Source organism: Bubalus bubalis, chromosome 6 (genome assembly GCF_019923935.1).
Source record: "Bubalus bubalis isolate 160015118507 breed Murrah chromosome 6, NDDB_SH_1, whole genome shotgun sequence".
In the NCBI taxonomy this organism is placed as follows: domain Eukaryota; kingdom Metazoa; phylum Chordata; class Mammalia; order Artiodactyla; family Bovidae; genus Bubalus; species Bubalus bubalis.
In genome coordinates this window covers 57,013,626-57,085,714 of record NC_059162.1, presented here as the reverse complement: position 1 = coordinate 57,085,714, position 72,089 = coordinate 57,013,626, and the positions used below count along the sequence as shown (strand labels likewise).

The following is a 72,089-nucleotide window of genomic DNA, read 5'->3' as shown; positions in this document are numbered from 1 at the left end:
GGATTATAGCCTACCAGGCTCCTCTGTTCACGTAATTCTCCAGGCAAGAATACTGGAGTGGGTGGCCATTTCCTTCTCCAGGGATATTCCTGACAATGTAAATGTTTAAAATGAAAAAGTAAAATCAACTTAAGTACTGTCTGTCAGGAACTGATCTAAATGCTTCCCCAAACATCTCACTCATTCATTTGTTCAAAATGAGTGTTTATTATCTGCAATTAATATGTGCTAGTCCATTGGAGAAGGAAATGGCAGCCCACTCCAGTGATCTTGCCTGGAGAATCCCAGGGACAGGGGAGCCTGGTGGGCTGTTGTCTATGGGGTCACACACAGTCGGACACGACTGAAGCGACTTAGCAGCAGAAGCAGCAGACACTTATTAATAAAGAATTTTTTACACCAATAGCTTATTTTATTTTACTTTTTAAAAACTTTTTATTTTGTATTGATGGATAGCCAAGTAACAATGTTGTGACAACAGTACCACATGAGATTAGAGAGGTATGTGTGGGAGCCAGATAAAGCAGGGCCTTGTGAAACAATAGGACATGTTAAGAATTTAGGATTTATCATTTTATCATAGGTATAATATAACCCATCTGAAGTACTTTAACAGGGAAAGATATGTGATAAGATACATGGTTTTAAAAGCACATTCTGACTCCCTGGAGAAATGAAATGGAAGGAGATAAATGTAGGGAAAGCAAATAGGACCGACTAGGAGAATATTTCAAAAGCCCAAACAATATGTGGTTTGGGCTCAGACTATAGTGGTTGCTATCAAGATGTATTGTGCAAGCAGATTCAAATCTTGGTGAAGAACTGGATATTGGAAGGAGCCAGGCATAAGGGACAAGAAAGCACTGAAAATATCCCCAGATATCCATCTTGAATAACTGAGCTGGTGGAAGTATTAACGTGAGAAAGAGTGGAGGAAGAATAGATTTGAGAGCATGACTAAGCTTTTATTATCAAAGAACTCAGAGACACTTAGTTATTTACCTACAAACAAAATTTTTCATGTATAGGGAGATAGTCATTAGACTGCTATCAAGGAACAAAGGCAAAAACTGCACTTATGAGAAAAAAACTGTAGACAGCCTCAGAAGACTAAGTCATGTTTGCACATCTTTAGAGGTAAACTAATTAGCTGATAGTAAAGAGGTCTGTCTAGGCAGTCTGTCCTTGTGAAGGTTGTCCAGGGATAACAAAACAATTTAAATTATATTAGATTTTCTCCAAACCCTGAGAGTTTGCTGTGTAGTGTACATGGCAGACTTGCCCAGGATATTTATTGAGGTCTTTCCATTAGAGTCTTTACCTTAGCTGAGCAGGTCTGCATCATTTCCCTCATCATTATTTCTGAACTTTCATATTTTGGTCAAAACAAGCTTCAAAAAACTAAAATTTCACCATGAATGTCCAATTTCTTTTTTCTTTTTGACTTATTAACATCAGTTAGATGTCAACTCAAGATAATAGATGTGAAACAACATTTTAGGTTTCTAGCTTCAATTCTCAGAGAAGACAATGGCACCCCACTCCAGTACTCTTGCCCGGAAAATCCCACAGACAGAGGAGCCTGGTAGGCTGCAGTCCCTGGGGTCGCGAAGACTCGGACACGACTGAGTGACTTCACTTTCACTTTTCACTTTCATGCATTGGAGAAGGAAATGGCAACCCACTCCAGTGTTCTTGCCTGGAGAATCCCAGGGACGGGGGAGCCTGGTGGGCTGCCATCTATGGGGTCGCATAGAGTCAGACACGACTGAAGTGACTTAGCAGCAGCTTCAATTCTATGGTTTTTCCAGTAGTCATGTATGGATGTGAGTTGGACTATAAAGAAAAGCTGTGCGCCATAGAATCGATGCTTTTGAACTGTGGTGTTGGAGAAGACTTTTGAGAGTCCCTTGGACTGCAAGGAGATCAAACCAGTCAATCCTAAAGGAAATCAGTCCTGAACATTCACTGGAAGGACTGAAGATGAAGCTGAAGCTCCAATACTTTGGCCACCTGATGCAAAGAACTGACTCATTAGAAAAGACCCTGATGCTGGAAAGATTGAAGGCAGGAGGGGAAGGGGACAACAGAGGATGAGATAGTTGGATGGCATCACCGTCTGAATTTGAGCATGCTCCGGGAGCTGGTGATGGACAGGGAAGCCTGGCGTGCTGCAGTCCATGGGGTCCCAAAGAGTTGGACAGAACTGAGTGACTGAACTGAACTGAGCTTCAATTCTATTGATCTGACTGACTAGATAAACCAGGAAAAATCATGCAGTATCTGCAGGACGGGTTATGTATTTTGTTCTTTATTCTAAGAATACGGAGAAACCACTAAAGGCTTGCAATCAAGTGAGTAAATTTAAAAAAAAATTTTTTTTTTTTTTTTAATTTTTGGTTGTCCTGGGTCTTTGCTGCTGCACATTGGTTTTCTCCAGTCTCAGCAAGTGGGGGCCTACTCTTTGTGGTGCACAGGCTTCTCACTGCAGTGGCTTCTCTTGTTGCACAGTGCAGACTCTAGGCACATGGGCTTCAGCAGCTGCAGCACGCAGGCTCAGTAGTTGCAGAATGTGGGCTCTGTAGGGCACGCAGTCTTCAATAGCTGTGGCACATGGACACAGTTGCTCTGCGACATGTGGAATCTTCCCAAACAAGGGGTTGAACCTGTGTCCCCTGCACTGGCAGGTGAATTCTTAATCACTGTACCACCGAGGAGGTCCAAGTGAGTAACATGATTAGAACCTGAATTTTATGATATTTATGAGACAACTGGGAAGTTGCCAACTGAGCAGGCATTTGCCAATATTCAGGAATTATTATTATTTTTGTTTTAGATATGATAATGGTATTGTGGTTACATTTAACAAAAAAAAAGGAGTTCTTATCTTTTTGAAGAACTACATGCTTAAATACTACTGGAAGAAATGAAAATTGAAAGTCATCTGTGTATATATAGATGTATATCAGTGGAAGCAATCACTATAGCATAAAATGAGAATAGAAGAATAAAGATGATGTCTTGAGGAACTTCATCTCTATTAAAGATAAAGAGATGAGGATGAGTAAGGAAACCAAAGAGTATCTTCTTGAGAAGGAAAATCAGAGGAGTGTTATATCATGGAAACCACAGGAAGAGAAGTTTCAAGAAGGCAACAATGCACATAAAGTACTTTGTGTCCAACTCTTCCCATGACCCTATGCACCATTGCCTACCAGGCTCCTCTGTTCATAGGATTCTCAAGGCAAGAATACTGGAGTGGGTTGCCATTTCTTTCTCCAGGGGATCAAATCCACATCTTTTAAGTCTCCTACATTGGCAGGCGGCTTCTTTACCACTAGCGCCACCTGGGGAGCCCTAAAACAATGCCTGGCATATGGTAAATGTTCAAGAAACACTACATTTATTATAATGATGAATAAGAAGGAAGTCAGAGAAGGTGATGACACCCCACTCCAGTACTCTTGCCTGGAAAACCCCATGGAAGGAGGAGCCTGGTGGGCTGCAGTCCATGGGGTCGCTAAGAGTCGGACACGACTGAGTGACTTCACTTTCACTTTTCACTTTCATGCATTGGAGAAGGAAATGGCAACCCACTCCAGTGATCTTGCCTAGAGAATCCCAGGGACGGCAGAGCCTGGTGGGCTGCCATCTATGGGGTCGCACAGAGTTGGACACGACTTAAGTGACTTAGCAGAATGTGCATAAATCAAGAAATGAATTTTAAAAACTGAGTTAGATTTGTGCAGCATTTCCATGATTTCAGTAAGAATGAAATAGAAATGGCCACACTTAGAATTACAAATTGTGTAATTTCAATGATTATATGCATGATAAATGTTCTTATATTTGCATTTTAAAACTGCCATTGTACAATACGAAGATACAAGGTAAAATTCATGCTAACAATCTAAAATTTTATTTATTCTTTGCTTAGAATGACATTAAGTAGCACATTAAAAACACTATGAAAGTTGAGAAATCACAGAAAGAAAACTTAATTTTACTTTAGTACCTTGGGCACTTTTCTCCTATTTCTTGAACAAGGGTTATGTTGCTGGCCCTGTTTAATAGTCTAAAAACAGAGAAAGTTGCAGTGTAGCAGAAAGAAAACGGGAGACTTTAGTTCTTGCCCCACAGAAGCATGGCAGATATTAACAGTTGCTTGTCCTATAAATATTCTCCTCTTTTTCCTTGGTAACAGTACCCCCACCTTGTTCAGCATGACAATGTGCCTTGTATTTTTAAAAATGGGTATTTTTCAACAGCGCACTCTGCATTTACCAAATTCTATTGCTTTTACAAGGAATCAAATGATCCATGTCTAGTCAAAGAGATATAAATAAAGTTTACTAGATGGGGCTTAAGAAAAAGAAATTTTCTTGATTTAAAAAGAGAGAGAGAGAAAGTAGACTCCATTGGCAAGTACCTTTTGACTTCGCCTTTCTTCTTTCTTCAGCCATTAGTATGATGCCTAGATATACAGGAACCATCCTGAGACATGGGGCTGAAAGCTACATGCTAAGAATAGCAAAATAGAAACATATAAAGCTGCCAATCTGTGTTCTGAATTTCTTATTAGGTGAAAAAATAAATCCCTATTTTTTGTATCCAGGTTTCTGTAACTTGAGCTGAACAGTCAACCCTTAACTAATACAGGCAGACTAGATAACACGAAAGTTCTTCCGTTACAAACAGCTAGCAATGCTAAGTAAAGTGGAAAAAATATTTTAATACATATTTGAGTTTACAAAAATATACAGAAATACTTAAGTGTCAGAAATAAAGAAAGAACTGAGCACTGTAGCTGTGAGCACACAATATGATCCTGTCTTGAGTGGGAAGGGGGTTGAGAAAGGTCCTTGAATCTTTAATTTCATATGGTATCTGGAGAAAAGAATTTGGGCCCTTGGTACAAGCAGAAACTAGAAACTATGAGCCCCTCCTCATGCTCTCTCCCCATAAAAAGATCTAGGAAGTTCTGTACCCTCAGTGAAAAAGTCAATCCTCAGCACAGCAAGATGACAAGGAAGATTTTCTATCATACCATGAGCTCTGAAAAGGGAGTTGGGGGAAGGTTTCCCAAGAGAATTTATAATCATGATTTGTGTTCCCACTGATAGGATTTCAAACTTGGGATATCTGAATGATCTTGAAACTTCTAAGTCCAGAAAGAAATTCATATAAAAATGGTCACTGCAACATTTTTTGTAAGTTCAAAATTGTTTCAATTTTTTTTTAATGTTTTCAAAAAGAGGATGGGTTCAAGATGGCAATATAAGAAGATCCTGAACTCACTTCCTCCCAAGGACACATGGAGACTACAGCTGCATACAGAATAATTCCCTCTTGAAGGAAAAAAAAAAAAAGGAGGCTAGCTGAACGATGACTACATATCAGGCAAATAAGGAAAAAAAACACACCGAAATGGATAGGAGAGGCTGGTACACAATCTCACCATAAACCCCACCCCAAGCACACAACCCAGAATCAGGAGGGAATTCAAACCCAGAGCTTCTCACTGAGGAGCAAAGGATTTAAACCCCACATCCAGCACCCCAGTTTTTAAGACCTGTACCTGACAGATGAGCTCCCCAACATCTAGCTTTGAAAACAAACTGGGCTTGCATCCACTGAAACCAAAAGACTCAGAAATGGCTTTTATTTTTATTTTATTTTATTTTTAACTTTACAATATTGCATTGGTTTTGCCATATATCAACATGAATCCACCACAGGTATACACGTGTATCCCATCCTGAACCCTCCTCCCTCCTCCCTCCTCCCTCTGGGTCGTCCCAGTGCACCATCCCCAAGCATCCAGTATCATGAGGGTCGAGTGCTAGGACTCATCTGCCCAGGGCCCAGATCAGAGATAGTTGACAACAAAGTGAAAGAGCCTCACTCTACTTATGTTAAAACAATAGTCTGATGGATAGGCATCTAATTGAACTCTCACATACAGGAGACTGCTGAAATGTTCCCTGGGGACACAGACTGGTGGGCATGATCTTTGTACTCTCCCTCTGCCTTGCTCCAGCCAATGGACACAATCTCTCTTTTTCTTTTTCCAGTGGGTACCATATTTATACTCCCCAACTCTGCCTCACTACAATCGGTGGGCACCACATTCATGTTTCTATAAAGAAAGCTGAGCGCCAAAGAATTGATGCTTTTGAACTGTGGTGTTGAAGAAGATTCTTCAGAGTCCCTTGGACTGCAAGGAGATCAAACCAGTCAATCCTAAAGGAAATCAGTCCTGAATATTATTGGAAGGGCTGATGCTTAAGCTGAAACTCTAATATTCTGGCCACCTGATGCAAAGAACTGACTCATTAGAAAAGACCCTGATGCTGGAAAAATTGAAGGCAGGAGGAGAAGGGGACGAGGATGAGCTGGTTGGATGGCATCACCGACTTGACAGACATGAAACAAGCAAGATCCGAGAACTGGTGATGAACAGGGAAGCCTGGTATGCTGCAGTCCATGGGGTTGCAAAGAGTCAGACATAACTGAGTGACTGAACTGAACTGACATTCAAGTTGTCCCTCTAGAGTGCTCCAGAGTATCAGTATCTCCAGTGAAAGTGAAAGAAAGTGAAGTCGCTTAGTTGTGTCCAGCTCTTTGGGACCCCATGGACTATAGTCTACCAGGCTTCTCTGTCCATGGGATTTTCCAGGCAAGAGTACCGGAGCGGGTTGCCATTTCCTTCTCCAGAGGATCTTCCTGACCCAGGGATCGAACCCAGGTCTCCCACATTGCAGGCAGATGCTTTACCCTCTGAGTCACCAGGGAACCCCAGAGGGAAGTGTTTATACAGTCTGTGACCCTAATACTGCCCAGGAGATGCCCCTTGATTGCTGGCTCTGGAGGACAGGGGAGTCTGTGTTCCTGGGCCTGATGGGATTATAACAATTAGAGAGACAGTTGTAGGAAGGCTACCACCCCAGTGCACTGTTCAGACAGCAGACCGACAGATATTTCCAGTCTCTGAAAGGAGACTATCTGCTAGTCCAGAATCTTTATCCTGAGGGGCAGGCTTCTGGCTTGACACGTATCTAGTGACCTAAGAAAGTGCTCTCAGGGATTACAAACTGCTGGATAGAATCTTTGCATAATCCCTCTTGCCTTACTCCAAATAACCACTATCTCCCAGAATGGAATGTCTACCTTTGTCAGGCACCCCAATTTTTGCAGCTTCTACACAGGACACCTCTATGTAGCCTGGCTCTGGTGGCCAGTGAGGCATATGCTTGCAAGTCCCATAAGTACTGTAATCAAAAAAAAAAAGAGTTCTGAAAAAGAGTTCTGAAACAGATACCACCGCCCAGAGCACAGGAAGAGACAACAGACACAGAAGCTTAATCTCTCTGTGAAAGAGGCCTACTAGTGAATCATCACAATGAAGCCTTAGAAGCAGGCTTCCTCTAGTTAAACACACATGACTGCAATCCCTTCCACAGACCTCAGAGGGCAAGTGCTATCTTTGCACTCTGCTGTATGCCAGACTGCTAGTATCTCCTGAAGGGGAACTCTCACACATATCTGCTCCCTGGTTTCTATGTCTAGTATCCTAGTTTTTAAGGTTGCTGTCCAGGTGACATCCCTTGCCTGCTTGCCTCTTGCGGTCAGCAGGCTTGTATTCCTAGGTCCCATAGGACTGTGACAATCAGAGACACAGTTCCTGATAGGCTACCACCCTCAAGGCACTACACAGACAACAGGCTGAAAGATATCCCCAGTCTTTGTGAAAGAGTTCTATCTTCTTATCATGGTGCTTTGGCCAGATGGGCAAGCTTCAGGTCTGGCACACACCTCAGGGGCTATGGAGCTGCTCTCAGAGAACACAGGCAGAGGATGCCATCTTTATGTTCTGCCTCTGACTCACTGTGTCTCACCAGTATCTCTTTAAAAAGAGCTTATACACTTGTATAGAGCCCTGATTTTTATGACTGCCATCCAGGGGAAACCTCCAGATTGCCTAGTTCTAGTGACCAGTGGGGCTTATGCTTGTGGTCCCACAGGACTGGATATATTTGCATACTTCAAAAGCTGCTGTCTATGAGAGTCTGCCTTCCAATCAGCCTGAATCTACATGCTGACCACAATCCGCCCCTTTGGGACACTGATAAGTGTTGGCATACCCTCTTCTACTAAGAACTATTAAAAATAGGGTCCTTGGATAATCACAAAGGTTTGAGAGAAAATCAAGACCTACAGCAGAGTTGAATGACCAAGTTCATCTCCTACACAAAGCCACTATTTCTAGAAAGGGCGAGGTGGTTGTTTCAGCTAATGCATAGAAGTCAATAAAGAGATTTAATAAAGAAACAGAGGAATGAGTTCCACACCACACAACAAAATAAAACCTCAGAAGAAAATTTTAATGAAACAGAGATAAGTAACTTACCTGATAAAGCATTCAAATAATGGTCATAAACATGCTTACCAAATTTTAGAGAAGAATGGATGAACACAGTGAGAACTTCAAAAAATATTAGAAAATTGACAGCAGAACTGACAGCATTGAAGAATACAATAACTGACCTGAAAAATAAACTAGAATGGTTAAGCAGCAGACTAGATGAAGCAGAAGGAAAGATAAACTTGTGTCAACGTGAATACAAGTCACTCAATCAGAAGAATTCACCCCCATCAGAGCATGAAAAAGAAAAAAGAATGAACAAAAAAGGTGAAGAAAACTTAAAGAGACTTATGGGATAACATCAAGCAGATTAACACTCACACTATATGGGTCCCAAAGGAAGGAGAGAGAGAAAAGGGCAGAAAAATTATTTGAAGAAATAATGACTAAAAACTTTCCTAACCTGGAGAAGGAACCAGATATCCAGACCTAGGAAACTCAGAGAGTTCCAAATATGATGAACCCAAAGAGACCCACACCAAGGCACATTATTATTGAAATGTCAAAAGTTAAAGACAATGAGAGAATCTTAAAAGCAGAAAGAAAAAACTAAGTTGTTATATACAAGGTAACCCCCATAAGACTTTGAGCCGATTTCAGTACTAAATTTGCAGGCCAAAGGAAGTGGCACAGTATATTCAAAGCATGGAAAGAAAAAACTAACAACCAAGAATACTCTATTCAGAAAATGTATTATTCAAAATTAAAAAAGAGATAAAGAATTTTTCAGACAAGTAAAAGCTAAAGAATTTCTTCATCAATAAATCAAATTCACATGAAATGTTAAAGGGACATTTTTAAGCTGGGGAAAAAAGGGTACTAACTAGTAACATGAAAACGTGAAAGAATAAATCTCAGTAGAAGAGTAAATACATAGTAAAGGTACTGTATTAACAACGTATAAAGCCATTAAAAAGGTTTAAAGACAGAAGTAGTAAAAATAACTATAACTAAAATAATTAGTTATGAGAGGCACAAGATAAAAAGATGGCAATTTCACATTAAAAACATAAAATGGGGAGAGAGAAGGGTAAAAATGCAGAACATTAGAATGCAATCAAGTTTAAATTACTTAAGAAAAATGGCTATAAGGTGTTATATGTAAGCCTCCTGATAACTACAAAACAAAATCATATAATAGATACACAAAAGAGATAGAGAAATAAATATCACTAAAGAAACTCATCACACCACAAAAGAAGAGAGCAAGAGAATAATAAAGGCACAGAGAAGAACTACAAAATAGCTAGAAAACAATTAACTAAATGCAATAAGGACATACCTATTAATAATTTTTTTAAATGTAAATTACTTAATTCTCCAATCAAAAGACATAGAGTGGATAAATGGGTTAAAAAAAATAAAGACCCATGTTATGCTGCTTGCAAGAGACTCACTTCAGATGTTAGGACACACAGACTGAAAGTGAAAACGTGAAAAAAGATATGCCATGAAAATGAAAACCAATGAAACCTTCGGTAGTATACTCATAACAAACAAAACAGACTTTAAAACAAAGACTATAATAAGAGGCAAGGTAGGGCATTACATAATGATAAACAAGTCAATCCAAAAATAAGATATAATATTTGTAAATATTTATGTATCCAACATAGGAGCACCTAAATGTAAATTAATAGCCCTAAAGGGCTTCCCTGATAGCTCAGTTGGTAAAGAATCTGCCTGCAATGCAGGAGACCTGGTTCAATTCCTGGGTCGGGAAGATCCACTAGAGAAGGGATAGGGTACCCACCCCAGTATTCTTAGGCTTCCCTTTTGGCTCAGCTGGTAAAGAATCTGCCCACAATGCAAGAGACCTGGGTTGGATCCCTGGGTTGGGAAGATCCTCTGGAGAAGGGAAAGGCTACCCACTCCAGTATTCTGGCCTGGAGAATTCCATGGACTATATAGTCCATGGGGTCACAAAGAGCTGGACACAACTGAGTGACTTTCACTTGAAAGGGAGAAATAGTCAGCAATACAATGGTGAAAGTGAAAGTGAAGTCGCTCAGTTGTGTCCGACTCTTTGTGACCCATGGACTGTAGCCCACCAAGCTCCTCCGTCCAATGGGATTCTCCAGGCAAGAATACTGGAGTGGGTTGCCATTTCCTTTTCCAGGGGATCTTCCCGACCCAGGGATCAAACCCAGGTCTCCAACATTGCAGGCAGACACTTTAACCTCTGCGCCACCAGGGAAGCCCTTAAATACAAGAATACAGTCTCTCAGAAACGTCCTATAGAGACACAGAACTTCAGATCCAAGTACTAACATCAAATACAATGGTAGAGAACTTTAATATAATATTCCATTTACATCATTGGACAGATCATCCAGACAGAAAAAAATAAAAAATCAGCCCTTCAGTTCAGTTCAGTTGCTCAGTCGTGTCTGACTCTGCGACCCCATGAATTGCAGCACGCCAGGCCTCCCTGTCTATCACCAACTACCAGAGTTCACTCAAACTCGTGTCCATCGAGTCAGTGATGCCATCCAGCCATCTCATCCTCTGTTGTCCCCTTCTCCTCCTGCCCCCAATCCCTCCCAGCATCAGAGTCTTTTCCGATGAGTCAACTCTTCACATGAGGTGGCCAAAGTATTGGAGTTTCAGCTTTAGCATGAGTCTTTCCAAAGAACACCCAGGACTGATCTCCTTTAGAATGGACTAGTTGGATCTCCTTGCAGTCCAAAGGACTCTCAAGAGTCTTCTCAAACACCACAGTTCAAAAGCATCAATTCTTCGGCACTCAGCTTTCTTCACAGTCCAACTCTCACATCCATACATGACCACAGGAAAAACCATAGCCTTGACTAGACGGACCTTTGTTGGCACAGTAATGTCTCTGCTTGTGACTATGCTGTCTAGGTTGGTCATAACTTTCCTTTCAAGGAGTTAAGAGTCTTTTAATTTCATGGCTGCAATCACCATCTGCAGTTATTTTGGAGCCCCCCAAAATAAAGTCTGACACTGTTTCCACTGTTTCCCCATCTATTTCCCATGAAGTGATGGGACCAGATGCCATGATCTTCGTTTTCTGAATGTTGAGCTTTAAGCCAACTTTTTCACTCTCCTCTTTTACTTTCATCAAGAGGCTTTTGAGTTCCTCCTCACTTTCTGCCATAAGGGTGCTGTCATTTGAATATCTGAGGTTATTGATATTTCTCCCGGCAATCTTGATTCCAGCTTGTGCTTCTTCCAGCCCAGAGTTTCTCATGATGTACTCTGCATAGAAGTTAAATAAGCAGGGTGACAATATACAGCCTTGATGTACTACTTTTCCTATTGGAACCAGTCTGTTGTTCCAGGTCCAGTTCTAACTGTTGCTTCCTGACCTGCATATAGATTTCTCAAGAGCCAGGTCTGGTGGTCTGGTATTCCCATCTCTTTCAGAATTTTCCACAGTTTATCGTGATCCACACAGTCAAAGGCTTTGGCATAGTCAAGAAAGCAGAAATGAATGTTTTTCTTGAACTCTCTTGCTTTTTCCATGATCCAGCGGATGTTGGCAATTTGATCTCTGGTTCCTCTGCCTTTTCTAAAACCAGCTTGAACATCTGGAAGTTCACAGTTCATGTACTGCTGAAGCCTGGCTTGGAGAATTTTGAGCATTACTTTACTAGCGTGTGAGATGAGTACAATTGTGCAGTAGTTTGAGCATTCTTTGGCATTGCCTTTCTTTGGGATTGGAATGAAAACTGACCTTTTCCAGTCCTGTGGCCACTGCTGAGTTTTCCCAATTTGCTGGCATATTGAGTGCAGCACTTTCACAGCATCATCTTTCAGGATTTGAAAGAGCTCAACTGGAATTCCATCACCTCCACTAGCTTTGTTCGTAGTAATGCTTTCTAAGGCCCACTTGACTTCACATTCCAGGATGTCTGGCTCTAGTTGAGTGATCACACCATTGTGATTATGTGGATCGTGAAGATCTTTTTTGTACAGTTCTTCTGTATATTCTTGCCACCTCTTCTTAATATCTTCTGCTTCTGTTAGGTCCACACCATTTCTGTCCTTTATTGAGCCCATCTTTGCATGAAATGTTCCCTTGGTATCTCTAATTTTCTTGAAGAGATCTCTAGTCTTTCACATTCTGTTGTTTTCCTCTATTTCTTTGCATTGATCGCTGAGGAAGGCTTTCTTATCTCTTCTGGCTATTCTTTGGAACTCTGCATTCAGATGCTTATATCTTTCCTTTTCTTCTTTGCTTTTCGCCTCTCTTCTTTTAACAGGTATTTATAAGGCCTCCTCAGACAGCCATTTTGCTTTTTTGCATTTCTTTTCCATGGGAATGGTTTTGATCCCTGTCTCCTGTACAATGTCACGAACCTCAGTCCATAGTTCATCAGGCACTCTCTCTATCAGATGTAGTCCCTTAAATCTATTTCTCACTTCCACTGTATAATCATAAGGGATTTGATTTAGGTCATACCTGAATGGTCTAGTGATGAAGGACACTACCTAATGCAATTTATCCAAGGATGCAAGTATAGTTCAACATCCACAAATCAATCAATGTGATATACCACATTAACAAAATAAAAAATAAAATATGATCATCTCATTAGATGCACAGAAAGCATTTGACAATATCCAATACCCATTTATGATTTAGAAAACAAAGTGGGTTAAAGAGAATATAACGTAACACAAACAAAAGTCATATATAAGAAGCCCATAGCTAACTTCATACTCAATAATGAACAGCTGGAAGCATTTCCTCTAAGATCAGGAAAAAAATAAGAATGCCCACTCTTTCCAGTTTATTCAACATAATATTAGAAGTCCTGGCCAGAGAAATTTGGCAACAAATAGAAATAAAAGGTATCCAAGTTAGAAAGGAGGAAGGAAATTATCACTATTTGCACATCACATGATATAATATGATGTGATATGATACATAAAAAAGCCTAAAGACTCCACCAAAAAAACTGTTAGAACTAAAAAAAAAGTAAAATCAGAAAAGTTGCAGAGTACAAAATCACTATACAATAATCTGTTTTTATGCAGTAATAACAAACTAGCAGAAAGAGAAATGAAGAAAGCATTGAAAATAATAAAATTCCTAGGAACAAATTTAACCAAGGAGGTGGAAGACATGTATATTTAAAACTACAAGACATTAGTGAAAAAAATTGAAGGTACAAATAAATAAAAAGATATGTCATGCTCAAGAATTGGATGAATCAATATTATTAAAACGTCCATACTACCCAAAACAAGATTTAACATAAAACAGATTTAACATAATCCCTATCAAAATTCCAATCACTAGAGAAGTTCCTTCAGCACTTGTTAAATAGCTGCTTTGGTGGTGCTAAATTCTCTTAATTTTTGCATATCTGTAAAACTTTTGATCTCCTGGACAAATCTGAATGAGATCCTTGCTAGGTTGAGTAATCTTGGTTTTTTGTTTTTCACTTTCTTCACTTTAAGTCTATCCTGCCATTCCCTTCCAGCCTGCAGAGTTTCTGCTGAAAGATCAGCTGTTAACCTTATGGGGGTTCCCTTGTACGTTATTTATTGTTTTCCCCTTGTTGCTTTTAGTAATTTTTCTTTGTGTTTAATTTTTGTTAGTTTGATTACTATGTCTCTTGGTGTATTTTTTAATGTATGGTATTGGTAGACACTTAAATCAGTAAAACAGAACACAGCACCCAGAAATAAATATAGATATATATGGTCAAATAATTCATGACAAAGGAAGCAAAAATATACAATGAAGAAAAGACAGTCTCTTTTAATAAATGGTGTTTTGAAAACTGGACAGTAACATGCAAAAGAATGAAACTGGACCATTATCTTAAACTACATACAAACTTTACTCAAATGGATTAAAGACTTGAACCTAAGACCTGAAATCATAAAACTCCTGCAAGAAAACATTCATGGTAAGTTCCTTGACATAGGTCATAGAGATTTTTTTGAATCTGTCACCAAAAGCAAAAGCAACTAAAGCAAAAATAAACAAATGGGACTACACAAAATAATCTTTTGCACAGCAAAGGAAATCACCAAAGAAATGCAAATCAACCTACTGGACAGGAGGAAATATTTGCAAGTGATATATCTGATAAGTAGTTAATATCTAAAATATATAAAAGAATTCAAACTATGAATAGCAAAAAAAAAAATCCAATTTTTTAAATAAGCTGAAGATATGAATAGACATTTTTTCCCTGAAAAGATGCTCAACATCACTAATCATCAAGGAAATTCAAATCAAAATCACAGTGAAATATTACCTCATACCTTCAAAATGGCTATTATTTAAAAAGACAACAAATAGCAGGTATTGGTGAGAATGTGGAGAAAAGGAAACCCTCATGTACTGTTTATGGGAATGTAAATGATGCAGCATTATGGAAAACAGTAAGGAGATTCTTCAAAACAAATTAAAAATAGAATTGCCATATGATCTAACAATTTCACCTCTAAGTATTTATCCAAAGACAACAAAAACTCTAATTCAAAAAGATATCTGCACCCCATGTTCATTAGAGCACTATTTACCATACCCAAGATACAGAAACAACCTAAGTGTCCATCAATCTTACCATTTGTGACAACGTGGATAGAACTGAGGATATTATGCAAAGTGAAGTGAGACAGAGAAAGACAAAGGTTAGTATATGATCTCACTTATATGTGGAATCTAAACAGAAACAAACAAACAAACCACCTCACAGATACTGAGAACTTATTGGTGGTTATCAGAGAGGGAAGGGAGCAAGAAGAAATAGGTGATAGGAGTCAGAATATATAAGCTTTCTGTTGTAAAATAAACACAACCTGGGAATGTAATATACAGCCTGCTGACTATAGTTACTTAATAATACTGTATTCAATATTTGAAAGCTGCTAAGACAGTAAATCTTTAAAGCTCTCATCCCAAGAAAAAAAAAAGTTTTTAACTATGTAAAGTGACGATATTAAGTTGAATAATTATGGTGACCATTTCACAATGTACACAAATAGTAACTCTTTACATTGTACACTTGAAATTAATATTTGCTGTTGTTGTTTAGTGTGTTTGTATTTGTGCTCAGGCACGTCCAACTCTTTGCGGCCCCATGGACTATAGCCCTCTAGGCTCCTCTGCCCATGGAATTTTCCAGTCAAGAATACTAGAGTGGGGTGCATTTCCTACTCCAGAGGATCTCCCCGACCCAGAGATCTAACATTAGTCCCGTGAGTCTCCTATATTGGCAGGTGGATTCTTTACCACTAGCACCACCTGGGAAGTCCAAAATAATGTTAAATGTCAATTATACCTCAATTTTAAAAGAGAGGATAAAGACAAGAAATAGTTCAGAGGGAAAATACTGCCAGCACTCAATCAATCAGATGTGGGAAATAAGAGGAAATAAAAGGGATCAGATTTCTAGCTTAGGTGACTCGATGTGTATAATTCAACTAAAGTTAAAGGAAACTCAAGAAGAAAAGTAATTTTAAAAAAAAGTAAACTGCAACAGGCTCAGTACTGGAAATACTGAATCTGTAGTTGGAAATTTAGATTGGGGAGAGGAGTCACAAAAGAACTGTATACATCTTGATTTGATTACTTTATTCATTTCAGGAAGTATTTGAGAATCCACTATGCTTCCAGGAATGGAGACCATAAAAATATAAAACTGATCAAAAAATGGTTGCTGCTCAGAAGAAGAGAAATGAAATCTATCTGTAGGCAGAAGGTACAAACTGCTGGACCAAGTTCTCAAAGGATGATATGTACATTCTCAACTTTGGCCACACATTTAGAATCACCTGGGAAACTTCCGATCATCCCAATGCCCAGTCCACACTCTGGGGTTGTGATCTGGGAATCAGTGGCCGCTTAAAACTCTCCAGGTGACATCAATATGTAGTCAAGAGAAAGAGAGGATATCCACTCAGAAGAGGACACCTAGGATACTTCCTTTGAAATATTTGGCAGTATTTGCGGGAGGAGTGTGAAGAAGGATAAGAGGTAGAAATAAGAGAATTTTGTTGAAGGAGCTCCCTCCATATAGCTTCATGATATACAGTTTCTTTGTCAAAGAGAAAAAGTATCAAAGGCCAAAAATAAGAGTATATGAGAATAAGGCAGGCATTTTAGGAGACTGGCAAAGTTTTGCAGTAGGCTCTGCAGAGTATGTGAAAAAGTTACTTAGAAAGAAGTAGAAGCTTTAGAAAGTTATAAAAGTTCAATGGAAGTAAGAAGTCATGCATTGATATTAGCATCCATCTACAAGGTAAATGGCAACCCACTCCAGTATTCTTGCCTGGAGAATCCCATGGACGGAGGAGCCTGGTGGGCTACAGTTCATGAGGTCGCAAAGAGTCAGACACGACTGAGCGACTTCGCTTTCACTTTCACTTTCACAAGGTTGTATAATTCTCCCTAATGATGCTTGGCATTCTGTGAGCATGTACAGAGAAAACATTCATCCAGGACTGTTGATTGATAGGTTAGAAAGATAAAGGGAACTGAGAAGGCTGGTGAAAGTTAAAAATAGGACAATTAAGAATTAAGCATGTGATTGTAGGACTTGATGATGACGATTACATCCTTAAATGAGTAAAGTCAGAGATCAAAGGAGGAAAGGAGGGGGAGTTTTGGTCAAAACAAGATTTCCAAATGCAGGACTTCAAAATAATAGAGTACAGGGCATATGGCAATAGATACCTAATCAGTCTTGCTACTTGTCTTAGCCTCCTCTCCAACCCACTATCTACACCGCCTAAAACCTGGTATTTCTAAGTTGAAAGTCTGATCATCTCTCCGCACCCACATGCCTCAATCCACCAGATGAACTCAATCAAAAGCCAGTTCAAGAAGTCTTATCACCTCTCCTATCCTGATAAGTTAATACCCACTTCCTCTACACTTTCTCCCTTTGCTCAATCTTAAACAATCTTTTTATAGTTTTCCTTCACACACTGTTTTACAAGTCTGGTTCCCCCACTAGATTCTGAGTTCCATGAAAGCTCCAATCAAGTATTATCATCTTTTAAGCCATATTTCAACAATCTTGCTGATAAATTCAACAAGTAGAGGTATAGATTCTGGCATTTCTTGTTTGCTTATGCTTGTATCAACACTTTTAATGATGATGTATTTGAGGAAACTCTTCAGGCTACTTGTCCACTACTGTGAAGTTTTATTTAAATAGATAACCTGCAAAGACATGGAACCAGTCACATGTATTATGTGACCATATTAGTAAACAAAGTACTAATTACAACTCCTTCAAGTTGTGGAATTCCCACTCTTCCCATAAGATATTTCATTTACAGTTTGTGACTTGTGTCTATCTGATAAATGCAAGGTGGGAACACCAGTGTCAACCATATTTTTTAAAAAGTAATGAAACAAAATTTTCTGTTTATTAGATAAAAATATATGCAAACCAAACTTCTAATGTATATTTTTGCATACCAGTGGATCATCTTGCATTCCCCATGAAGTTTGGATATCATTGGTCTAAATATAAGGTAATGAACAATCTGCCAGCCACTACAAAAAAAAAATTAAAATATGTATCATACTACCTAAAATGTCATTTTTATAAACATTTTTTTCATTTTTAAGCTGAAAATTTTGAGGAGAATTTCAGATATTCAGCACTTTGTATTAACTTTAAAACATTACTTTCCTAATACCTTGAACTATTGGAGTAAGAAGTTACTATGGGGGACAGAAAAAGAAAGCGTTAAAAAGTGATCTAAAACCCTTACAGAAAAACCAAGCCTCCAAATTAAAATTCAAGTTACTAGGTGCAGCTGGAAGTGAACATTTAAAAGCACTCGGACTCCACTTGGCATTTCAACATACTTCTAACTACTTATTCAATTTCTGTCTCATGGGATTAGTTATGAGCTCCCACGAGAGCAAGGGCTATATGCCTTGTTGTCTGCTATATTCCCAGTCATACGAACAATGCCATGTGTACACAGTAGACGTTCAAAAAATATTTACTAAATGAATGAATGAAATGGTACAACTGAAGTTTCAATTAAGAAACTAATCCACAAAAACAATAACAAAAAATAAGTGCTAAACCTTGAGCGTTCAGGTATTCTTACAGCAAATCCTTCAGAAGTGTCAGCAAAACCGAATGAGAAAGTCCAGGAGATAGCAGAGAAACCATGAAACAATAAGGTCTTGGAAAGGGGTGTGTTTGTTATCGGGAAGGGGCTGAGCACAGTCACTGCAGAAGTTTGAGAAAAAGCTGTTTGATTTATCCGGAAGATAATGGGCAACTTCAGGAATTCTGTTAAGGAATAGTTACAGAGTGGAAACCAACTACATGGAATCAGGTAGGAAATTCTAAGATGGTAAGGAAATAGAAACAACACACTAGTCTTATGAATTCACCAGTGAAACTAGAGAAACAGTATTATAGAGGGCTCAACAGGAACAAATGAAGGTTTTTTTTTTTCAAGTCAGCATATTTACAAGTTTGAGGAAGAGGATTCAGAGTTTTTTTCTCTCATGGTGAAGGCGGGCAGTGTTGAGATCACTTTGTAGAAATAGAGAATATGACAAAACATACTTACTGGGAAGACAGACATTCTGCAAAGAGATACAGTGTTTTCCATGTAAAAGTCTAAATTGGACAATAAATAACAAAATTCCTGATTATATACTTCCTTTCCCATATTTCTGGCAAGGTAAGTTGAGAAGAAAGAGAGATGGAGTAGATTCATTCTTTTGTAGTTACCTTAGAAAGAAGTGTCTGTTTCTGTTATCACCACAAAGAATACAACTATTTGTATGCTATCTACTCTTCCTTGTAATACTTCGGAACGAATCTGTGTGCCTTTAACATAGCCACTACTGCTGTGACTGCTGTTTCAGTAAAACATGAATGTGAACTCATTTCATTGCCTACTGGGCCTGCATTTTTCCAGCTCTAATGTAACACAAGGACACTGCGACACACACAAAAAAATAGCCTTTTCTTCGAAATACTAACGTCTCTGCCTCCGTTCTTGCATCTGTTTCAATCAGTTCAAGCATAGGCTGTATCCTTAAAGCTGCTTTAGAAGATACTTGGAATTGGAGGGTTTTGAACAGATTTCACATCATATTCCCATTAGTTATTAAAATTCACATCATATTCTCATTAGTTATTAACATTCTCCTCGCTAAATCGTTAAGCAGTATTCTATCTCACTCACCATCTTTATACTTCTCTGCGTCCTCCATCCTGCACTTGGTGTCATGGGCGCCGTATTCTGCACCAAGTAGGCACCTAGTGATTTTGTAGTCCAGCGTGTCCACGGTCATTCAGTCACAAAGCCCTTGTGGAAGCACATAGTAACAGAACTGGCCCCGGGGATGGGAGTTGTCCCTGAAAGTTGTCGAGTAACCGAACTGAGAGCTTCCTGAGGGCAGGGACAATCTTGTTTAGCACGGTGTGTGCAGCACAGGATTCAGTTCTGGTACAAGATGGATAGTCGATAATGCTGAATAAATGAAAAATAGGTTCGGTGGGAACATTTAACTTCAACTCTATTCTGCAAACGTTCGCCGCGTGCCATCCAGGCGTCAGGGAAACAGTAGGGCGCGGGTGCTTGAAGATGACAGGGACCTGTTGGTTCTAATTTCACATACTGTAATTCTATGCTACAGTTTCCATATTTTCACTTAAAACAAAACGGGGAGTTTGGGTTCTCTCTGCTCGCGGTTCCCAGGGGCTTAAGTACAAACACCAGGCGCCACAGCTGCCCGGAGGCGCGCCCCTAGCAACGAACGCGACCCTCCCCCCAGCGGAACTGGCGCTCCGGGCGCGTTCAGCCGCTCAGCCGCGGCGCTCCTGAAGGGGTCGCTGTTCCCGCGATAACCTCTATAAAGGCCCCGCCCCGAGGCCCGCTCTCGCTTTCTCGGTTGGGGACCCGGCCCTGAGAGGCCAGGACGCTGCTCTGTGTCTCGCAAGCCCACCGCGAAGCCCGCCGACGTTAGCGGCATCTCTTCAGGCGGCACAGGCCCTGGGTCTCTGCCGCTGCCTCCTGGACGCACGGCCGGCTTCGAGGCGGTTGTTCTCTCCCCTCGCCCCACCCTCTCTCCCCCTTGACGGAAACGACAGCTGCGGCGGCGGGGCTGGCGCCGCCTCCCTCCACCTACCACGTCTGCCCCCGCCACTCTTGCCCGGCGCCCCAGCCCGGCCGCGGCGCCTCCATCTCCCCGCTAGGTCAGCCGGCTGCTCCGTCCGGCTGACGCCCAGGATGAACATCATGGACTTCAACGTGAAGAAGCTGGCGGCCGACGCGGGCACCTTCCTCAGTCGTGCAGTGCAGGTACCGCGGCGGGAAGAAGGGGTGGCGACGCCCAGGAGGGACAGGGAGGGGTCGCCCGAGACAGCCGCGCCCTCTGCACCCGGCTTCGCCGACCGCCCGACTGGCCTGTCGCGGCCCGAGGCCCGGGTGATGGGCGCGGCCTTGTGCCCCTCTGGGCCTGGCGGCCGTTTTCCTCACGCTTCTTGCCCAACCGCCGCTGCCGGGGAAGCGAGGCGGAGTGGGAACAGGGCCCGGAGCTTCCTCCCTTCTCTGGAGGACACCTTGAGTTCGGCTTCGGGCCGAGGCACAGCACCGCCGGCCTTTCTGACCCCACGGCGCCGCTGCTCGTGTGCCCTCCCTCCCCGGGCGGGCGGAGGCTTGGCGAGTCAGCGGGGTAGTAGAGACCATTCTTGCACCACCCCCACCTTTTCATTTCGTCTCCCTCTCTCCTCGCCAAGCCCAAGAAGGAAGTTTCCTTTTCCTGCCCCTCAACCCAGGGAGCTGCCAACGCAGTTCCCTGCCGTCCTCTCACCCTGAGAGGAAGGTTCCCGGTCTTGGCTGTCCGTGGCAGAAATGGAGATCGCCACTTGGCGTCCAGACTTTGCCAGAGCCACAGAGCTTGGGGGGTTTCCCACTCACTTTCGAAATGGGAAGCGCTGACCGTAGGGCAGGGAGCGAGAAGATTCATGTTGTGCTTATAGTCACAGGGACATTTTTCAAGTAACACTTTAAGGGGGAAAGTTGACTGTCTCATCGTATTCAGAAATAAAGGAAGTGTCGGTTCTAGGGAACTTGGACAGTTTTCTACAGTCATCACCCACATTATGCCAACTAAGTTAAATCTACAAACAGATGTAAATTTCACCACAACACGGGTTATAAACAGTCTGGTGTTTTAAGTTAATGACAGTCACAGTAGCAACAAGATTCTCTTTTGTAAAGAAAAAACAAAAATAGTTTTCTTATGTAACATGCCAAGTTGAAATGTAAATCATGTGTATTGCATTATTACTTTCCTTGTCCCCTTTACTACAGTTTTATTGACATAGTTAATCTTACATTGCACCGTTTTTGGCAAAGAATGGTAGAACTAGAGCAGGGTAATGGCTGCCTATATTGTGAGCTTTTGATGGTGTTTTAGTGCTGATTCCCTGTGATTCTAGGTGCTGAATGCAGATTTGGCACTGCTTAATCCCACTCTTTTCAATACAGCTAGAGGACTTTCCTGGCAGTCCACTGGCTAAGACTACATGCTTCCATTGCAGGGTGCACAGGTTAGATCCCTGGTCAGGGAACTAAGATCCCACATGCCCCAGCAGCCATACATACATACATACATATTTTTTTAGATATGTTTTCAGGTACATAATCCGAACTTCTTAAATAGGACATATATATTACAAATTGATTTAAATAATTGATAGACTCGATTTTTAAAATCTGGCAAAGCTCTCAAGATGTCCTTTCCAAATGAGTTTCAGTTACTTGTTTCAAATTTTCTAGGAAGAAGTTTTAAAATTCTAATCTGATAGTTATCAAATAATTTTCAGTCTTAAATACTTAAGTGCTTACTGCATGCCTGTGTGTCACTACCATTTTGGACACTAGTGTTTCATAATCAACATAATGTCTGCGCTCCTGGAGCTTACCGCCTAACAGGAAAAAACAAACTAGTAAATACATCAGGTGGTGATGTAGAAAAAGGCCAAAAGGTATAGGTTAAGGGCAGGGGTAGTGGTTGTTGCCGGGATGGTAAGGGCAAGCCTTTCTAATAGGTTCAAATGCAAAAAGACCTCAAGAAAGTGACAGATCCCAATTTTTTTGGAGTAAAAATATTTCAGGCAGAGGTAGCAAGTGTAGAATCTGAGGTTGCAGGGATATTAGGGAGACTAGTTAAGGAACTGTGGCCATAGGACAGGCAAAAGGTGATAGAACGTAAATAAGAATGATAGCAGGGGAGGTTAAAAACCTAACCAGTATTGCATATTATATTGACTCTGAAGTATGAGAGAAAGATGAGTCAAGGATGACTCTGAGGTTTTGGCTTGAGCCATTTACTAAGGGAAAAAAATCAGGAGGAGCAGGCTCCTTTGATATGTCTTTTTATGTTAAGTTAAGTCTGTGTCTGTTAGAGGTACATTTTTAAATATTTGTAAACTATCATGTCTGAGAATTGCTTTAAAATGTTTCAGAAGAAGGAAGGGTGGGTAGTTGAAACAACATTGGCAAACGGTTCATACTGGGTTATGGGTTCATGAGATCTTATTATACTATTATACTTCCATGTTTGACATTTTCTGCAATTTTTTAAAATATGTAAGGAAATAAAGATGGTTCCAAGGTGTAATGTGCAATTTGGAGTGCTGTGTGTAGTTTTCAACAAAACACTGCTTTCTCATTTTGGTAGTCAATAACTGAGTTCCTACTCTAAATTGAGTTGACATCAGTGTAGTGTCAAAGTGCCAGGTTTAATGCTAAGAATAGTGTAAGAGCTAGGCCAGTTACTCAGTATAAGCAATAAGAACAGTCAGGATGGAATTTAGCTTTGATATTTCTAAATCTGTTTAAATCAAATTACACCTTAAGGAATAGGCCATTCTCTGGTTAGACAACTGCCATATTCTTTCATTTTACTTACAAATTCTAACTTAAAAATTAAACATGTTCCCTATTTTAAAACATAAAATCAGACTATTTAAGTATATAAATGAGTTCCATCTTTCAACTCTCACTCTTTTAAAATATGTTTATATACATTAGTACTTTAAAAAGTAAGGTAAATGTATAAATGAATAGGGATATATCATTCCCTAACAGTCTGTTTGGGTGTTTTTGTTGTTCGTATGCCTTCAATAGAATACAAAAGGATCAGGTAATTTATCCTTGGTAAAGTGTCTTGAAAGCCATTAAAATCCTATCTTTTCAGTCCAGATTCCTTAACTGAGAATTAAATACTTCCTTCCAGCCTTGTCTTTTCTCTCCTCATGTAAAACATTGTATTTCCATCAAATTATTTTTTAATTTCAAAAATATCTTGTACTTTTCTAACTCTAGATTTTTGTTCATACAGTTAAATTCATCTTGAATGCTCTCCACTCCCTTTCTGTAACCTTTCCTTCCCTCAGAATACAATTTGAAGTCCATCTTAGACCGCAAGAACTTGGTGTGAATACCTGTGGCAATTCCTGTGTCATTCTTAAATTTTGTATGATCATGTGGCATTTTTCTTCTAATGAATTATTATGTAGGGTCTCTAACATGTCTAAAATGTTGTTACTCTATGGCTTTCATGTCATTAATAAGATCATATGACCTAAGGAATCAACTCTCCCATCTTATTCCCCTCTCATAGTATCCAGCATGATTTTTATGTTCTTTTTTGGTTTTAATTTTTATGTCATTTTAGCCAAGCAAATAGTAGTTATATGCAAAGTTTGCTCTTTGAATTATTTAACATGTTAAATAATTGTTTTCATTAGTATTTTTCTAACATCATATATGCTGACGTTGGGGTTGATTTAATGGTAATCTAAAATATTAAACTCATTAATTGAACCTATATTTATTGAGTACCTCCTTAGTACTTGATATTGAAGAATACGAAGATGAATGACACCCCAGTTACTGCCCTCAAGGACTTCATAATCTACTCTCAATTTGTCATAATTATTCTTTGTAGTAAATTTCCATTTTGTAAATTATTGTTCTTCATTTGATAAATCTTTCAAGTGGGTACATTTTTAATTCAGAATTGATACTGAAGCAAAAAATTTTGCTCACCATCCTTAAATGATATATATTCTTTATATCTGTATAATATTTTCATACTAAATTACTAAAGGAAGAGAGTTCATTTTCTAACTTTTTTTTTAACTGCTAAGTTACACTATAAAATTCATGAACACCAGCTGTTTTCTGATGAGGAAAGTCTCTAAACTTTAGTTGTAACTCTGACCTTTATCTTCCATCTAATTTAGCAGGCACAATAGTGTATCTAAGCTGGAGATATGAAGATAAATTCTGATGCTGGCTTCCACCAACTCCTGTCAAATCCTATGTGGAAGGAATTCCACTCTTTCTTCTTCCATTTCTTTTTTTAAATTAATTCTGAAATTCCATTTCTTTTTTTTAATTTATTTATTTATTTTAATTGGAGGCTAATTACTTTACAATATTGTAGTGGTTTCTGCCATACATTGACATGACTCAGCCATGGGTGTACATGTGTTCCCCATCCTGAACCCGCCTCCCATCTCCCTCCCTATCCCATCCCTCTGGGTCATCCCAGTACACTGGCCTGAGCACCCCGTCTCATGCATAGAAACTGGACTGGCAATCTATTTCACATATGGTAATATACATATTTCAATGCTGTTCTCTCAAATCATCCCACCCTCGCCTTCTCCCACAAAGTCCAAAAGTCTGTTCTTTACATCTGTGTCTCTTTTGCTGTCTCGCATATATGGTCATCATTACCATCTTTCTGAATTCCATATATATGTGTTACATTTCTTTTATAGAATTTAAATTGCAGTAACTTTGCCATGTCTCTGAAACTCTAATAAATACACTGTATTCAAAGGCCATACATTTTCTCATTCTGTAAAAACTCTGCGTGTTTAGTGTTACCCAAAACTGTGTTCACCACATGCTTTGGTGCTATTTTCACTAATTTAGTAAACAACTAGATAGAAGATGGTTTGTTAACCTGATATTAAAATAATTATGTATGAGCTTAAAACAGTAGTTCTCAGTCTCAGCTATACTTTCAGTCCAGTTAAATTAGAATCCTTGGGACTTGATTTGACATCAGTGTTTTTGAGAGCTCCTTTGATTCCAAAGAGCAGCCAAAATTAAGAACCAATTGAGAAGTATCTAGTTTCAGTTCAGTCGCTCAGTCGTGTCCGACTCTTTGCAACCCCATGAATCGCAGCACGCCAGGCCTCCCTGTCCATCACCAACTCCCGGAGTTCACTCAGACTCATGTCCATTGAATCAGTGATGCCATCCAGCCAGCTCATCCTCTGTCGTCCCCTTCTCCTCCTGCCCCCAATCCCTCCCAGTGTCAGAGTCTTTTCCAATGAGTCAACTCTTCGCATGAGGTGGCCAAAGTACTGGAGTTTCAGCTTTAGCATCATTCCTTCCAAAGAAATCCCAGGGCTGATCTCCTTCAGAATGGACTGGTTGGATCTCCTTGCAATCCAAGGGACTCTCAAGAGTCTTCTCCGACACCACAGTTCAAAAGCATCGTTCTTCAGTGCTCAGCCTTCTTCAAGTCCAACTCTCACATCCATACATGACCACTGGAAAAACCATAGCCTTGACTAGACAGACCTTTGTTGGCAAAGTAATGTCTCTGCTTTTGAATATGCTATCTAGGTTGGTCATAACTTTCCTTCCAAGGAGTAAGCATCTTTTAATTTCATGGCTGCAATCACCATCTGCAGTGATTTTGGAGCCCAGAAAAATCAAGTCTGACACTGTTTCCCCATCTATTTCCCATGAAGTGATGGGACCGGATGCCATGATCTTTGTTTTCTGAATGTTGAGCTTTAAGCCAACTTTTTCACTCTCCACTTTCACTTTCATCAAGAGGCTTTTGAGTTCCTCTTCACTTTCTGCCATAAGGGTGCTGTCATCTGCGTATCTGAGGTTATTGATATTTCTCCCAGCAATCTTGATGCCACCTTGTGTTTCTTCCAGTCCAGCATTTCTCATGATGTACTCTGCATATAAGTTAAATAAGCAAGATGACAATATACAACCTTGACGTACAGCTTTTCCTATTTGGAACCAGTCTGTTGTTCCATGTCCAGTTCTAACTGTTGCTTCCTGACCTGCATATAGGTTTCTCAAGAGGCAGGTCAGATGGTCTGGTATTCCCATCTCTTTCAGAATTTTACACAATTTATTGTGATCCACACAGTCAAAGGCTTTGGCATAGTCAAGAAAGCAGAAATAGATGTTTTTCTGGAACTCTCTTGCTTTTTCCATGATCCAGCGGATGTTGGCAATTTGATCTCTGGTTCCTCTGCCTTTTCTAAAACCAGCTTGAACATCTGGAAGTTCATGGTTCACATATTGCTCAAGCCTGGCTTGGAGAATTTTGAGCATTACTTTATAGCATGTGAGATGAGTGCAATTGTGCGGTAGTTTGAGCATTCTTTGGCATTGCCTTTCTTTGGGATTGGAATGAAAACTGACCTTTTCCAGTCCTGTGGCCACTGCTGAGTTTTCCAAATTTGCTGGCATATTGAGTGCAGCACTTTCACAGCATCATCTTTCAGGATTTGAAATAGCTCCACTGAAATTCTATCACCTCCACTAGCTTTGTTCATAGTGATGCTTTCTAAGGCCCACTTGACTTCACATTCCAGGATGTCTGGCTCTAGGTGAGTGATCACACCATCGTGATTATCTGGGTAGTGAAGATCTTTTTTGTACAGTTCTTCTGTATATTCTTGCCACCTCTTCTTAATATCTAGTTTAGAGTTCACTAATACATTCAGAGTTTGTGTTATACATTTGCCTCCAAGAACTTTAGATTTCTTTGACACAATTACTTTACCCAGAGAATTGATGGTTAGAGTTTATGTTAGTAGATGTCTTTGATCACACAACGTTTTTACTTGTCCTTTTTTCTCTCTAGTAAATCGGAGCATAGAATCCAGGCTCCTTATTTCATACTATAGGCTATGTGTCTGTGCTAGTAAATGAAGGATTATAGTACCTGGCATAATGTGGCTGACTCAAAGACAATCCTTTTCTTAAAGCACTGTTTAGAGAAAATATATAAAAAGAGAGGGTTGAACTTTCTCGAGTCATTGTACTGCGTTACTAATGAAATATTATGAAAGAATACCACATTACATTACATTTTAGAGAACGTGATGTTTGAATTTCTATGATTTTTTTGCTTTCTGACTTTCACTGTAGCTTGTTTTTCACAGAAGCTTTTGATTATTAAATGGTACTGCTATACACTCATTGAAATATTAATATGTGCTTAAAATCAAGTGTGGTTTGCAATGAACAGCTATCATCACTAATTGACTACAAAGTCAGAAATGATTTTGGACTTTAGGGATTTTGAAAATTGAAATTTTTAGGGTAAAATTAAAAATTTTTGATAATTAGGAAAGGGATCTTTCTTTAAAAAAAAAAGTCTTGTCCTTCTGATAAAGATACCATCATAATTTGAATGCTGAAGCTCAAATAATTTGGCCACCTGATGAGAAGAGCTGACTCATTGGAAAAGACCCTGATACTGGGAAAGATTGAAGGCAAAAGAGGGCAACAGAGGGTGAGATAGTTAAATAGCATCACTAATTCAATGGATATGAATCTGACCAAACTCTGGGAGATAGTGAAGGATGGGGAAGCCCAGCATGCTGTAGTCCATGGGGTTGCAAAGAGTCCAACACGACTTAGTGACTGAACAACAGCAACAACAAGATCATAAAATCCTTCAGGGCAAGAACCATGTTATATGCTAAATATATATTTCACATACAGTAGAAGAAAAATATATGTATCATCCATAAATATCTTGGATTAATAATTCTCCTTAATTTAGTTGATGTAACTCATCATTTTCTATAGTTTGTTCTTTAAAATGTTTTAGAAGAAATTTTATGTACTAAATACTGTACTGTTTTATTATTGTAATGTCATACCTTGTGATTAACAATGGAAAAAAAAATCCTTAAGTCCCCACAATGGTAAAAATTAAGGGAAATATGTCTTTTACAGTTGTACGTTTAAATAATAAAATTTAAATTTTTTCAACTTAAATATGTGATGGCATTAGCAATGCTTTTATGTCCCTTTTCCTCCCCCTTATTTTATTTTTTAGCTAGAGTTAAACTAATCCTTAATTTGATTATGATTGAATATTATGTAGGAAGGAGAGGTAAGCTATAGGATACAGCTCACCAGAGTGCTATGAACAAAGAAACAAACAAGGAAGCACAGAATATGTTTAGGTAATGTGATAGAAAAATATCAGTTGCTTGAAATCAAGTATTTTACTGAGAGGGTAGCTCATAGTATAATAAGACTATGATTCAAACAGATATGAGATTAAATCCCAACTCTGACATTTTAGGGCAAAACTTTAAGCCATTCTCAATTTCTTCACTTAATTTATGATTCTTACTTATGTAACAAGATTTTTTTTTTTTTTTTTGAGTACTTGTTTCAAAATGCAGAGCAACTGTTTTTCACTCTCAGAAAAAAGCAAGTAAACATCAGAATTTATTGTAGTTAAATACATGGTCCTTCCCATAGAACTACTGTTTTCTAAACAGGCCTCCTATAATCAAACTGTCTCACTCATACTTAAGGGTTCCATAAATTCACTCAGTCCCTGGATCAAGAAACAATAGGACCCCCTGTGTTGGTCCTCTGTCCACCATCTTTTTATCTTAGTATCCTTATTGTCAAATTATGTATGTACTTGTTAGTTGTCTTTCTTCTCTGTTAATATTTAAGTTTCCTTAGAGACAAAGCTTGTCTGTTTTCTAGCTGTTGAAACCCATGTGCTTAGAATAATGCCTAGCATATACCTGGGTGTTTAATAAATATTTGTTGGAAGAATGAAAGGAATGAACAAATACAGTATTAGATATACCTGCTTACTAAGGAGCTAAGTGGAGAATTTTTTTCTACTGATAGATCATCCTTTATAAATGATGTTGCTTCATCTGGGAAATAATCTATTTAACCATGGGAGGTAGATTTCTAATATGTAAAATTTTAATGTATACCTTTGGTAGGTCTGTTGCTTGGAGTCTTCAGGGATCTATAAAAAACACCAGCATCTCTCTTAAGAATTAGATTGCGTCATTACCTGGCTGTCCTTGGGGTCAGGGTTTTGATTTTTTCCAGTGCCTCTACCATCCTCAGTTACAGTGCGCTGCAACCGTACGAGCCTAGGCAATTGCTTTGGAATTACCGTCTGCCCTGCTGTTCTCAGTTCCACCCAGGGGTTGGCTACAGGCCAGTCTTTAAAAGACCTAAAGTTTTACAAAAGCTATTGCAGCTATTTCTAGGCCTTGAATAAGACCTTTAGTGAGGGTGTACCAGAAGTCTAAGAATAAGATTCTAAAGGACCTTTGAGCTAAAAATGCTGACTGATAATCAGTTGAAATCTGTATTAGACCAAGAAGGATGCTGAAAGAAACAGATAATAAAATTCAGAAAAATGGAACTACAGAAGATATTTTAAGAAATGAGAGGGGGAAAAAGTGAACATTATATTTTGTTATACAGAAATGTGTGCTGTGTGCTTAGTCGCTCAGTCAATGTCCAGCTCTGCAACGCCATAGACTGCAGCCCACCAGGCTTCTCTGTCCATGGGGATTCTCCAGGCAAGAATATTGGAGTGGGTTGCCATGCCCTCCTTCAGGGGATCTTCTTAACCCAGGGATCCAACCCAGACCTCCCACATTGCAGGCACATTCTTTACTGTCTGAGCCACCAGAGAAGAGTCATGACTAATGAGTATAGTGTTAGTGATAGTGATATACTTGTGTTTTGATGGAAAACCACATATTCTAGAGAAAAACTATTCATGATAAACAGCCTGAGTCATTGCTTCTAGTATTTAATTAAAAGTGTCCGGAAGTCTCCATAAAATCTACACAGAAATACTTTTTACCTCTTTGTTATTGTATGGGCATTGCTGCCTTTCCTCGGAAACAAATATACTCAAGATAATAAAAATTGATACGTTGAGTCTATTTAACTACATTTTATGATCTTTAAAAAGATGCCTCTATAGTATGAATTGGGCTTCCCTGATAGCTCAGTTGGTAAAGAATCCACCTGCAATGCAGGATGTTCCAAATGTTAGTCCATAAATCAATTGCTGGAATATATCTTAAGGAAACAAGTTAAATGATAGTTTCTCAGAACATCCCATAGAAACCTGTCTAACTAGATGTGGTTAAAATACCAATGATACGAAGCCATATTAAACATAATCAGATCAGATCAGTCGCTCAGTCGTGTCCAACTCTTTGCAACCCCATGAATCGCAGCATGCCAGGCCTCCCTGTCCATCACCAACTCCCGGAGTTCACTCAGACTCACGTCCATCGAGTCAGTGATGCCATCCAGCCATCTCATCCTCTGTCGTCCCCTTCTCCTCCTGCCCCCAATCCCTCCCAGCATCAGAGTCTTTTCCAATGAGTCAACTCTTCGCATGCGGTGGCCAAAGTACTGGAGTTTCAGCTTCAGCATCATTCCTTCCAAAGAAATCCCAGGGCTGATCTCCTTCAGAATGGACTGGTTGGATCTCCTTGCAGTCCAAGGGACTCTCAAGAGTCTTCTCCAACACCACAGTTGAAAAGCATCAATTCTTCGGCGCTCAGCCTTCTTCACAGTCCAACTCTCACATCCATACATGACCACAGGAAAAACCATAGCCTTGACTAGATGGACCTTTGTTGGCAAAGTAATGTCTCTGCTTTTGAATATGCTGTCTAGGTTGGTCATAACTTTCCTTCCAAGGAGGAAGCGTCTTTTAATTTCATGTCTGCAGTCACCATCTGCAGTGATTTTGGAGCCCAGAAAAATAAAGTCTGACACTGTTTCCACTGTTTTCCCATCTATTTCCCATGAAGTGATGGGACCTGATGCCATGATCTTTGTTTTCTGAATGTTGAGCTTTAAGCCAAGTTTCTTTCACTCTCCACTTTCACTTTCATCAAGAGGCTTTTTAGTTCCTCTTCACTTTCTGCCATAAGGGTGGTGTCATAATAGCCCTTTTTAAATTCAAAATAATAATTACCAGGCACTGAACAAAGTGATGTACGTACATACCCTTACTTAAATTCTTAAAGCACTTTAAGATATGTATTGTGCCTCTTTTATAATGAAAGATACCTGAGGAAAAAAATATTCAAAAGCTTGCTTAGGTCACATAGTTAGCAGTACAGTCAGGATTTGATGGCACCCCACTTCAGCACTCTTGCCTGAAAAATCCCATGGATGGAGGAGCCTGGTAGGCTGCAGTCCATGGGGTTGCGAAGAGTCGGACACGACTGAGCAACTTCACTTTCATTTTTCACTTTCACGCATTGGAGAAGGAAATGGTAACCCACTCCAGTGTTCTTGCCTGGAGAATCCCAGGGATGGTGGAGCCTGGTGGTCTGCTGTCTATGGGGTTGCACAGAGTCGGACACGACTGAAGTGACTTAGCAGCAGCAGCAGCAGCAGGATTTGAATTCAGATCCAGCTGGCTCAAAACTGTTTACTCATTACAATTGGTTATCCTACCTTTATATGTAAAAAATATTTATGTACTTTATTTATATACAAAATAGTATGGCAAATTTTCTGTCATTCACACCATACATTTTAGCAGAACTGAGGATATGTATTAACTATGAGATATGATTATCCTAAGTGCCTTAGGGTTATCATATCCTAAGAGGTATGGATATATTACCAGAGGGGCAAAAAACAGCCTTCATATGCAACAGTTTAAGAACAATTATTTGTATGTCCAGGATTGTTTGGATTTGAGTTTTCTTTTTAATTACTGATATAGATTCCTAAAGTGTATTTGGGGTATATTTAATTTTTTTTATTATACAATCAATAACAGTTCACAGAAGAAAAGCTTGGCCAGGCAGAGAAGACAGAATTGGATGCTCACTTAGAGAACCTCCTTAGCAAAGCTGAATGTACCAAAATATGGACAGAAAAAATAATGAAACAAACTGAAGTGTTATTGCAGCCAAATCCAAGTAAGAAACTTTTTACCTTTTGTCTACATTATTGACTAATCTTATTAAAAGATACTGTTAATAGGTTTTTTAATGTGTTTTTTAAGAAGTTTTAATGGCTATTGGAAAACATTTTCCGGTTATGGCTTTGAGGTCTATGTTATTTTGTATGTATGTTTTTGGTAAAGAAGGTGATAAACACTTCATTGGGTATCCTCTAAGAAATTGAGAGAGAACGTTTTTAAGGCCTTTGGAGAATCCTATTGAAATTTCAGGCAGCAGCTTTGGAATTTTAAGAGTTATGAAAGCCTGTGAGATAATCTTCCTTCCTCATCCAGGGGAGAACTGCCCCTATATAATTAAGGGAAAATTACATCGAAACTTAAGCAGTTACCAACTATTAATGTTTAAGTTTTATGTTTTTACACAGATTACTCCATTTGATTTTCAGACATCTCCATAAGACTTTTCAGAGCACCTAACTCAATAACCTGGCAAATAAGATGCACAATGATTGTTTTAATTGAAACTCACAAGTTAGCATTTTGTTCAATGTAGCATAACTAATTAAAAGTAGAACTTGAACTAGAACCAGGTGTATTGACAGGGAGCTTTACAGATCAAAACTAAAGGACAAAATCAACAGCAACAGTTCCTGCTTTCCTTTTCCCTTTCCCCAGTGTTATTGTGACCATGTCGTGAAATGCCATAAACTTTCTTTCAGATACTACCTCCAAGCTTTAAACTTTTTGCTGTTATATAAACCTCAAGCACTATATTGCTCAGACTCTTTGCGACTCCATGGACTGCCCACTAGGCTCCTCTATCCATGGAATTTCCCTGCAAGTATACTGGAGTGGATTGCCATCTCCCTCTCCGGGACATCTTCCAGACCGAGGGAATGAACTCACATCTCCTGCATTGCAGGTGGATTCTATAAAGCGGAGCCACTGGGGAAGCCCAAGCACTATACTAAATATTAATACTGTGCCATTTTAATTAAATTGTGGTGACTTTAAAATAGTCCTTTTACTCTTTGAGGCCTTTTGTCTTTAGACACTGTGTGTTATATCTTCCTCATTTAAGGCTGCTGCTGCTAAGTTGCGTCAGTCGTGTCCAACTCTGTGTGACCCCATAGACGGCAGCCCACCAGGCTCCATGGCACCTAAAAAAAAAAAACAAAAGAAAGCAGTATACATTTTTCTTCTTGTTTTTTGCTCTAGCCATAGTTCCTCCAATATATAGTCTCTCCTACAGCATGTTTTTGTGGTTGGCAAATAATGTCACCAACAGTGTTGGAAAGGATGTCAGTAGAAAGAATTACTGTAGCTCACATAATTTTATTTCAGTGTTTACTAACAGTTGTTTTTGTGTTTTATTTTGTGCTCTCATTACAAAGTTACACAGATTTTAAGTGGTTAGACCGAATCTTTTTCCTGTAAGCCCTGTTATTTTTAGTGTATGATTTTCCAGAACCTAGGATTTTTTCAGAAGTGTACATTGCATTATAGTGGAATTGCCTGCATTTCTTGTTAAGATTTTATTAGGACTTTTTGATGCCCTAAATGAAATATTTATTTAAAATACACCAGTTTTTTTTTTTTAACTGAATGAAATCAACATGGGATTCGGCTTTAAACTTTTGACCAAGTGGGTAAACAGGTGGCAAAGATACGAATCACTCACAGTCAGAAAATGAAATTCTGAGATTTAGTTAACATTTTCTAAGGGGTTTTGTTTTCAACTGACTTATTTTGGTTTTAACTAATTTAAAGGTTTTTAAATTCTTACTTAAAAACTCTTCTGATGCTGCACCAGAGTCTACCACAAATCCAAGCATTGTTCCAACAGCGTATTTTGTGTATTAAAATGAACACTTTTGCCAACTTCTGAAGTGTTTCTGTTACTGGTTCAACTTATTTTTGAAATTTTCAGTGCACTGTGTGCACTGAATTATGTGAGGTGCTTAGAAGGAACCTGTTTATCTTCTTTTGGGATCATAATTTTAATTTATATTTAAGCATTTTTTTCTGGAAACTTTTACTTTTTTCTTATTTGTCTCTGAAATATCTCACTGTTGGTAGCAATGTAAATATGAATTTCTTCAATATGATAACCAAGAGTTTACTCAATTTTAATAATTTTTTTCCTTTTCATTTATGATAACTCCTATTACTGCTCTTAATCTTTTGTGTTTTAAACTTATTTTTAATGATAAAATCTTTTGAATGAATACATGCTCAGATATTTATATACTTTAAACATAATTAAATAAAATTAAGTCAAAAAATCATATTGCTGATCTCTGTAGACTATTCCAAGTCTGGACTATTCCACTCCTTAAACTCCCAATATTTAACCTCTAAGAGGGAAATTGAGCATATAAGCAAACTAAAGCACAGTAACAGTGGCAGAAGTATACAACTCGTCAATTTCTCTAGGTACCTTATATCTATATTTTTATAGTTGGAAATCCCTGATTTTAAAATTGTAAACACATATTCAAAAAGTAAAAGTTACATACTATATGAATGGGTCTAAGGCAGCTTCACTAGATATGAAGTGAGCACCAACCCTTTCTGAAACTTAAAATCCCATATTTATAATAGTCTTGAAAAATGAAAGTGTTAGTCACTCAGTCATGTTTGACTCTCTGCAACCCTGTGGATTATAGCCCGCCAGGCTTCTCTATCCATGGGATTGTCCAGGCAAGAATACTGGAGTGGGTTGCCATTTCCTTCAGGGGATCTTCCTGACCTAGGAATTGAACCCAGGTTTACTGCATTGTAAGCAGATTCTTTACTGTCTGAACTACCAGGGAAACGCACTTCATTTTAAAATGTTTTTGTGCCAAAATGTTTTATCATATTTTTAAAATGTAAGTTTCTTAGAGTTGTATAATATTCTAACATGCAAATGAAAAAGTATATATTAAGATACGTACTTGAAAGCATACTAATTTCTTATTTATTTTACAAAGTGATAAATGGCTAGCAGGGGAACAACAGTCTTTCAAATAGCTTTTTGAAATCATTTGGTAATTTAAACTTTTTTTCTAGATGCCAGGATAGAAGAATTTGTTTACGAGAAACTGGATAGAAAAGCTCCAAGTCGTATAAACAACCCAGAACTTTTGGGACAATATATGATTGATGCAGGGACTGAGTTTGGCCCTGGAACAGCATATGGTAAGTGAAAGGCAAATGTCTGCTAAGAGATATCTTTACTTTTAGATCTTTACTTACTTAGAGACATCATTAACATTTACCTAGTATTAGTAGAATCAGTTTTAACTTCAAATATTTTGTGTTAAAATTTTAGATGAAGTGATAAACATAACCACCAAATATATACAGTATGACTTAATATGTTTAAGCATATATTCTGAGAATTCACATTATCTTTTTAGGTCTAAATAGGTATTCCCATTGAATCTTACAACTCCTTTGTTATACTTCTTGAGATACATTGCAGTTTCTGTTTGTGTCTCCTCGAGTTGATTTTTCTTTTTAAAGCTTTCCTGAGGACTTATTTCTATAATGTGCATGGCACAAACTAAGTGTTTGAACTAGTGCTTTTATTACACAAGTAATGTCAATACCACAAAAATGTTAACAGTGGTTCTCTCTGAATGCTTGTTAAGACTTCTGCGAGAAATTGGTCTTTATTTGGATTGTGAAATGATAGGTAAATTAAGTGATTTTCTACATATATAGTCCTGATTTATGCATGCATGTGTGCTGAGTCACTTCAGTCATACCTGACTCTGTGCGACCCTGTAGACTATAGCCCACCAGACTCCTCTGTCCATAGAATTCTCCAGATGAGAATACCCCAGTGGGCTGCCAAGCTCACCTCCAGGGGATCTTCCTGACTCAGGAATCGAACCTGTCTCATGTCTCCTGCATTGGTAGACAGGTTCTTTACCGCTAGCACCTCCTGGGAAAGCCAGCTGATTTATAATAGCACATAAATTCTGAGACTAAATGACTAAACTACTTAGTTTCAGTAGTCCTTATGTCAGAAGGACCTGAGTAATGAATGCTGGTAATCCATTAACTAGCTTTTAGATCTACAACTTTGAAACTTTTTTACACTGTGTTCTTCAAAATACAGTTCTTTCAGAAGTCTGAAAATGCTTTAAATTTCTATAGTTTTGCTTCTAAATTTTAACTGTAAATTTCAGGAAAAATGTATATATTGATCAGATTTGTTAATTGCCGCCTTATGCCAAACTCAGTTGGGTGCAGGGGTCATAAAGGTACATGAATGACCCAGCTGTTTCCATCACCAAGCTGAAGGTCTAGTAGAGCAAAAATATTCAAAAGCCTTCTAAATTTTTTTCCTTTTTAACCTGCTTAACCTGTTTATACCTCTAATAATTCCATTGAATGTACCCTGATTATTGGAATTGGGCTTTGTGAATCTATTTATTAGTAGTTAATAATAGCTAGCAATTGAAACGGAGAAGGCAATGGCACCCCACTCCAGTACTCTTGCCTGGAAAATCCCATGGGTGGAGGAGCCTGGTAGGCTGCAGTCCATGGTGTCTCGAAGAGTCGGACACAACTGAGTGACTTCACTTTCACTTTTCACTTTCATGCATTGGAGAAGGAAATGGCAACCCATTCCAGTGTTCTTGCCTGGAGAATCCCAGGGACAGGGGAGCCTGATGGGCTGCCGTCTATGGGGTTGCACAGAGTCAGACACGACTGAAGCGACTTAGCAGCAGCAGCAGCAGCAATTGAATACTACAGGAATTGGGCTAAGCACTGTATAAATATTATTTTAGTAAATCCTCACTTAAATCCTACTTGTAAATTTTGTTATCTCTGTGTAAGAACAAGGAAACTGAATCTTAGAGAGGTTACATAGTTCATCTATGATCACACGGAGCTAGTAATTCAAATGTAGATCTGTATCCAGAAATTGAGCTCTTAACTGCATGTTATATTATTACCTTCCTTACAAATTAGATCTAATGTCATCCGAACATAAAGGAATTAAGATCCACAGAACTAAAGCTTATTAGAGGTAGATTAGTCCTACTTCCAGTTAGAACCAAGCTTGAGGTTCTCTTTTTCGCTATTTTCCACTGACTTTGTCCTATTTAAATACTAGGCATTGTGTGCTGCTGAACAGATTTTTTTAACTTAAGATACAAATGTATACTATTATTTGTAGACACTTGAAATAAGTACATAAATATAGGAACAGAAGAATTTTTACCTGGTCTACTTATTAACATATTTTAAGAATTATACTTTTATAAGCATATCTGTACTATTTGAGCTATGACCATAAATATTTTTAAGTGTATCTGTCCTCTTTTGTCTTGATGGTAGAGTTAGTACAATTAACTATGATATGATAAAGAATTTATCTTTGTCATTTTCACTTACATATTTATAATCTTAAATTTACTTTCAAAATAAAACTACCTTTTATGTGTGTGTGTGTTCAGTCGCTCAGTCATGTCTGACTCTTTGTGACCCCATGAACTGTAGCCCACCAGACTCCTTCTGTCCATGGAATTTTCCAGGCAAGAATCGTGGAGCAGGTTGCCATTTCCTACTCCAGTGGATCTGCCTGACCCAGAGTTTGAACATGCATCTCTTACATCTCCTGTACTGGCAGGTGGATGCTTTACCACTGCATCACCTGGGAAGCCCAAAACTATCTTACCTACAGTTAATTTTATTTGATTTTTACTTAAATAAACAAGTAACAACTAACTTTAAGGCAGATCAAATAGCTGATTTATCTTAACATGATTTTCTGACATTACCAGACAGTGTTTTTAAAAAAAAAAAAAAAAAAACTTCTTTTCCATTGCAGGTAACGCCCTTATTAAATGTGGAGAAACACAAAAACGAATTGGAACAGCAGACAGAGAGCTGATTCAAACTTCAGCCTTAAATTTTCTCACTCCGTTAAGAAACTTTATAGAAGGCGATTACAAAACAATTGCTGTGAGTTGGAAAATGTTCATTTTTTTAGTAAAACAATTTAGGTATATACTTACAGGTAAAAACTTGTAGTTTTTAATGAGCAGTTGCACTCTTAATGACTTTGTAGATATAGCAGATTAGAAGAATTAAATAATCAGAAGAACGAAATAATCCAGCAAGATGTATAATCCAACAGAATACAAAACTAACCAAAATAGAGGATTATTAATGATACAGACTCCACTTCTATGTCCCTGTAGTGTTATTGAGATGTCTTTACATCCAGTTTTGTTCATTATCAGCACTGAAATCTATATAGAAATTCCTGGAATGATTATTAAAATGTGGCACAAATTATTGTCATAGTATAGCCATACATTTAAACTGGGAGCCAGAATCATAATGACTAGAAGCTATATTTCTGGCTATTAGACTTCCTGTCTTTTTGTATCCCTAGAAGTCTATTATCTTCTTTTAACACAGGTGTGTTTTATTTCTTAAATATAAGAAAAAAGAAATCACTTCCCAAACCTAATCTATTAGTCTATTATTTTTTTAGTTTAAGTTGTGTTTTAAATGATGGAGAGTAGTGTCCTAGGTGAATATTTTTTCCTAAGATTTTTATTGTAAATACTACTTCAAACTTAATTTTCATATTTCTTATTATAGAAACTCAGTATGTTTACAGTGAATCTGTGTATAAAAAGTGTTTGGCCTGAGACAAAGGAAAAATCACAAAGATGAAATATGATTGAAAAGATATCGTCAACAGGATGAAATTTGATGTGTGGAATCTAAGAATTAACAAAGCAAACAGTAAATTCTTATAAACTAGTATATTATGAAGAAGCTTAACATTCCCCTGAGGAATTCTAAGATACCATACTAACATTTATTCATGATTCATTCTAAATAAATGTGAAATTCTGTTTTCGGAGTAGCAGAGTTGCTTGTGGTGCTGCAGCACAGGGTTGCAAGGAGCCTTGCGCTAGGGCCTCTACCTTCTTCACCTTAGGTACTTGCTAGATTATCTGTAACAGGCTGAAACAGTTTCTCAAGCTGAGCACTACTAACATTTTAGTTCGAGTAATTCTTTGTTGTAAGAACTGTACCACGTTGTAAGATATGTAGCTGCGTCTCTGGCTTCTACCCAGTGGATGCCAGTAACATCCATCCCCAAATTATGACAACCAAGAAGATATTGCCAAGCATTCCTCAACGAAGAGCAAAATCACAGAATATTAAAACTAATATCCTTTGTTTCTACCATCACCTGCCATCTTTCCCAGATCTAGAATGTCTCTATCGTTTTTAAATTGCAGATAGTGAGAAAATGGAGTCTGACACCTGAAAGGTCACTTAATGGCCAATTTTGTAATCATAGATCTTTGTTCATCAGATGATTGTTAAAGGGGAGAATAGTACTTTAAATGTGTGTGCTCTTAGTGGATTTTTAACATCATTAGGCTTTATTTTCTTTCCTGTATTTATAGAAAGAGAGGAAACTATTACAAAATAAGAGACTGGATTTGGATGCTGCAAAAACAAGACTAAAAAAAGCAAAAGCTGCGGAAACTAGAGCATCAGTAAGTACTGTTTTGTTTTGTTTTTAAATAAAAAAACATTTTAGGTTAATAACTTTTAAGTCTTGTAAAAGATTTCACTTATATATTATGCAAGCTACAGTCTATCATTAAGACTAGAATAGGACTTTAGGATATTATTTTTGTATTTTTTAAACTTTTCAGGACTTAATACATTAAATCAGTGACAATAATCATATCAAGAGATGTCAGTATTCTTACTTTAGCAATCCACTTGTTGCTAAAAAAAATTGAAATTATAAGAGCTCCTAAAAAGCTGTGTCATATTTTGCAGATAACCTCAATGGTAATAAGGAGATAGATTTATTATATTTGAAAGAGAAAAATAGATAGTAATTAAGATGAGAATGAGTCAAGTTTGAGAATGCTTATGTGTACCTTAAAAATTAGATATGACTGCCTTTCCACGTGTGATTCAAACTGACTAAAGGAATTGTCACCAAGAATAGTTTCAAAAACATTCACACAGTGGCAACATGGATGCCCAGGTGGCTGTTTTGAAGGAGAGGAATCCCATTTAGATAAATAAGTTCTGGTATGATTTTTATAAAACCAACCTCAGAGTGGTCTTTTAGGACTGAATGGATATATGTTAAATAAAGTAGTTCAGTGATTTTATATATATATATGTGAAGATATATAAGTAGATATATATGTAAAACTTTCTTTAAAGATTTTATTTATAAAGCCTCTAATTTAATATAATTTACGTCTCTTCCAAAGTTCAGAGATATTAATCAGACTTGAATTAGAGCACAATATAAACAAGTTTGAATTTATTAGATGAAGCTAACAAGTTCATTCTTAACAAGCAGAGGGATATGTTTTGTTAAGAGACGTGACATTCCCACCGCCTTCTGTTCCCAACTCACTACCACTACTGTCATCAAGAGTCCCTGCCTTAGGAGCATATTACCAAGGTGCTGGTGGAAGTCTGTTGTGGCTCTCTTGTTTTGGAAAAGACTTGGTTTAGAGTGAAATTTAAAACTAGTGACTTGGTGTTGGAGAATGATGTCTTACGAGATTTACCCCAGCAGTTTATATGAGCAGAATAAATTATTTTCTTCTAGACAGTTGCCCTTTAAAGATTCTTAATTAGCTACTGCTGGAGAACTATCTTTGACAAGACTTGAAGAATAGAGAAAAAAATGAAACCACTAGGAGTTTGTTTTGCCTTTTTTTTTTTCTTTTCCTTCTTTGACACATGTCATGCTTCCTAGTTGGTGGCTGGGGAGGTTACTCTAACCTCAGACTTTCTTTGATTTTACTTCCTTGTATAAATTTCCTCAGATTGTTTTGTAACTAGTTTCTCTGTAAGTAAGGTTTGAGACCTGTGCATATCAGCACTTTTTAAAAAATTTGTTTCCCAGTTTCTTGTGACCTTTTTTTAAATTTTAGATTTACTTAATGCTAATTTTGTGCAAGTTGCTTTGCTGAGAAGGAGTTAGTATATAAATGGTGCAAAATCTCTGCTGCCCACAGTTTACAATCTAGCATAGTAGATTGAATTTTTTGGTGATTTAGCCTTATCAGTAAAATATTTATGCCTGTATTCAATATTGTGACCTTACTAACCTATTTTATTAGTTAACATGTTGAAGAATGGTAAAGCAATATCAAAGACATTTCTCAAAAATACACCAATGAGCAGAAAAGAAAAAACCTCCCTGAATATTTTACAGTGAAAACAAGTACAGCTTTGAAAATAGTATAAAGAGGAGCAAAAACAAATAACTTCTGCATCTAAGTTATAAGGCACTGTCATTATTAACCTAATCTTAGTCTGTATACAGAAGTCTGTGCCTTTAATCTAAAAACCAAGTGAATTTATAGAACCATCATATAATCTTAACTTTAATGTACACATATTAGAATTTAAAGTTTTAAAAATACAAGGATTGACTTGCCTTTCATATTTCTTCAGGATATGCCAAGACCTGGCTGAGGCTGATTGAAAGAGAACGTGGTTGAAGGCATCATACACTAATAAAATAGGAATGATCTTTGAATAGGGAAATTGTGGGCAGACAGAAGGACTAAAATAGGTGAAAATTTGATAAAACTTTAGGTGATTGTGGCAGTTTTTAAAGTAATGCATCTTCCCCAAATAATTCCAATTTAAAATCAAGCATCAGCCATGTTTTTTTATCTTTGAAAACTTGAATCTTTTGAAAAAAATTGAATAAGTATCATAATATGAAAGTATGTGTTCTAATTGCCAAATCCAACTATACCAAATTCAGATTTTAGAGTCTGAATTTATACATAAATATATAGTGCCTTTTATTACACAATTAAAGCTGTTAATTTTATGTTAATTGACATAGATATTAAAATATATTAATTGACAAAGAAAACAAAATTTACTTAGTTGGATTTTTTTTTTAAGTAGAAGACCATCTTATTATCAGCTCTTAATACTTGTTTGTGTGTTGTGCAGAAGTAACTTGTTTCACTTTTTTCACTGGTATAATGTGTTCTTTGTCTCTTACCTATGCACTTAAGCAACTAAACTCAGCACGCCTTGAAGGAGATAACATTATGGTAAATTTCTCTTACATGCTCAACCTCCTGCATGTAAAATGGCTGAAGGTTTGTTGGCCTACTGTGTTTTCTACATCTTGACTAAAGTGCCTTCTCTTGCTATTATCTACATGTAAAAGTCTAAAGTAGTTGAAGCTGTGCATTCATTAGTCTAACAAAAAATACAGAGAATGCTAGCTGAAGTAATACTGGAACTTGAAGAACAGAAATTATGTGTTCTAGTTGACAAATTCAGCTACACCAAATTCAGATTCTAGAGTCTGAATTTATACATAAATATATATTGCCTTTTATACACAATAAAAGATGTTAATTTTTTATGTTGACATAGATATTCAAAGATATTAATTGACAAAGAAAATTAACAAAATTTACTTGAGTTAGAGAAAAGTATAAGGTATACAAATTTACTTTGCTTCACAGTACCTTCAGTGTTTACTTTAATTTTCACCCAAACTCAACACAGAATTAATTTCTTCTTTGTAATTCCAGGCCAAAACAAACCCTAGTAGTTTAGGTATTTCTGTAGTGTTGAGGACTGTGCAAGCAAGCTCAGTCACTTCAGTCGTGTCTAACTCTCTGTGACACCATGGACTGTAGCCTGCTGTCCATGGGATTCTCCAGGCAAGAGCACTGGAGTGGTGGGTTGCCATTTCCTCCTCCAGGGGATCTTTCTGACCCAGGGATCAAACACATGTCTCCTGCAGCTCCTGCACTGCAGGAAGATTCTTAACCGCTGAGCCATGTGTTAATTCACTTAGGAGAGTTGCTGAATAGTGATGTGATAGCTTTGAATTAGTAATGAGTATTATTCTATAGTATCCTGTATATTTTATTGAGCTTGATTTGAGGAAATTTTTGAGGTGGTAAGCATATTTAATTTTTTAGCAAGATAGAAATTAGTAAAATCTAAACATTGTCCCAAAACTCATAAATGTTATTAGCCAGTAAAGATTTATAGGTACAGTGTTTGTCATAATACTCCTGGGTGTATTACTGCCATAGAAGTAGATGGAATCCACTGTTAAGTAGTAAATAATTGGCAGTTTTTATTTGTTAAATCAGTTGACTACTTTTATTTCATTAGCACTGTACTAAAAGGAGGGGGGGAAACATGTAATAGAAAAGATTATTATACAGAATATGTAAAATGCATTTGTTTTTTAAACTACTCCAATTATTGAAGCCCTGGCTAAATTAGGGCTTTCCTTAGATAGCAAGAGAATGCATTCATTTATTTCCATTGTCCTATTTATATGTAGGTAAATGAGAAGTATGAGACTGTTTCACTCATTGGTACTTTAGTATATAAGTCATTTTAAATCATGCTAAACAGTTATCAAGACTTTGTTTGATTTATTAGGCATTTGTTTTACTACTTGTGTCATCTACTTATAAGATATGTTTAACTCTGGTAACTTTAAGTTCATCATATCTCAAGTTTATTTTGCCTCCCCTCATGGCTCTATCAACATTTTGTGTCCATTTATCCTTGCTTTATTTTAACTTCCTAAAATTGCAGAATTTTGAACCTAAATGAGAAATTAGAAATCATATACTCTAAATGTCTCATTTTACTGATGAGAATACTAGAACTGAGAGGCGTTAAATATTCCCAGTTTTGGAAACCTGTTATTAATTTAGAATTAGTATAAGACTCAAACATCAATACTATTAAACATAGAAGGCATACTTTCACAGTATATTAAGCTTTATTGATTTAACTATTACTGTTTAATCTGTTAATGTGACTCTGGAAAAAGTATGCCACGTGAATTAAAATATTTAATTTTTCTATACTAAGCTGTAGAAAATGTTAAATTCCAACTTTCTTTCATGCTCTATATTTTTCTCAATTTTTAATGCTGGCTAGATTTGGGCAGAGGAAGTGACAAAAGTAAGTAAATTATTAAGCTACAGAATTATGAAACAAGAGTTTAAATGTCATTCTTTCAGTAAATCTATATTGGGCAACAACTATGGGGCCAATCACAGTCTTTGTTAGTATGTCTTATAAAATCTGAAAATTATTATGGAAAGCTCAGATCTGTTTGGCTAGTAGTAGTTCCACAGAGTAGTATAACAGTGCTTCAGAGATGTTGTTTGTACACACTCTGATAAATATCAGGTGTCTGTTATATTAAGTGTAATCCTTACAGTGCCTTGCCAGAAGACAGTTCATAAATACTTGGTTTATTCATATGATAATTTTGTGAATTATAGTTAACACTATGTATCTTCAGAGAAGTGAATATATCATGTCACACACATGAATTTTCAAGGTAACTGAAGCTTGTTTTCTCCAGCTCCAAAGCTAATTTTTCTGTCATTCTAGTTGAAAATATTCATAAAAAATTAAATACAGGATAAAATATATTTAACTTTGCTTACAGTGAGGCTTATTATTATGAACATGCTTTATGTACTGTGAAGCAATTGGATTCTTTGTTTTTGAAGTATGTTGTCTCCTCCCTCATTGTCAGACTGTCACTTTTAGACACTGTCCATATTACCATTACTGCCCGTCTCTCTACTTCTGCTACCATTTCTAATCTCTTGGTTAGGAAAGCAAATACGCTAGTTTAAGGAATAAAATTATGACTCGTGCAGATTTATTTCAGGTGCTATTTGAGGTCTTCAGAAGCATTTTTCATTTACTTCTCATGTTTAGAATCTGACGTTGAGATGAGGACAGTCCTGGGGATAGAGCCCGGGTGTTAATTGGGCCCCTGACTATTAAATAGTTTTATAAACTTAAACTTATTTTCTGACTTAATAGGATTGCTGACTATGCAGTCTTATTTCAGGCATAGGTTATGGAGCATGACTTGGAAATCCAATGTGGAATTCTTGACTAATGCCCATGCTCTCACTCCCTTTCATGGAATCCATTCATCAGCTTAGTTATGGTTACACCCTGGCCTCTCATCTCTTCTTCCTGAACCTCTAGCATGAAAAGAGGACAGAATAACGTGGAAGAGAAAGTAGTTTGGTCAAGAAAGGGTCTCTTCCACTTTGGTTAGCATACAGGTACATCAAAAAATTTTTGCAGATTTGATCTTGCAGTCTCTACAAATTTGGGAAATGGCTGATATAATATCCAGAAACTCATGAAACAAATATTTACATTATTATGCTGGTATATGTTTAAAAAGTTTAAAATAACATAAAAATGAATTTCTAAAAATATTATTATTCTCACTTCTGTCATTTTTATAATTTAAAAATGTATAATTTTAAAACTTCATATTTCTGGAATATATTAAGGTTTAAGCCCCTATAAAAAGTAGATAATACTGACCAAGATTTCATAGCAAATGCCTTAGAAGCTTTACCAGAATTTCTGGCTTAAAATAATTAACCCAGTCCTGATATAACAAACCAACACATTTCTTGCCCTATATCCAATTTATATCCTAAAAGAACTCTCCTTGCTTCTCTCACCCAAGCTATGCTTTAGATCAGTTAGTCCAGTAACAGTAATTCTAAGCAGTAGAAGATCTTTTCCCTAGAACTCTATCCTAATTACAAAATTAAGTTGTTGGAGAATGAGATCCTCTGGAGGACAGAATAAAAACTCTCGACTCATTGTCTTTCTCTAAACCCTTTTTCTGTCTCTTTTAATATGGATTATTTTCTTCCTAAGTAAATTATTTGTGCTGAACCTAATTTCACTTACCTCAACCTCTCCAATTAATTATAATCAATTAACATTTGTCAGAAGTAGAGATGGTTTGGGACATTAGACTGTTTGCAGCTACCCCAAACATACACTGCAACTTGTTCAAGAAACACAATTTGTTTCCTTCCTGTCATTTACCTTTTCTAAAATATAAAGTGTAAATTGTACAGAAGAATGACTTCCTAGGCTTTATAATATGGTGCTTTATTCACAAATAATTAAATTTTGTTAAAACATAGACTGATTCTTTGTCCTTACTAAGATCATTTTATATTTTTTATTCAGTAGTTTTTAGCTTTAAAACATTATTTCCATTTCAGACTCAAGCTTCCTAGTCACTTTTAATCTGCTACCTAGCTTGCTTACTTACACCTTGTACAGAAACATTACCATTGAGTAGACTTTCCTGCCATTTCTACTAAAGGCTGTCAGATTGTACTTTCACAGTCAAACCTATGTGGAACAAGCCTCATTTATTTCTGAAGTGCATTTATTTTTTTGTTTGCTTTGAATCTATATGTCAAAACCTCTCAACCAAGTAGAAAAGTAAATGGTACAAATGTAACACTGAAGTAATTGGTTTTCCTTAACACTTCTTTTAGGAAGAACATTGTCTTTTTTATTCTCCTGTGACATTTTTCTGCTGCATACTGGAAGCTTATTACTTCAGCCCTGTTATCAAAGTACCATGTATTCTGGTTTTGGCCAAGTAAATTTAATTTTAACTCAACTTACTGAATAATTCAAGCTTATTTCCATAAGTCTCCTCTAGTGGTCAAGTCTTAGTCCTCTCTGCCATGTCTTTTGGCAATGGGATAAGAATGATATCTCTTTTGCAGCTAATTCCTTGTTGACTGGGTTAACTATTGCACCAAAGAGGGTGAAGGAGAGGGTGTGAAAGGGAAAGAGTTCGCACCTTGTTTTTATCCTTACTACAGCCTTGGAAAATACTGTAATTATTTGGTTGGGGGAGTAAGCAATTTATCCTGGAGAGGTAGTAGAAAATATTATAATGATATTATCACCAGTGCTAATTCCGTATGGCGAATAAGCTAACTATTTTCAGTGATCTATAAGATTTTATTTTTTCCTCTTCACTCTCATTACCGACCAACTCTGACTAAAGATTTGTGAGGATATTTTTTTACCAGTACTTACTGTTTTTAGATGTTATTTTTTTAACTGACTTGTTTTGTCCCAGCACTAAACCTGTCAGTTTATTTCAGTCGCTCAGTCGTGTCCGACTCTTTGCGACCCCATGAATCGCAGCACGCCAGGCCTCCCTGTCCATCACCATCTCCCGGAGTTCACTCAGACTCACGTCCATCCAGTCGGTGATGCCATCCAGCCATCTCATCCTCTGTTGTCTCCTTCTCCTCCTGCCCCCAATCCCTCCCAGCATCAGAGTCTTTTCCAATGAGTCAACTCTTCACATGAGGTGCCCAAAGTACTGGAGTTTCAGCCTCAGCATCATTCCTTCCAAAGAAATCCCTGGGCTGATCTCCTTCAGAATGGACTGGTTGGATCTCCTTGCAGTCCAAGGGACTCTCAGGAGTCTTCTCCAACACCACAGTTCAAAAGCATCAATTCTTCGGTGCTCAGCCTTCTTCACAGTCCAACTCTCGCATCCATACATGACCACTGGAAAAACCATAGCCTTGACTAGACGGACCTTTGTTGGCAAAGTAATGTCTCTGCTTTTGAATATGCTATCTAGGTTGGTCATAACTTTTCTTCCAATGAGTAAGCATCTTTTCATGGCTGCCGTCACCATCTGCAGTGATTTTGGAGCCCCCCCAAAAATAAAGTCTGACACTGTTTCAACTGTTTCCCCATCTATTTCCCATGAAGTGATGGGACCAGATGCCATGATCTTCGTTTTCTGAATGTTGAGCTTTAAGCCAACTTTTTCACTCTCCTCTTTCACTTTCATCAAGAGGCTTTTTAGTTCCTCCTCACTTTCTGCCATAAGGGTGGTGTCATCTGCATATCTGAGGTTATTGATATTTCTCCCGGCAATCTTCATTCCAGCTTGTGCTTCTTCCAGCCCAGCGTTTCTAATGATGGAACTCTGCATATAAGTTAAATAAACAAGGTGACAATATACAGCCTTGACGCACTGCTTTTCCTATTTGGAACCAGTCTGTTGTTCCATGTCCAGTTCTAACTGTTGCTTCCTGACCTGCATGTAGGTTTCTCAAGAGACAGGTCCGGTGGTCTGGTATTCCCATGTCTTTCAGAATTTTCCACAGTTTATTGTGATCCACACAGTCAAAGGCTTTGGCATAGTCAAGAAAGCAGAAATAGATGTTTTTCTGGAATTCGCTTGCTTTTTCCATGATCCAGCAGATGTTGGCAATTTGATCTCTGGTTCCTCTGCCTTTTCTAAAACCAGCTTGAACATCTGGAAGTTCACGGTTCAAGTACTGCTAAAGCCTGGCTTGGAGAATTTTGAGCATTACTTTACTAGCGTGTGAGATGAGTGCAATTGTGCGGTAGTTTGAGCATTCTTTGGCATTGCCTTTCTTTGGGATTGGAATGGAAACTGACCTTTTCCAGTCCTGTGGCCACTTCTGAGTTTTCCAAATTTGCTGGTATACTGAGTGCAGCACTTTGACAGCATCATCTTCCAGGATTTGAAATAGCTCAACTGGACTTTCATCACCTCCACTAGCTTTGTTCGTAGTGATGCTTTCTAAGGCCCACTTGACTTCACGTTCCAGGATGTCTGGCTCTAGGTGAGTGATCACACCATTGTGATTATGTGGATCGTGAAGATCTTTTTTGTACAGTTCTGTGTATTCTTGCCACCTCTTCTTAATATCTTCTGCTTCTGTTAGGTCCACACCATTTCTGTCCTTTATCGAGCCCATCTTTGCATGAAATGTTCCCTTGGTATCTCTAATTTTCTTGAAGAAATCTCTAGTCTTTCCCATTCTGTTGTTTTCCTCTATTTCTTTGCATTGATCGCTGAGGAAGGCTTTCTTATCTCTTCTTGCTATTCTTTGGAACTCTGAATTCAGATGCTTATATCTTTCCTTTTCTCCTTTGCTTTTCACTTCTCTTCTTTTAACTGATATTTATAAGGCCTCCTCAGACAGCCATTTTGCTTTTTTGCATTTCTTTTCCATGGGGATGGTCTTGATCCCTGTCTCCTGTACAGTGTCACTAACCTCATTCCATAGTTCATCAGGCACTCTATCTATCAGATCTAGGCCCTTAAATCTATTTCTCACTTCCACTGTATAATCATAAGGGAATTGATTTAGGTCATACCTGAATGCTCTAGTGGTTTTCCCTACTTTCTTCAATTTAAGTCTGAATTTGGCAATAAGGAGTTCATGATCTGAGCCACAGTCAGCTCCCGCTCTTGTTTTTGCTGACTGTATAGAGCTTCTCCATCTTTGGCTGCAAAGAATATAATCAATCTGATTTCAGTGTTGACCATCTGGTGATGTCCATGTGTAGAGTCATCTCTTGTGTTGTTGGAAGAGGGTGTTTGCTATGACCAGTGCGTTCTCTTGGCAAAATTCTATTAGCCTTTTCCCTGCTTCATTCTGTATTCCAAGGCCAAATTTGCCTGTTATTCCAGGTGTTTCTTGACTTCATACCTTTGCATTCCAGTCCCCTATAATGAAAAGGACATCTTTTTGGGGTGTTAGTTCTAAAAGGTCTCGTAGGTCTTCATAGAACCGTTCAACTTCAGCTTCTTCAGTGTTACTGATTGGGGCATAGACTTAGATTGCTGTGATACTGAATGGTTTGCCTTGGACACTAACAGAAATCATTCTGTCGTTTTTGAGATTGCATCCAAGTACTGCATTTTGGACTCTTGTGTTGACCATGATGGCCACTCCGTTTCCTCTAAGGGATTCCTGCCCACAGTACTAGATATAATGGTCATCTGAGTTAAATTCACCCATTCCAGTCCATTTCTGTCGCTGATTCCTAGAATGTCGACATTCACTCTTGCCATCTCGTTTGACCACTTCTGATTTGCCTTGATTCATGGACCTAACATTCCAGGTTCCTATGCAATATTGCTCTTTACAGCATCGGACCTTGCTTTTATCACCAGTCACATCCACAACTGGGTATTGTTTTTGCTTTGGCTCCATCCCTTCATTCTTTCTGGAGTTATTTCTCCACTGATCTCCAGTAGCATATTGAGCACCTACTGACCTGGGGAGTTCCTCTTTCAGTATCCTATCATGTTGCCTTTTCATACTGTTCATGGGGTTCTCAAGGCAAGAATACTGAAGTGGTTTGCCATTCCCTTCTCCAGTGGATCACATTCTGTCAGACGTCTCCACCATGACCTGCCCATCTTGGGTGGTCCCGCATAGGGCATGGCTTAGTTTCATTGAGTTAGACAAGACTGTTGTCCTAGTGTGATTAGATTGACTAGTTTTCTGTGAGTATGATTTCAGTGTGTCTGCCCTCTGATGCCCTCTTGGAATACCTACCGTCTTACTTGGGTTTCTCTTTCCTGTTGGCTCAGATGGTAAAGCGTCTGTCTACAATGCAGGAGACCTGGGTTCGATCCCTGGGTCAGGAAGATCCCCTGGAGAAGGAAATGGCAATCCACTCCAGTACTATTGCCTGGAAAATCCCAAGGACAGAGGAGCCTGGTAGGCTACAGTCCATGGGGTCACAAAGAGTCGGACACGACTGAGTGACTGAGCGACTTCACTTTCACTTTCAAACCTATATTGGATAGTTAAAGCTGGTCATGGTGTGCTGTTGTACACATCTCTTTCTAGCTCTGAGGTCACTGACTTCATCTTGGTAGCTTGATATCAACTGTGGTGGAAGTATTTCTACCATTGAAACTCAGCACATTAGAGAATCTCCCCTCCCTCCCTACCGCTTCCCACGCACCCTCCTCCCCCAGTAAAGAGCCAGTTACTAGCACAGCATTGATTAAAGGTCACTCATAGCTTGCAAAAAAAATCCTAGCATATCTTATAGATAGTATTTCTGTTTAAAACATATTTTATGCAAAGTTTGGAAAGAAAACTGTAAAAGACATTTATGTGGGACAAAGAATCCTTTGAAGGAACCTTAGAACTATGTCCCTAGAATCAAGTATATGCTTGATAACAAAAGAAGTTAAAATCCTTGCTTCATTCTAAAGTTTTTTCATTTGAGAATGAAACCTGTATTTCAAAGTAAAGTAACTATAGTAATAACTGAGAATTTTTTGAAATATTTTATACATGTAAACTCGGAGAAGGCAATGGCACCCCACTCCAGTACTCTTGCCTGGAAAATCCCATGGACGGAGGAGCCTGGTGGGCTGCAGTCCATGGGGTCGTGACTGAGCGACTTCACTTTCACTTTTCACTTTCATGCATTGGAGAAGGAAATGGCAACCCACTCCAGTGTTCTTGCCTGGAGAATCCCAGGGATAGCAGAGCCTGGTAGGCTGCTGTCTATGGCATTGCACAGAGTCAGACATGACTGACTCGACTTAGCAGCAGCAGCAGCATACATGTAAACTGGTAATCTTAAGGTTTCATAAAACATTAAAATTTACCAAAGTTTATACTAGAAAATATATTGTCTGTCCCATAGTTTTCCTAGGCTTTTATGTTTATGTCATTAACCTTTGACATTGATTTTTTTGAGTTAAGCACCAGTAAGGAAGGAATCAGTCCTATCTAGATTAAGTAATATAGAAGAAAAAAGGTCTAGAAACCAGGGACCAGTTTAGGTACAAAGTAGAACCAGGGAACTGCCAGACTTTGGGGTTTGGGGAATTTTTAACTGTCTAAATGAATGTGCATAGCATGGACTAAGCCCTCTAATGAGATTCTAAAACTGCGTTACAATTTAAGTCTGAACAGGAATTAAGAATAACTCAAAGTGAATTTGATCGTCAGGCAGAGATTACCAGACTTCTGCTGGAGGGAATCAGCAGTACACACGTGAGTGTTCATTCCTTGGAAATTCATTTGGAACAGAAGGTTTTGATAGTCTTAGGGAAATTCTTAGACTAGAAACTGAACTTCCTTTTTAGTCACTTATCAAGATACTTAAATTGTAGCATTTTTCAAGATATATGAAGAAATATTTTAAATTTTCTTTACACCTTATCACCTAGTTTACTCACCATCAAATCCATTTGTTTTTTGTTTGTTTTATTTTTTTTGGCTAAATAGTTGGTTATTATATATTGTAGTAAAATACTAGATACTGATGATTCACCCTGAGTACAGTGTTGTACTCTGTCTCCCCTTAGCATTTGCCACTTGTAGATTATAGAGCTAAGAAGTGACTGTAACTTTCCTTTACAGGCCCATCACCTTCGCTGTCTGAATGACTTTGTAGAAGCCCAGATGACTTACTACGCACAATGTTACCAGTACATGTTAGACCTTCAAAAACAACTGGGAAGGTGGTAATTTCCTTTTCATACATGAAACTGCTGATAAGAGAGGAAATTTGGATTTTTTTTTTCATTTGAACTAATAATAGAGGTGAAAATATTATTAAAGGCTTTTATTAGCTTACTTAAAATCAGATTTTTTTTTTTTTTTTTTTTTTAAGGAAAGTGATTATCACACTTCTGAAATAAAAACATTTTGAACTCTTGGTACAGAAGAATGTTAACAGGGATGAGAAGATAATTTAAGAGGAATACCTTTTTATTGCTATGTAAAGAGAGCTTAAAAGCATTTGAAGTTCACTTTTCTCTTGTATACCTTTAGAGGTAGTTGAGGAAAATAAAATTATTGACTTTTAGTTGCCCTTAGAGATAAACTAATTTATATTTCATTATTTGTTCACCATTTAAAAAGAAAAGATTTTAGAGTGTTCTATAAAACTTCACACCCATTGATATCATTGAGTGTGGTATTATTTATAGCACATATGTAAAGCACATAGCCCAGTCATTTATTAAACATTTATGGAACACCTGTCATATCCAAGCACTGTTCTGTACTCTAGGATTATATCAGCAAACAAAACAAGCAAAATTGCTTATGTTTATGGAACTCACATTATAAGGTGTCATTATAAGGTGACACTGAAAATAAAATGGCATTCAGGACAGACATCTTCTCTGCTCTCACAACAAACGAAGTCTAGGTAGAAGTACAGACTACAGGTGGACAGGCCATGTGATAAGTAGAAAGATAGAGAAGTTCAGATTACTGTAAGGGACATCTAACTGTGACTCAAGTGAGTCTAGCAAAGATTCACAGATAAAAGTATTTTAGTAGGAATAATCTAGATGAAGAAAAGGGCAGGGAAGAATGTTCTAGGCAAAGGGGGAATATGTATATGGAAGAGCCAGAGGAAAGAGTGTGGCAAGCTCAGGGAACTGACAGTAGTTCATTGTGGTTGGATCACAGTGTTCAAGTTAAAAATGGGACAGGAGCTCTTCCAGGGACAGTATCAAGAGGCACTGAGAGTGGTCTAGCATTTGACATACCATTGTAAGCTGTCCTACAATACCGCCTCTAATGAAACCAGGCTGTCCCAAATCCCTGGTAATAGAATTATCTTTATACTAAGAAGGTTGGGAAAGCAGTAGAATCTACATGTGGAATATACCCAGGCCAACTTCGAGGAATTCACTGTGACCTAAAGTTCTTATCAGGTTGTCTAAAATGAAGAAATATATCAGCTGGGCTTATGGTGGTTCCCTGTATGCTATATGTGTCCATGACAGGATCAAGTACACTGTCCTTATTGAGCAGAAAATCATTGTGAAAGTGTTGAAAGCACAGAGTCAGAAAGTTAAGTTTTAAAATGAAGCTTTTTTGAGTAATAAAAAAAATCAAGAAGCCTTAAAAAAAAAATGGGGTGGTAGATGAGGCTGACAAAACATCGTCCACTAGAGAAGGAATTGGCAAACCACTTCAGTATTCTTGCCTTGAGAACCCCATGAACAGTGTGAAAAGGCAAAAAGATAGGACACTGAAAGATGAACTCCCCAAGTCATTGAAAGTGAAAGTGAAGTTGCTCAGTCGTGTCCGACTCTTTGTGACCCATCGACTGTAGCCTACCAGGCTCCTCCATCCATGGGATTTTCCAGGAAAAAAATACTGGAGTAGTTTGGAGAACAGTGGAAAAATTACTCCAAAAAGAATGAAGAGAAGGAGCCAAACCAAAAACACCACCCAGTTGTAGATGTGACTGGTGATGGAAGTAACATCTGGTGCTGTAAAGAACAGTATCGCACAAGAACCTGGAATGTTAGGTCCATGAATCAAGGTAAATTAGATGTGGTCAGACAGGAGCTGGCAAGAGTGAACACCAACGTTTTAGGAATCTGTGAACTAAAATGGACTGGAATGAGTGAATTTAACTGAGATGACCATTATATCCACTATTCTGGGTAAGAAATCCTTAGAAGAAATGGCGTAGCCCTCATAGTCAACAAGAGTATCTGAAATGCAGTACTTGAATGCAATCTGAAAAATGACAGAATGATCTCTGTTCATTTCCAAGGCAAACCATTCAGTATCACAGTAATCCAAGTCTGTGCCCCATCCAGTAATGCTGAAGAAGCTGAAGTTGAATGGTTCTATGAAGACCTACAAGACCTTCTAGAACTAACACCCCCAAAAGATGTCCTTTTCATTATAGGGGACTGAAATAAATGCAAAAGTAGGAAGTCAAGAGATTCCAGGAGTAACAGACAAATTTGGCCTCGGGGTACAAAATGAAGCAGGGCAAAGGCTAACAAGAGTTTTGCCAAGAGAATGCACTAGTCATAGCAAATACCCTCTTTGAACAATGGACATCACCAGATGGTCAATATCGAAATCAGATTGATTATATTCTTTGCCGCAGAAGATGGAGAAGCTTTAAACAGTCAGTAAAAACAAGACTAGGAGCTGACTATGGCTCAGATCATGAGCTCCTTATTGCCAAATTCAGAGTTAAATTGAAGAAAGTAGGAAAACCACTAGACCATTCAGGTATAACCTAAATCAAATCCCTTACGATTATACAGTGGAAGTGAGAATTAGATTCAAGGGACTAGCTTTGATAGAGTGCCTGAAGAACTATGGACGGAGGTTCATGACATTGTACAGGAGACAGAGATAAGACCATCCCCAAGAAAAAGAAATGTAAATAAGCCATATGGCTGCGTGAAGAGGCCTTACAAATAGCTATGAAAAGAAGAAAAGAGAAAAGCAAAGGAGAAAAGAAAAGATATACCCATTGGAATGCAGAGTTCCAGAGAAAAGCAAGGAGAGATCAGAAAGCCTTCCTCTGTGATCAGTGCAAAGAAATAGAGGAAAACAATAGAATTGGAAACACTAGAGGTCTCTTGAAGGAAATAAGCGGTACCAAGGGAACATTTCATGCAAAGATGGGCACAGTAAAGGACAGATATAGTATGGACCTAACAGAAGCAGAAGATATTAAGAACAGGTGGCAAGAATACACAGAAGAACTATACAAAAAAGATCTTCATGACCCAGATAACCACAATGGTATGATCACTCACCTAGAGTCAGGCATCCTGGAATGTGAGGTCAAGTGGGACTTCAGAAGCATCACTACGAGCAAAGCTAGTGGAGGTGATGGAATTCCAGTTGAGCTATTTCAAATCCTAAAAGGTGATACTGGTGACTGCAACCATGAAATTAAAAGACACTTTCTCCTTGGAAGAAAAGCTATGACCAACCTAGACAGCATATTAAAAAGCAGAGACATTACTTTGGCAACAAAAGTCTGTCTGTTTAGTCAAAGCTATGGTTTTTCCAGTAGTCATGTATGGATGTGAGAGTTGGACTAAAAAGGAAGCTGAGCACCTAAGAATTGATGCTTTTGAACTGTGGTGTTGGAGAAGTCTCTTGAGAGAGTCCCTTGGACTGCAAGGATATCCAACCAGTCAATCCTAAAGGAAATCAGTCCTGAATAGTCATTAGAAGGACTGATGCTGAAGCTGAACCTCCAAAACTTTGTCCACCTGATGAGAAGAACTGACTCATTTGAAAAGACCCTGACGCTGGGAAAGATTGAGGGCAGGAGGAGAAGGGGACGACAGAGGATGAGATGGATGGATGGCATCACCAACTCAATGGACATGAGCTTGAGTAAACTCCTGGAGTTGGTTAATGGACAGGGAAGCTTGGCACGCTGCAGTGTGTGGTGTCACAGAGTCGGACACAACTGAGTGACTGAACTGAGATGAGGCTAGAATAATGAAGCAGTGTCATTTCATGAATGCCCTTTAAGTAATGAGGAGTTTGAGATTTATATAATAAGGAACCATGAAAGCAGGGGAGTGATATGTAACATTTGAAAGAGGAACATCAAGAGAAGGAATAAGGAGAAAATATTAAAAACCCTCATCACTTTGGTTTTCCTTTCTGCATATTAATCCTTCAAAACTAGGCATAGAACAAAATTAGTCACTTCCACAAAACCAATTTTAAGCCCAAGGAGATTAGTACTTCCTGTTCATATTGTCCTGATGTTCTAGCAGTGCAGCATAGGGGTCGCTCTTAAAATCATTCATCCTTGCATTCTCCTTAAAGCCATTCAAAGGCTTGGAATGCATCCATTCAGACAAAATCTAGTCATTGATGCTCTGAGATAGGTACTATTATTATCCACATACAGATAAGGACTCAGAAGAACTGGTTATAAGATTAGTAAATATATTTTATTTTTAATAGTGGGAAAGTTTACGTATTGAGCTACAGTGGCAGGAGGTCTAGAGTTTTTTTGTTTTTGTTTTTTTTTAATTTAGCAGTACAGGTTCTTAGAAGGTAAAGATGGTCTTTCGGGGTTTTTCTGTTTGGTGTTTTGTTGTTTTTCTTTATACATTAATTCCCCAAAATTAACATCAGTAGAACTCAGTGGCTAAACAAAGGTTAATTATACTGGTAAGTTTGAAAGTAAAATTCCATGGTAAAACATTTTAAAAATCCTGTCTAGATATACAAACACACTCTGTGGAGAGAGCATATCTTTTTTTTTTCTTTTCCTCCAAAAATGTATATATAGGCTGTATTCACTGAGGAACAGATGCTCAGAAATGTATTCTTAACTTCAGAGTGAAACTTGAATTAGAAATTAGTTCATCATTAGAACCCTTTTACCCATCAGAGAAACATTTGCTTGTAATTTTTAAAAGCACTATTCTAAACATCAAGGATAGAGTATAAACAAAATAGATCATATTCCTGCCTTCATGGAACCTACATTCTATTTAGGGGTAGAGGGGAGTAGAAAATCAATACATTTTATCAATTACATAGTATATAAGAAGGCGATAAATGCACTGGAGAAAAATACAGCAGGGAAGTAGAGATTTACATAGTCAGGGAAGACACATTTGAAAGATGTGAGGAAATAAAGCACACGGGCATCTTAGAGATGCTCCAGGAGAGGAAGTACAAAAACTCAGAACCAGGAACGTAGCTGTATGTTCAGGTAACAAAAGAGAGTTTAGCTGAAGATTAATCAAGGAAACAGGGAGCAAGGCTTTGGAAACCACTCTTTGTGGACTTTGACCTTTACTTGGAGATAAAGTCTGGAGGATTTTGACCTGAAGAGGGACGTGATTTGATTTTAGCTTTTAACAAGATCATTCTTGCTGCTTTGTTGAAGATAGATGTTAGAGGGCAAGAGTGTGAGCTGACAGACCTCTTGGGAGCCTATTGCAATAACTTGGTCAATAATCCAATCAGGAGATGATGGAAGCTTGGATAGGGGGAATTGTGGTAGATATGGTAGAAGTGCTCAAACCCTGGGTGTGTTTTTAAAGGTAAAGACAGCAAGGGTTTGCTGATAGATGGTCTATATATGAGACCTAGAGGTGTCAAGAATTACTGCAGGTGTTGGCCTGAACAACTGAAGAATCAGAGTTTTGGTTCATTAAAATGGGGAATGCCCCAGGAGGAGCAGGTTGGGGTATGGGGAAGCCACGTCAGGTATATCAGGAGCCCAATTTTAGACATGTTAAGTTTGAGAAATAAAAGATTCAAGTGGAGATAATCAGTTTTAGGATATGCAAGTCTGGATATTGGTGAGGGGGAGGGGTGAATTAGATAAATTAGACATATGTCAGTATATCAAGGATATTTAAATCTCTGAGACTAGATGAAATTACCAAGGGAGTAAGTAGAGAGAGGGGCTTCCTTGGTAGCTCACTGGTAAAGAATACACCTGCAATGCAGGAGATCCCAGTTTGATTCCTGGGTCAGAAAGATCCCCTAGAGAAGGGATAGACTACCTACTTCATTACTCATGGGCTTCCCTTATGGCTCAGATGGTAAAGAATCTGCCTGCAGTGTGGGAGATCTGGGTTCAATCCCTGGGTTGGGAAGATCCTCTGGAGGAGAGCATGGCAATCCACTCCAGCATTCTTGCCTGGAGAATCCCCAGGGACAGAAGTTCCTGGCCGGCTGCAGTCCATGGGGTCACAAAGAGTTGGACACAACTGAGGACTAAGCACAGCACAGCATGAGTAGAGAGAGAAAAAAGACCAGGAGCTGAGCCCTGAGGTACTCCAACGAAGAGCTGAGGAACAAGCTAAGGAGAATGGTAAGGAGTGAGCAGTGAGGTAAGATGTAAACCACATGTGTGGCCTTGGATTAAGCTGTAAAAGGTGAGAGGAGTGTTTCACTGTGATCTCTAGATAGATCAAGTGAAAAGAGGGCTGTTAGTAGACCTTTGGATTTAGAACATTGAAGTCATTGCTGACCTGGACGAGTAGCTTTAATGGAACAGTGTGGGCAAAAGCTTGTTTGTCAGTGGAAGGAGAGAAACTTGACATTAAGTTTAGATAAGTCTTTCAAGGAGTTCTATAAAGAGGAATAAGGAAGTGAAGCACTAGCCAGAGGAGGAAGTAGAGTCTAGCCCATTTTTGTCTTGTTTTTTTTTAAGATAGGAGAAATAAAAGCACGATTATAATCTGGTAAGAATGATACAGTAAATGGAGAAAATACAATATTGAAAAGAAAGGGAAGAATCGGTAGTGTGATATCCTTGAGAGGCAATTTTATACACAGGTGGAAAAATTAACCTTAAAATAATCTTAGGGGCATAGATATAGCTCATCTGTATGTAGTAGGAGGAAGGATGACCAAAAGCTTGGAAGTTTCCTGATTGTTTTTTTCTCCTCTTAGATAAAAAGGAAGCAATTCATCAGCTGATTATAAAGGTTAAGGGAGAATTGCTGAAATTTTGCAGATGGATAAAGGGGCATGAAAAGTAATCAGGAGAATGTTAAGTGGATAGATTTTAGAGAAATGTAGTGTAGTTGCCAGGCAGCATTGTGGACCCACTTGTCCCTACTTAACTGAGTGTGAGACTACACGATGATTTTGTATTTTTTCATGTCTATGATTTTATATTTTTTCATGTCTTAGATACATGGATACTGAATAGATAATTAGGGAGATCTTTACCAAATGAGTAGTATGAAGTAAAGGACATGGGATTTGAAGGTATGTGCAAGGCGGGTGATTCTGATAATTTACCTTGGACACAAATGGCATGCTGGTAGGATAATAGATGGTAGGTCTATGGTAGGACTATAGATCCGAGATCAGTTCAGTTCAGTTTAGTCACTCAGTCATGTCCGACTCTTTGCAACCCCATGGACTGCAGCACACCAGGCCTCCCTGTCCATCTCCAACTCCAGGAGTTTACCAAACTCACGTCCATCAAGTTGGTGATGCCATCCAACCATCTAATCTTCTGTTGTCTCCTTCTCCTCCTGCCTTCAATCTTTCCCAGCATCAGGGTCTTTTCAAATGAGTCAGCTCTTCGCATCAGGTGGCCAAAGTATTGGAGTTTCAGTTTCAACATCAGTCCTTCCAGTGAACGCTCAGGACTGATCTCCTTTAGGATGGACTGGTTGGATCTCCTTGCAGTCCAAGGGACTCTCAAGAGACTTCTCCAACACCACAGTTCAAAAGCATCAATACTTCGGTGCTCAGCTTTCTTTATAGTCCAACTCTCACATCCATACGTGACTACTGGAAAAACCATAGTCTTGACTAGACGGATCTCTGTTGCCAAAGTAATGTCTCTGCTTTTTAACATGCTGTCTAGGTTGGTCATAACTTTCCTTCCAAGGAATAAGTGTCTTTTAATTTCATGGCTGCAGTCACCATCTGCAATGATTTTGGAGCCCAGAAAAATAAAGTCAGCCACTGTTTCCACTGTTTCCCTATCTATTTGCCATGAAGTGATGGGACTGGATTCCATGATCTTAGTTTTCTGAGTGTTGAGCTCTAAGCCAACTTTTTCACTCTCCTCTTTCATCAAAGGCTCTTTAGTTCTTCTTTACTTTCTGCCATAGGGTGGTGTCATTTGAATATCTGAGGTTATTGATATTTTTCCCAGCAATCTTGATTCCAGCTTGGAATCTGAGATAGGCTTGTTGAAATGAGAGTACTAGGGGAAAAGATGATAGAGAATGGAATGTTGGGAAATATGATTATTGTAAGGGTTATAGTTTTTGGAACTGATAAAGTCTAGATGAGGCATTGGTAATGGATAGCTGAAGTAGGGTCAGGCACAGAATCACTAGGAGAGAATAGTCCATGGATCTGATAGGCCAAAGTGTTCAAATAATTAGATTAATTAGAATCAAATAATTAGAATTAATTAATTAATTACTTAGAATCACCCAGAATTAAGATATACTGGCAGTGAGCCAGAAACTAAAATTCAGAGATAAAGGGGAAAAAAAATAAGACACCTGTAGATGATTGCAACAAGAGGTAGTTGATAGTTGAATAGCGTGAAATTCAAAAATTTGGTAGGAGTAATCTTGGTGAGGGAGAAGAATATAGGAATGGAAATGAGCATGCAGCTCCTACAGCTTCCACCTCTAGGCTCAATGATACATGGAGTGTGGGAGAAAAACACAAGCATCAGGAGGTGAAAGGAAAGTTTAGAGAAGAGGTTAAGGATTAAGAAAATTTTGCTGACTAATTTCCAGATGGCACAGGAGTCATAAAGAATAAAACTGTATTTTATGAAGAGATTAATTTCACCTACCTTTACCAATGAAGCATTTTATATTTTAACTAGTGATACCAGTTTAATGGCAGAAAGTAAAGAGAAGCTAAAGAGCCTCTTGATTAAAGTGAAAGAGGAGTGTGAAAAAGCTGGCTTACAACTCAACTTTGAAAAAATGACAATCATGGCACCTAGTCTTATCACTTCATGGCAAATAGCTGAGGAAAAAGTGGAAACTCTGTCAAATTTCATATTCTTGGGCTCCAAAATCAATGTGGATGGTGACTGCAGCCACAAAATTAAACGATGCTTGCTCCTTGGAAGAAAAGCTATAACAAACCTAGATAGTGTATTAAAAAGCACAGACATCACTTTGCTGACAAAAGTCCTTATAGTCAAATCTATGCTGTTTCTAATAGTAATGTATGGATGTGAGAGTTGGACCATAAAGAAAGCTGAGCACTGAAGAATTGATGCTTTTGAACTGTGGTGTTGGAAAAGGCTCTTTAGAGTCCCTTGGACTGCAAGGAGATCGAACGAGACTACTACTGAAGGAAATCAACCCTGAATATTCATTGGAAGGACTGATTCTGAAGCTGAAGCTCCAGTACTTTGGCCACCTGATGCGAAGAGCCAACTCATTTGAAAAGACCCTGATGCTGGGAAAGATTGAGGGCAAGAGGAGAAGGGGGCAACAGAAGATGAGGTTGTTGGATGGCATCACTGACTCAATGGACGTGAGTTTGAGCAAACTCAGGGAGATAGTGATGGAGAAGGAAATGGCAACCCACTCTAGTATTCTTGCCTGGAAAATCTCGTGGAACAAGGAGTCTGGTAGGCTACAGTCCATGGGGTCGCAAAGAGTCGGACACAACCGAGCGACTTCACTTTCACTTTCAGGGAGATAGTGAAGGACAGGGACGCCTGCATGCTGCAGTTTATGGTGGTCCCAAAGAGGCGAACACAACTTAGCAACTGAACAACAATGAATTTTAATAGGATTGTTTTCAACCTTAGAAGTGGTTGGATTAGAATGACTATAGGCCAGCCATGTTACATTTTTTTCTATTTAGTATTATGGAGCAACAGTAAGCTTAAACAGAAAATTCTAATTATCTTTAAAATATTTGTAAGCACATTGATAAAAAGATTTCACTAATTTGTGATATCTTCCCTATTCTTCCATTGAGTCTTCATTATGTTATCAGTCATAACATATTATTTGAATGTCTATCCCTTCACCTGTCGGCAATCCATAAAAGAATGGTATTGTTTCATCTTTATATCTCAGCTTGTTCTAGTGATGCTGGACAAGGAGATACTCAGTAAATATTTGAATGAACAGGAAAATGTGAAAATCTATTTTATGAAAAAGAGTTGTTAGTCAAATATTTCTCAAAGAATTAACTTGAAAACTTTAATCTGTGGTAGTATCTGACATTTAGGTAAGTTTTTCATCTGGTTTTTTTTTTTTTAATTTAAAAATTCATAAAGGAAGGAAAAGGTTAATAAAACATACAGCAGAAAATTGAAGTATTATGAATCATTTTTCTGGAGAAAAATAATTTAAAGTTTATACTTGTAAAGATGACTTTGAAACAGACTTTCAAGGATTTTATATTTAAAAATAACCTGCATTTTCTCTAATGTAATTGATCCAAGAGGGGTAAATAGCACACTTTATCATTAAAATGTTAACATCTTTTAAATCTTTAGCCAGTGGAGGTTGGTAGAAGGTAAATACTGCCACCAAGTGGTGATATACAGAAACTTTGGTCCTGTATACATAACTGGCAATTTTCTTTTCAACAGTTTTCCATCCAATTATCATTCTAACAACAACCAGACTTCTGTGGCACCTGTACCGTCTGCTTCATCGAATGTGATTGGTTCCTCTGCCTTGACTTCAACAAGTAGCCTAGTAATCACCTCTCCTTCCAACCTCACTGACCTGAAGGAGTGCGGTGGCAGCCGGAGGGCCAGGGTTCTGTATGATTATGATGCTGCAAACAGTACTGAATTATCACTTCTGGCAGATGAGGTGAGTAATGTGGATATAAAAAGAAAACTGTATCATAGATTGACTTAACCTTCCAGTATAACAAAATGACTTAACCTTCCAGTATAACAAAATGCAAATTCATTATTACTTATTTAGAAATAGTTTATTATGAATGTTTTCATAGATTGCAGATGATTGTATTAATATTTTATAAATTTTTAACTACTATTTTTTAACAAAATAGAACATCACAGAACTATTTAAAGCTTTTAACTGCTAAATAATTAGATTTCTAAAACTGCCTCTGATAAAACCCTTTATCTTTCACATTGATGATAATTTTTATGATGTGATAATGGTGTTTGTTTATGGTAATATTTATATTTTTATAGTGAATAATTTAAAATTTAAACAAATTAAATCTGATTAGTTTTTGTGTATTTATTTATTAATATAGTTAATAACTGGAAATGTTTTATTTTGTAGGTAATCACTGTTTTCAGTGTCGTTGGAATGGATTCAGACTGGCTGATGGGTGAAAGGGGAAACCAGAAGGGCAGGGTGCCAATTACCTACTTAGAACTACTCAATTAAATAGGTGGACTATGGAAAGATACCATATTTATATATAATTAACTCTTAATAAAGCAGGTTTAAGTATCTTTCATGATAATGTCTTAAGAAACTGAAAAGAAAATACCAACCATCAGAAACTGGCCTTTCTGCCAATAAAATTGCATGGTAAATATTTCATTACAAAAGTTATGTTAGAGCTTTCATGCCAAGAATGTTTTGTTACAAAATTCTCTTTCTACTGAGGTTTCACTAATACATACCTTCTACTTTTGAACCCCAAGTTAAAGCAGAAGAACTGTTTTCTACTGGATTTTTCATTAATGGCAAGCTTTTTCTTTTATGTAAAATAAATTTATTGTGAATTGATATCAGTGACTCATTTATTAGGTATAATTAATAGCCAAAGAATAAAGTTAAAATTTGTTTTTAACTTGGTTTAAAAAGAGCTCTAGGATATAAACCTCTTTTGTGAAAAATAGAATGTTTCTGAATGTTTTCATAAACAAAAACTTAGTTATACCATGTTTACTTTATTTTCCAACAGTTATTGAATGATGACAATATTCTGTTTCAGTGAGTTATTTTGAGGGCTTTTTATTAAACACTACTGAATGATTTATTCTAAGAATAACTAGTCCTCAAGAAGTATTACCATATTTCTCTAGTACATTTGCAGTTAAGGTTCTAAATCATCTGGGACAAACTCAATTCACTGAACAATGTTTCTAAGGTTGTTCAGTTGGCACCATTTAATCCATAATCAGAATTGGATGTGTTAAGATATTGTAGTACAGTAAAGAGAATTTGTTCGTATTCAACAACAAATCCTTATAAAAATATGGATTTGCACAGCTGTGTTTGTTATAGAGTAAATTGTATGCAAATAATATACTTTTGGTTACTTTAAGCCTACAAATAAATTTTAAAAATTTACTAATGAACTTAGGTTATCCTAATCAGGCTCTCTAGTTCACACACTAATGAAACAATTAGTAATATACTTGGAATCAGAAAATTGCTGTGTGGGCTATTGCTATGAATCAGCAGATTGTTTCCATGTCAGGACTTCTGCTCTTGTTTTCATTCATTCATCAAACATTTGTTGGGTGCTAGGCACTGTGCTGATTAGCTTGGAATACGACCCTGACCAAGATGCACCAAATTCTTCCCCTTATAGATCTTAAAGACAGGTAGAGAATACAGAAAAATAAGTAAGCAATGGTCATATAACAGCATAGGTGTCATGATACAAGGAAAATGCAATACTGTGTTTTGGAGCTTTGGGAGTCACCTAATTCAAATTTGGGTAGTGGGAGATGGTTTGGAGAGGAAGTGTTCCAGGCAGAGGAAAAAGTTACGCCAGGCCTGGTTCAGGCCTGTACGCCAGAGTGGTTCAGTCTGGCTTACACGTTAAGTATAAAGGTGTGGTTAATTTCTTTAGGAAATGTTAATGTGCCAAATGATATGTTTTGGTACTTTGAAAAATGAATATTCAGCACAAAAGATGTTTTAAAATGGTGTTTAAGAGTTCTTAATGAGAGCTTGGTGAACATGTTGATAATTCAGTTTACAGTCCAAATTTTAACAGTAGCTGTTACATTTCTATTCTGTGAGACAAATTTCTCTGCAGTTTTATAGTTGTAAAAGATGATTTGATTCACCCTGTGAATTTCCATACTGTTAATCCCCAGAGCTGCTCATGCTGGTTAGTTAGCCATAAAACCACTTGAGTGAAGCTTTTTCCCCCAGAAAGGAAGCTCTACAGCCAGACAAGGGCACCATCTATTAAGTAAATCCAGATTTAGGCTTTAGAAGATCAGGTCAGCTTTAATAGCAACTGTAAATTAGGCTTATGGGAAGTAGAGTAGTAAAAGGGAAAAAATATGAGTAGTGAAGTGAAATTGTCCTGGGTTCAAATCCAGTCTTCTTCACATACTGTGCTCTTTGAGCTTCAGCTCAGATGTCATGTAAACTGCCATTTCCTTGGTAGTAAAATGGGGATAATAATTATGCCACCCTAAGGTTATTGTGAGGATTTTATAGCAAAAAAAAAAAAGTTTTAAAAATAGTAATAAAATATCTATAAAATCTATACCTGTAGATTTTATAACTATCTTGTATGTTAGATAATTTGGGGGGAAAAGCTTGGCACACTGTAGAAATGTGCTGTAAAAATTTTTCCCCTTGTTAGGTTCCGTAGCTTCCTGACTGTTGGCCTTGTTTACAACTGTGAATCAGAGATTCATCTTCTGTGTCCATGCTCTGTTCTGTTCCTTATTGATTGTGTTTTGCACCCTGTTTAAATCAGATCAATATCTAGGTTTAACCTCGCCACTGTCAGTGTACATTTTTATCAGAACCTTCTGCTTTCCATCAAATGAATGTTGCTTATCCTAACCCAATAATGTACAGTAGCCTTCAGTAATATTAGAGTTCAAAGGTTTTTTTGTGCCTTTGTCCACCACAAATCCAGCACAATATGTAAATTTGTTTTTATGTTTATTTTTTATTTTAATGGAGTTTTGTTGGGTTCTTTGGAGTCTTTTGGATTTGTTTTATTTTGGTTTGGGCTTATTTTATAAGATCATAGGTTTAATTTTTACTCAGGTAAAGGTCTGTAGGTTCTTAGGCATGGAAGAAAACCTTGGGAAGCCTATTAATTCATGGTGCAATTTAGAATTACTTAAATAATGTCTGTGGCCCTGAGCTTAATCTAAAGATACAGTAATATGAAGGATGCATATATGAATGAAATAGTAAACTTGGAAATAATCGTAGGCTCTTTTTACAAACAGAAGTAACTGATTATCTCTTTTATTTGTCCTGAAGGTAATTAACTTAAAAGGTCATTGCATTAAATTTTTTGTTGTGCTGATCAGAAAAATTCATATTGTAGGAGACTAGGTCCCAGAAATGGGAATGTGCCTCACTCTGAATAATGTGAGAAATAAGAAGCCTGAGGCCAGAGTCACTAGTGGGTTAGAGTTCATCCTCATAGTCTGCTGTTCTCCACCAGAACAAAGGAACAGGATGTAAATGGAGGAGCTGGTCTTGGGAGGACATGCAGAAGATGAAGGAGCACAGGACAAAAAGCAACAGCTTTGTTTACCCAGGAAGGTCCAGCTTGCCTCCATGCTTTTTTGAAATGATTCCTTAAAAATATCTTCCCTAGCTCCGGAACACCTGAAAGTCTGAAATATGTTGCCATAATATGTAGCACTTCAAGTCTGAGTGAGAAGCCTTAATAACAGGAGGCTTTGCAATATGACCTACAGCCAGCTTTACTTCAGGGGCTTCCCAGGTGGCGCTAGTGGTAAAGAACCGGCCTGCCCATGCAGGAGACATCAGAGGCAAGGGTTTGTTCCCGGGGTTGGGTCAGTCCCTGAGAGGAAGGGGAAGGCATGGTAACCCAATCTAGTACTTTTGCCTGGAGAATCCTATGGACAGAAGAGCCTGGCAAGCTACATTGTATATGGTTGCAAAGAGTCGGACACAACTGTAGCGACTTAGCACAGCACAGCTTTGCCTCAGCCCCTTCTCCAAATGATTAAGGGGCTCTTACCTCATGGTGAGACTCAAATGGGGCTGTAGTGTTTGTCCACAGCACACCTGCCCTTTCTCCCACATTATCCTAATGGGAAACTGCTCAGTAGCGAAGTGGTTCTCAGTCTGAGACCCCCCAGGACAGGCAATATCAGCATCACCTAGGAATTTGCTAAAAATGTTAATTCATATGTCCAAGTACCTTTTTTGGTACTTGTCTTCAAGGGGCTATAAAACTAGTCTTAGTTCTCCCATGTAACATTTTAAAATACATTTCAAGACAAAAACTGAATTCTGATCTTTTCCTGTGTTCTAGTACTAATTGTAATTAGTTACTTTAAATTATTTGTTTAGTATGTATGTATCTGTCACTCTGGAATGGAGGCTCCTGAGATTGAGACTGTTAATTCTTTTGATCACAGTTAAATTCCCAACTCTCAGCCTGAGACCTGGCACATAGTATATACTCAGTATTTGTCAAAGAAAGAAAAAAATGCAACTCTTAAGCCTTATCCAAGCTCCACTGAAACAGACTCTGGGAATAGGACCCAGCATTCTGTCTTTACAAGTCATTTAGGTGATTGTTACCCTCCTAAGTTTGAGACCCACTTGCATAGAATAAAGATAATGTGCCTTTTACCTTCAGGCCTGCTATCTGACATCACTTGAAAATTCTCCCTGCCTTTTGTATACCAACAACATTTATCTTAAGTGTAGAGGAGCCTCACTCGGGGCTGTATTAAAGTGGGTGTGAAGGTATAATGTATGCTTAGTATAAGAAAGAACAATACCACTTAGAATGCCTGTACTTGATTGATGTGAAAGGTTTCTAGGGATGGAAGTGTTTGTCTGAAGAAGGGTAAGCATTACCTCCACCCACATTTCCACTCTGCACAGTCACAGTTTGACATCAAACCATTTAAAGTTATATCAGACTAACATGTACATCCTGGTGCTCGGGCTGCTAAGCTCTGCTCTCCCTATTTTAAAGGAGACCTTATAAGAATCGTAAGTGCTTTTTTAAAAAATACAGGTCATAAATGCATTGGTAAAAAAGGAGGGAAAAAGTACATAAAGATAAAAATCACTTACAATTCCACCATCCAGGGAGAGCTACTGTTATCTAGGTGTATAGACTTAGAGATTCTTCTGTGCTTTTGTAGAATTTTTTAAATGGGATCAAGTTGTACATACTGTTTTGTAACTTTTTTTTCACTTGATAGTGCCATGACCATCTTGCCGTTTCAAAATATGTTTCTATATCTTTTTTAATGGCTGCATGGTATTTCATCTCCTGTGCCACATTTTATTAAACTACTGTTTTTAGGTTGTTTCCAATTTTTCACTAATAAACTGCTTTAAAGGACATTGTGTTGTTAAATCTTTTATGTATTCTTAATATTTCCTTAAAGTGAATACTTGAAGGTGGAATTGCTGCTGTAGAGTATGCCACTTTATAAAAGCTTTTGTCACTGCCACTTTGGCCCCTAGAAAACTTACCAGGTTATACTTTTATCAGCAGTATAAGAAAGAATGCTATTTATTTTTGGAGGGCTTCCAACTGAATGTTTTTAGAAGCTTCAGTTTAAAAGTAAAGGGTGAGAGGAAGATAAAAATACCCTGCAAAATTAAAGCCAAGATCACTCTTAACTTATTCTGGCAGAACACCGTTTACTGTTGTACCTTCTGGTACGTGTTTTGGGACGCTTGGGGAATGTTTGCAGCACTGGCTTTCCCCTTGCTTTTACTCGGTCTCCTGGAAGCACTACCACCTCTCTGGCTTCTGCTGACAGAACAATCCTCAACAGACGAGAATCCCGTGATAACTTTGATGCAGGCCTATGGTTGCTTTTAGAGAACGTGGACATAATAGGGGAAAGTAAAAACTTTGGAAAGTAGGCAGAACATTGGCTTTTCCATTCGGTTGCCTGGTTTTTGTGTCGGTCACCTCTGAGTCTGCTCATCAGTAGAAATGAGGATAATAAAATCTACCTTGTAGGCTTAAAAGAATTAGCCATATTATGGACGAATGCCTAGGACCTAGTAGATAATAACTTAGTAGAATTTCCACCTGAGTTTTTTAGAGCAGTTGCTATTATCTACCTCAGTGAAGTAGTACTGCCATTGCCAAATAAAACCTTTTGTGAAAGGCGTCACAATAAATGGACATTGCCTTGTACATCCGACTTTTCCTACAAAATTTACTTCTTAAAGGATGTCTCATTTTTTCCACACATTTAACCTAATCATATAAAACTCCCGACAGGTGACTAATAGAACATTTCAACTACTATGCTTTTATGGCAGTATATCAAAATGGTAATGATAATATTCTAAAATGGTGAATTGGACATGTCAGGCATGCCAGACTTCTGACTGAAACCCCACCTTTGGCCTACAGCTGATCTTTTGGCTTTGGCTGGCTTGTCTTCCACCTGTGAGAACCTGACACAGAGGGCTCAGCTCAGTAAAGATAATGATAATCAGTTAAGCCTCAATATCTGCAGAGTAAGAACACAAAAGTGATTCATTCATAATAACATTTATTTAGAGAAGTATCTGAATTACAAAAATTTCTCAGCAGTATTTCCAAAAGAGAGATGTCCCAGAGGTAACATCTCCAGTGATTATGGCAGATAAATCCCCATAGCAGACCAACCCATTTTCAAATTTGGATGAACCAGATACATTGAAATTAGCATCTAGCTTGCTGATTATAACTTAGAACTACTCAGTCAATATAAAGTGAGTCGTAAGAGAACTTAAGAGGGGGTATAAGGGAGGAAGGCTCTATGGGAAGCTTCAGGTTTCTGAGAGAACAAATTGACTATGAGGTGAAAGAAGAAAGGTTACTACTATCAGCAACTTTTCTGAAAGCCTGATGCGCTAGGATGCTGGGTACATGTTCCTGCCTAATTCCAGTTCTAGTGAAGTGGTATAAAACACGCTGTAAGGTTGTCCCAACAACCATATGCATTGATGCCTCTTTGCCTTTTGTATATAGCTTCCTGTATTCAGCTCTACCGGAAGACCTTCACATTAAGAGTAATTTAAAGGCTCCCTCTGCTATGAAGATATGCTGGATTCCCTCAGTCAGAATTAATTATTCATATATATGAATGTAACAACCGTAACCTAGCTGGGCTCAAGGACAGGGGCTTTGTGTCCCCTAACATAGTACGCCTAAAACTGACTTTCAGCAACCTTCCGAAGGTAGCTACTAACAGCATTCTAATTTCAACAGATGATCTGGTAATGACTCGTGCTTGGTGCTGTTACAGGTTTTGCCCTAAGAAACATTGCCTTCTTTGGACAGCAGTATCATAGAAAATGCACATCTGTTTTCTCTGAAAGTAAATCGATCAATCATTCTTTCCCACTGACTCCATTTGGTTCATTTTATACATTGCTCATCACTGCTGTATATTTTGCAAAACAACAGTTTATTAGCTATATCTATGTTAGTCGCTCAGTCATGTCCAACTCTCTACAATCCCATAGACTGTACCCTGCCAGGCTCCTCTGTCCATGGAATTCTCCAGGGATCTTCCCAACCCAGGGATTGAACCCAGGTTTGCATTCTCTGGTGGCTCAGATGGTAAAGCTGTATCATCTGTATTTCATGTTAAATTGGGATAAGTCACCTCACGTTAGGACTGGATTATTTGTTAATACATCATTAAGCTTTTCTATGTAAACGTCTTCTGTAAAATAGGTTAATGTTCCTTCCTTTCTCCTCTCTACCTCTTTTCTACCCTCCCTTTTTTCCATTTCTGTACCTGTTCCCTCTTCTTTCAAAATGGTTATATGGATAGGAAAATGTACACCAAATAACAGAAGAAAGGTATATCAATATACAAAGGAAAAATGGTAACATGCTCAATAAGGTATAATAAAAAAATCTTGCTCAATTGCTATTCACGAGTGGCAAATCTGACTCAGACTCCAGCAACCAAAGAAGGATGAATCACACTTCAAATTGTCCATTCACATATGTTGGGTAGGCCAAAAATTTCCTTTTGGTTTTTCTATAAGCTGTTACATAAAAACCTGAACAAAGTTTCTGGTCAGCACTATAGAATCATGCTGGCCACTCAGAGAATGCCACTCATAATTGGGGTACTGAAGACAACATTAAGCACCAAAGCAGAATTAACTTCAGAGGCCAGAACTCTTGCCCTGTTTCAGGGACTAAACATTACATGACTGCTGTATTGCAGTCTCCATCAACCTGTAAGTGAAATAAACAATAAATGATTCACTTTACACCCTCAAATAAAGTAATTCTGAGATTTCACTTTTCAGATTATCGGAAAGTGGAGGGTTCCCCTTCTCTACATATTTCTAGCAATCTCTGGGGATGTTTATGTCCATAAATCAATCCTCTTCTATCTGCTGGAGGAGAGGGAACTCAGGGCCCACCTCCCAGCTTCATTCCAGAACAGTATGACCCTCCACCCCATCTCATACTCCTATCCCAGTTGTCTTGAAAGTTTTCTGTGCCCACTGCAGCGAACCTGAGTTTTAGTGGGATGATTGTAAGATGGTAGAATTGGAAGATCACTAATGGCCTCTGAGGTAGCCTTCTACAGAAGTGGGTTTGGAATGCTGTTTTAATTAATTCTGTTCCATGGTTAGGTGGGCTTACCTGGTAGTTAAACTGGGAAAGAGACCCTGGTTTGGTTCCTGGGTCAGGAAGAGTTTCTGGAGAAGGGATGGGCTACCCACTCCAGTATTCTTGGGCTTCCCTGGTGGCTCAGTTGGTAAAGAATCCGCCTGCAATGCTGGAGACCTGGGTTTGATCCCGGGATTGG

General features: G+C 38.0%; 1 protein-coding gene and 1 pseudogene across 4 annotated transcripts; both read left to right on the top strand.

The window, feature by feature from the left end:
- The first annotated feature begins 20,302 nt into the window (after positions 1 to 20,302).
- Positions 20,303 to 64,098, top strand: SH3GLB1 (SH3 domain containing GRB2 like, endophilin B1). Of its 4 annotated transcripts, none has more exons than XM_006080488.3 (11): positions 20,303 to 20,707; positions 32,301 to 32,442; positions 35,481 to 35,609; positions 38,260 to 38,393; positions 39,866 to 39,958; positions 42,482 to 42,520; positions 44,394 to 44,417; positions 52,043 to 52,132; positions 52,502 to 52,602; positions 62,967 to 63,195; positions 63,643 to 64,098. In XM_006080488.3, the coding sequence occupies exons 1-11, from the start codon at positions 20,636 to 20,638 to the stop codon at positions 63,748 to 63,750; spliced, it is 1,161 nt and encodes a 386-aa protein (XP_006080550.1). In that variant the 5' UTR covers positions 20,303 to 20,635; the 3' UTR covers positions 63,751 to 64,098. The 4 variants fall into 4 exon arrangements, with proteins under 4 accessions (XP_006080550.1, XP_006080548.1, XP_006080549.1 ...); XM_006080486.3 differs by having other exon boundaries at positions 42,482 to 42,568; XM_006080487.3 differs by lacking the exon at positions 44,394 to 44,417 and having other exon boundaries at positions 42,482 to 42,568.
- LOC112585496 lies at positions 53,578 to 54,169 on the top strand (annotated as a pseudogene).
- Positions 64,099 to 72,089: the final 7,991 nt, after the last annotated feature.

Excerpts from the sequence above, each read along its gene's own strand:
- SH3GLB1 (XM_006080486.3), top strand. The coding sequence starts at position 20,636 with ATGAACATCATGGACTTCAACGTGAAGAAGCTGGCGGCCGACGCGGGC. Across the intron at positions 52,603-62,966 it reads CTTCAAAAACAACTGGGAAG|TTTTCCATCCAATTATCATT; the intron begins GTGGTAATTTCC and ends TCTTTTCAACAG. Across the intron at positions 63,196-63,642 it reads TATCACTTCTGGCAGATGAG|GTAATCACTGTTTTCAGTGT; the intron begins GTGAGTAATGTG and ends TTTATTTTGTAG.